The sequence below is a fragment of the Ovis aries genome, chromosome 19 (assembly GCF_016772045.2).
Source record: "Ovis aries strain OAR_USU_Benz2616 breed Rambouillet chromosome 19, ARS-UI_Ramb_v3.0, whole genome shotgun sequence".
Classification (NCBI taxonomy): Eukaryota; Metazoa; Chordata; class Mammalia; order Artiodactyla; family Bovidae; genus Ovis; species Ovis aries.
In genome coordinates, this window is record NC_056072.1 from 10,742,685 (window position 1) to 10,806,241 (window position 63,557).

The 63,557-nt window shown below is 45.2% G+C and overlaps 1 protein-coding gene across 1 annotated transcript; it reads left to right on the top strand.

The window, feature by feature from the left end:
• Positions 1-23,914: 23,914 nt before the first annotated feature.
• Positions 23,915-40,174, top strand: DCLK3 (doublecortin like kinase 3). Its single transcript, XM_042236709.2, has 4 exons — positions 23,915-26,040; positions 36,935-37,067; positions 38,455-38,622; positions 39,552-40,174. Exons 1-4 carry the CDS (start codon positions 24,007-24,009, stop codon positions 39,713-39,715), a joined length of 2,499 nt encoding a protein of 832 aa, XP_042092643.2. The 5' UTR covers positions 23,915-24,006; the 3' UTR covers positions 39,716-40,174.
• Positions 40,175-63,557: the final 23,383 nt, after the last annotated feature.

The following is a 63,557-nucleotide window of genomic DNA, read 5'->3' on the forward strand; positions in this document are numbered from 1 at the left end:
GAAGGCTGGAAGATCTGGAAGGCTGTTCCTGAATGGCAGGGTGCCATCGAGTGTGTGGTGATGGGGATTACAATTCTTGAGTCCAGGAGAATTGCCTTCAAACCCTGACTCTGACTCTTCAGAGCTGTGTGATGATGGGCAAAGTACTGAACCACTCTGAACCTCAGTTTCCTCATCAGTAAAATGGATGTGAGTGAATTGTTCTGAGAATTCAATGAAATAAAATACTTCACATATATTATTATGATGAGAAAGTGTGTTTTTTATGAATTCTTTTTCATCTTTCAGTTTTATTGCAATATAATTGCATACATCAGTGCATAAAAGTATAGTTATTAAAGTTACCTGTCAGGATGGAGAGATTCTGTTTGGGTACCTTGGGTCAGTTCAGTTCAGTTCAGTTGCTCAATCGTGTCTGACTCTTTGCGACCCCATGAATTGCAGCACACCAGGCCACCCTGTCCATCACCAACTCCCAGAATTCACCCAGACTCACGTCCATCGAGTCAATGATGCCATCCAGCCATCTCATCCTCTGTCGTCTCCTTCTCCTCCTGCCCCCAATCCCTCCCAGCATCACAGTCTTTTCCAATGAATCAACTCTTCACATGAGGTGGCCAAAGTACTGGAGTTTCAGCTTTAGCATCATTCCTTCCAAAGAAATCCCAGGGCTGATCTCCTTCAGAATGGACTGGTTGGATCTCCTTGCAGTCCAAGGGACTCTCAAGAGTCTTCTCCAACACCACAGTTCAAAAGCATCAGTTCTTCAGCGCTCAGCCTTCCTCACAGTCCAACTCTCACATCCATACATGACTACTGGAAAAACCATAGCCTTGACTAGACGGACCTTAGTCGGCAAAGTAATGTCTCTGCTTTTGAATATGCTATCTAGGTTGGTCATAACTCTTCTTCCAAGGAGTAAGCGTCTTTTAATTTCATGGCTGCAGTCACCATCTGCAGTGATTTTGGAGCCCCCCAAAATAAAGTCTGACACTGTTTCCGCTGTTTCCCCATCTATTTGCCATGAAGTGATGACACCAGATGCCATGATTTTAGTTTTCTGAATGGTGAGCTTTAAGCCAACCTTTTCACTCTCCTCTTTCACTTTCATCAAGAGGCTTGTTAGTTCCTCTTCACTTTCTGCCATAAGGGTGGTGTCATCTGCATATCTGAGGTTATTGATATTTCTCCCGGCAATCTTGATTCCAGCTTGTGCTTCTTCCAGTCCAGCGTTTCTCATGATGTACTCTGCATATAAGTTAAATAAGCAGGGTGACAATATACAGCCTTGACGTACTCCTTTTCCTATTTGGAACCAGTCTGTTGTTCCATGTCCAGTTCTAACTGTTGCTTCTTGACCTGCATACAGATTTCTCAAGAGGCAGGTCAGGTGGTCTGGTATTCCCATCTCTCTCAGAATTTTCCACAGTTTATTGTGATCCACACAGTCAAAGGCTTTGGCATAGTCAATAAAGCAGAAATAGATGTTTTTCTGGAACTCTCTTGCTTTTCCATGATCCAGCGGATGTTGGCAATTTGATCTCTGGTTCCTCTGCCTTTTCTAAAACCAGCTTGGACATCAGGAAGTTCATGGTTCACGGCTTGGAGAATGTTGAGCATTACTTTACTAGCATGTGAGATGGGTGCAATTGTGCGGTAGTTTGAGCATTCTTTGGCATTGCCTTGGGTAAGTGCCTCTCAAATGTTGAAAGTATATGAATCACGTGGGATCTTGCTAAAATGTGGGTTTTGACCCAGGTGTCTGGGGTCTGGTTCCACTTTTCTCACTAGCTACTCAGTTCTTCTTATTTAAAAATTTTATTTATTTATTTATTTATTTGGCTTCCCTGGGTTATGGCACACAGGATCTTTGATCTTCACTGTGGCATGTGGGATCTAGTTCCCTGACCAGGAATTGAACCCGGGCCCCTGCACTGGGAGCTCAGAGTCTTAGCCACTGGACCACCAGGGAAATCCCATCCCTTAGTTCTTAAGTGTGGACCACACTTTGAGTACCAAACTCTAGGCTAAGGCCTGCCAGGTAAAGTCTGAGTCCTTAGTGGGGGCTTAAGAGCACTGAGGTTGGGGAGATGATGAGGATGGTTCGGGCTTCTCAGAACCCTGCGTGTCTGGTCTGGAACTGGGGCAGAGACAGCTGGGACTTCCTGGAGCTTTTGCTCTTTGGTAAAGTGTTTTCTCTGGGGGGTGATGGATCTCAACTCAGCTTCCGTGCAGTATCTTAGGACAAGTCCTCTGGAGGAAGCTTTTCCTGGCCGAATTGCCAAATGCTGCCTACCTCTCCTGCGTGGTGGTCTTGACAGTGTGGAGATGAATAAGCCGCTGACCTTGCAACAGTGTGTTTGGGTGTAGGGTGGGGACAGGCATGTAAACATGTAATTATCACATGGCAAGAAAGCATTCTGTAGACTTCATGGGTAATGGTGACGGGGGAAAGAAGGTTGGAAAAGGGAGGAAAATGTGCTGGTGGTAATTATATCTGAACTAGCTTTTGAAGGATGAATCACAATGGCAGGATGAGGAGTGTGGGGAATGGCATTCTAGGATTCAGTAACAGCATGAGCAAAGGTAAGGTGCCAAGAAGCAGTTTGGTGTGTTCAGGTCATTGAACTAAAAGTTGTTTGCAGCCTGGAGCATGATGGGAAGGGCTTGTTCAGGGAGGTAGATGGCCATTCGTGAAGTCAGGGTAAGCTAAGCTCGGCTGCAGTAACAAATCAAATTCATCCCCTAGTAGCTTCACCCAGCAACGGTTACTTCTCACTTGCACTGTGTGTTCTTCGTAGGCCACTAGAAGGCCGAGTTGACAGAGCGTCCCCTCTTGCTGCCTCGCCATTTGGAAACATTGTCCCCTGTGTGGTCACCAGTGCTGGATGAGATCCCGGGAGGCTTGCTCCCAGGCTCTCCCGTGCTTCAGCCTGGAGCTGATGCTTCGCTGCTTGTGTTGCGGCCCATTGGCCAGAACCAGTGGTGAGAGGGGTGGGAAATGATGAGGGGTGTGTGGATGGGAAGGTCAGAGAATGTCACTGTCTCTCCCACTCATGCTGTGTTTTGTAACTTAAAGCCTCATTCTGAGGGCCTGAGTTTCTCAAATGCGAGTAATACGTGAATTTATTTAAAGGAGAAAAAATGTTAGAGTGTCTAGTGGTGGCTAAAATTATTTTTATTACAGTGCAATTCAAATATGTGGTAGCCTTAAATATGTCTAAACTTTTCATATTTAGAGCTTCCTTATGACCATAAAACCAAAACAAATGTATGAATAAAATATCAACACAGCTACAAATCGAATAAATTCAGATTAACTCCATGAATTTAATGTGATGGATGAAGTCATTCTTGCTAAAACTAAATCACTGTTTCTGGGTGATTTTTCAGGTTCTTATGAGTTGGGGATGCTCTGTGCCGTGCCACACAGGGCATGTGATGGCTCACTTCTCAGTTTCCTTTGTCTGATTTAAGTCTGATTGGTTGTTTTCTCACTAGCCTGTGACAATTAAAATAATATTAAAATAATAATTCTATTTCTTGTGACCAGCTACGTCATAAATGCAAGAATACACAGAGTGGAATTATGTGATAGCACTTGGTCATAATATCCTCATTCAGATGACCCAGAATATGTTTCTGTTGATTTTCTAGTAATAATCTTTAAAAAGAGAATCATTCAAGTGAAAGCACAAAGTTAAATAAAAAATACTTTTGGAAAATTGTGAACCCCCTCGAGTATATCTGTGGATTCCCCAGAATTCGAGAAACAGGTGGAAACCCACCGGAGTTGTTCAGTTGAGGCAGGAGAGGGACGACCCACTTTATGATTCAGAGACATCACTTTGTCCAGGGGTGTGGGAGGGGATGGGAAGGAAGAAAGGTGAGAGACAGATGGCTCAGGTCCCATGTAATGGGGCGGGGGAGAAGGTACATGTAGGTAGCAAGGAGGTAAGGGAGTGGAGCAGAGGCATCAGATTTGAGACATTTAGGAAGTGGAGTCCCTAGGACTTGGAGATTGACCAAATGTGGACGGTGAAAGAAAAGGATTGGGAGAGGAGCTGACTCTTGGTTGTGGGGGTTGGAGAATGGAGGAAGTTGAGGGTGCCGCTGTCCCAGGAGAGGACCATATGCATCCATGGGAGGAGCAGAAGAGCTTTAGGGCAGACTGTGTCCAGCCACATCCATCACCCCACTTATTCTAACTAACCAAAGCCCTCCTGAACCAATTTCTGAGAAGCTCTCGCATCTTGCGGTGTCCATTTTTCCCTCTTCAGGGCATTTCACTAGTGTTCATTCGGAGGTTCTGAGTTAACCCGTCTCTTGTGCCTGCCACTTCTGACCCACTGGAAAAGGTCAGAATCTGCCAGGATCTGGCAACACTTTGCCTAATTAAACACATGTTTTTTGGTCTTCTGTATGTTGGAGGAAAGTGATAATTCTTTGAGAAAACTGGGGATGGTTTTGAGATTGAAGCTGTCATCCCATATCACATGAGCTTGCTGATCTGCCTTCAGTTTCGAAGAGCACCAACGATTCACTTTCCGCTCTGTGGTTTTGGACAGGGAAGCTCAAAAAATTCTCTGAGGAGAGAGCAGGCGTGGTGCTGGTTAAATGGTCTCTAGGTAATTTTGCATCGAGAAGTATGGAAACTGTACTTTGCAGCAGAGGAGGGCAGAGAACATGAGGCCACCCAAACATACACGTGAAAAAAGTCACAAAAACAAACCTCTGGTGGCTAGAGTGAAATCTTGTATTAATGAAAGTTTGGGGCACTAATTAATTAATTTATTTTAGAAGTTGGCTTTATGTATTTTTAAATTTATTATGGTGGCTGCGCTGGGTCTTCGCTGAGCAGGGGCCTGCTCTCGTTGCAGTGAGCCAGGCTACTCTAGCTGTGGAGCAAGGGCCTCTCACTGCGGCGGCTTCTCTTGTGCGCGGCACGGGCTCTGGGACGCGTGGACTCGGTAGCTGCGGCTCGAGGGCTCGAGAGCTCGGGCTCAGTTGTCATGGCACGTGGGCTCACTTGTCCCACGGCATGTGGGATCTTCCCAGACCAGGGATCAAACCCCTGTCTCCTGCATTGGCAGGCCGATTCTTAATCACTAGACCACCAGGGAAGTCTCACATTAAGTAATTTGGAAGGGAACTTGGTATTTCCCTTTTGTATGAATTATTAACCTAACGCACCACCAAGAGCAAAAAGCTGCTGTAAGTGGCGTCCACCCTGTCTGTCCTCACGCCTGACAGGTTTCCACTTGTCTCTTGGTCTCTACATAGGCGTCACCTTCATGGCAGCACCTCCTAGGGCCTCCAGGGAGACATGCAGGCTTCCCTTGCTGGTTTTCTTTGGAACCTGTGTTCAGTGGTTTGTAAGCTAGTCCTACTGGTCACCCTCAGAGACCACATACTACGTGCAAACAGGCTTAGAATGCCCAGGAACTGGTGGGGCATTTTTCCTAACAGCCATCTCCACACCCACAAGCTAGTCCAGGGCATCTTCAGGGAGCATCTTTGCACCTCAGGGCTGATTGGGGGAGCAGATCTCCCAACAATAATAGCCTTGGTTTTAGAAGTGTCTTTCCAGGAGTGGACTGGATGAAGCTGGTCGTTCAGTTTCATTTAGATGCTCTGTAGGTGTCAGATTGGCTGAAGAATTCTCTGGAGCTTGGGTCTTTACATCTGTGGCAGAGACAGTTGGTGTTCTCCAGGTACCCACATCTTCCCTTCTTTAGCAGATGCTGTGAGGCCCCACAGAGGATGAGATGGTTGCATGGCCCTGCCTCAGCCCCTGTCCTGACACTTTTCCTGCAATGCACTGCAGCCCCGTTGGAGGGCTTTCCCTGGCTGCAAGGGGCATGGTTGGCCCGGAAGTGCTGGGAGGTTAGTGCTCCTGGGAGCAGCCCTGAACCACTGATGGGGGCAATGGGTAGATACATACTACAGTTCCCTGTCCCCCTGGTGGGCCAACCCATGGACATCCTCTGCCTGTTCTCCCCAGAGGTGCCCAGCAGGGCTGAGGCCAGGTTGCCCAGAGCAGCGACCTGCTCATTTACCGCCTCGTTTCTCCCGCCTCCTCCAGTATGTCCCAGGCTCCCCTCCCCCGGTCAACCCAAAGCCTTCCCCCAGGCTCTGCTTTAGGTAGAGTCCAACCCAAGTTGAAGTCTGCTTTGAGGGCAGTCCACCCCAAGACCCTTTGGGTTGGTTGGGTGGGTGGAAGTGCTGTGTGTCACTTCTCATGAGAGTGAGTAAGGGCTGGGGCACTACCATTGTGTCTCTCCCACCACTGCAGCAACCTGAGGACCTGAGGTGGAGGAGCGTGCTCAGTCCAGTGGGACTGCACAGGAGCAAGAAGCTTCTATCATGGTAGCCACTGAGCTTCTTGGCATTGACTGGTTGAGGCACCTCGCTACCTGACTCCCAGCATTGGCCCTGTCCCTGTAGGTAGGGTGGCATCACTAAAGTCAGTCCATCCTTTCCGATACATAAGTACTCTTGGGATCTTTCACCTGTGATCATCTTTAATGATTCTGATTTCCAAACATGTTCTCTCTTCAGTGGCTTGAAGAGATGGTACTTAATATTTAAGTACTTAAATATTAATATGGTACTTAATATTAAAGTATCATTTATTTGTTTTTCTATGACCTGTAATTAATTCACCTTGAATTTATTTTGGTACATGCTTGTCAAATAAAAATCCAAGTGCATTGCATTTCCAGATTATTTTCCAATTGTTCCAGTATTGAATAAAAATCCTTCCCTTCTCAATTACTTTGTAATGATCCTTTATTATACATTAAATTCTTATGTGAGGTAGTATCTATTTTGGGACTAGTTTTCTTTTTTGTGAAATTCAGCTTTTTTTGTGTAAGTACCAAGGCATTGTAATTATAGCTCTATAATATATTTTACTATCCTTATTACTCATTTCCCTCTTGTCTGTCTTTAAAAATTGCATTAGTGCATAAATGGCATCAAACCTACAAATCCTAACTGAAAAGAACTGATATGTTTAAGATATTAGGACTTCACATTCTAAAACCATTATTTAAATGGATATCCTATTTCCTGTCTCAGTTTTGTGATTTTTCTTATGGGCTTCCCTGATAGCTAAGTTGGTAAAGAATCTGCCTGCAATGCAGGAGACAACTCTGGTTTGATTCTTGGGTTGGGAAGATCCCCTGGAGAAGGGATAGGCTACCCACTCCAGTATTTCTGGGCTTCTTTGGTGACTCAGACGGTAAAGCATCTGCCTACAATGCAGGAGACCTGGGTTTGATCCCTGGGTTGGGAAGATCCCCTGGAGAAAGAAATGGTAACCCACTCCAGTATGCTTTCCTGGAAAATCCCATGGACCAAAGAGCCTGGTAGGCTACAGTCCATGGGGTCCCAAAGAGTCGGACATGACCAAGCGACTAACTCTTATTGTTGATCATATGTATTTCTTGTTAACCTCATTCCTAGGAATTATATGTATGTTAACATTATGTATGTTCTTACTTTAAAATTGTTATTTTCCAACTGATTGTCGTTGTTATATAGGAAAACTTAATATCAGTTCAGTTCAGTCGCTCAGTCATGTCCGACTCTGTGACTCCATGAACTGCAACACGCCAGGCCTCCCTGTCCATCACCAACTCCTGTAGATCACCCAGACTCATGTCCATCAGTGATACCATCCAGCCATCTCATCCTCTATTGTCCCCTTCTCCTCCTGCCTCCAATTCCTCCCAGCATCAGAGTCTTTTCTGATGAGTCAACTCCTTGCATGAGGTAGCCAAAGTATTGGAGTTTCAGCTTTAATATTAGTCCTTCCAAAGAACACCCAGGACTGATCTCCTTCAGAATGGACTGGTTGGATCTCCTTGCAGTCCAAGGGACTCTCAAGCGTCTTCTCCAACACCACAGTTCAAAAGCATCAATTCTTCGGTGCTCAGCTTTCTTCACAGTCCAACTCTCACATCCACACATGACCACTGGAAAAACCATAGCCTTGACTAGATGGAACTTTGTTGGCAAAGTAATAGCTCTGTTTTTGAATATGCTATCTAGGTTTGTCATAGCTTTCCTTCCAAGGAGTAAGCGTCTTTTAATTTCATGGCTGCAGTCACCATCTGCAGTGATTTTGGAGCCCCCAAAAATAAAGTCTGACACTGTTTCCACTGTTTTACCATCTATTTCCCATGAAGTGATGGGACCAGATGCCATGATCTTCGTTTTCTGAATGTTGAGCTTTAAGCCAACTTTTTCACTCTCCACTTTCACTTTCATCAAGAGGCTTTTTAGTTCCTCTTCACTTTCTGCCATAAGGGTGGTGTCATCTGCATATCTGAGGTTATTGATATTCCTCCCGGCAGTCTTGATTCCAGCTGATGCTTCTTCCAGCCCAGCGCTTCTCATGATGTACTCTGCATAGAAGTTAAACAAGCAGGGTGGCAATATACAGCCTTGATGTACTCCTTTTCCTATTTGGAAGTCTGTTGTTCCATGTCCAGGTCTAACTGTTGCTTCCTGACCTGCATATAGGTTTCTCAAGAGGCAGGTCAGGTGGTCTGGTATCCCATCTCTTTCAGAATTTTGAAGAGTTTATTGTGATCCACACAAAGGCTTTGGCATAGTCAATAAAGCAGAAATAGATGTTTTTCTGGAACTCTCTAATATAAATATATGTAAGTTAAAAATGTTGGCCTTATAGTTGACCACTAGCTAATTGTATTCTGACGTGAAAAACAGAAAACTTTCATTAGATTCCCTGTGCCCTAATTGCCTTAAGTGGCTCTGAATAAACAAATGGATATATGCTAGAGTTGAAATGAACTCGAGGAACTTCCCTTGAGCAGGCCAGTGGTTAGGACTCCACATTTCTATTGCAAGGGGCACGGGTTGGATCCCTGGCTGGGGGACTAAGATCCCGCATACTGCGAGGTGTGGTCAAAAAAAAAAAAAAAAAGGAAAAAATTCAGGGAGCGAAGGAGGGATAGAGAGAAAAGGTATACAAAGGAACTGGGCATTTGGTAGGAATCATCGGAGCCCACCCACAGTCTAAGCGCAGAGTTACAGATGCTGTGAGACAAATAGCTTGGGGTCACTGTGTTTTCTCTTTGAGACATCGTCTCTCAAGAATTTGAAAGTCGCTTGTAGGTGTCTCTAACTGGTCCTAGACATCAGCAGCTCCAACATCACAGTCCTCCCTTTGATGACTGACCCTTGTTGGTAATAATATGTTTTTATTTTGAGTCTGGATAATAAAAGATACCATCAGAGGCCACTGGCAGTGACAATCAAGACAGAACTGACAGGTCAGACTGGTTAAAGTAAATCAAAATAGAAGGAGTCCTTTTATTTTATTTACTGTGTTTGAATTAAGAAAACCAAAATCATGGAAATGTTAATTTAAAAAGAAAAAGGAGCTAGATGGAAGCTCCTTTTCCTTTGTAGAACTTGGAGTCAAGCGATGCCCAGGGGTGGCAGACCTCCCCAGCAAACTAATTATGAGGAAGTGCCCAAGTGCAAGGTTATGTGTGCTGTGCAGCGGCTTTTAGAACCTCGAGTGCTTTCTCTTTAATGCCACTAATATTAAATTTAGAATTCCCAGGTGTTGCTCATTTTTTACAAGAACAGTATAACTGAGGAGGTTTGCTGGGGGTTTTGCTTGTTTGTTTGTTTTTATTATGGTTTGCTGGTTTCGAAGACTGTCTTTGCCAAAGCAGTCCTGTAGCGTGAAAGAAAAACAGGAATCCACACCTGCATTAAGGAGAAACGGGGGATAAGTAAAAAGTCTGAGACTCAGTGGAAAGACCCCTGCGGGTTCCGTGTCCTCAGGAAGGTTTGTCAGTTACTGGCTTTTTTTCCAGTTGCTTTGTCTCTAGTACGGAGCAAAGACATCAGCGGCTGCCTGGTGCTGTAAGTTTCCTGTGCTTTCTTCATCAGAGGACAGAGTAGGTGTCCTTGCTAAGGGGTTTTTCTAGAAAGGCAAGTGGAGCGTTTGTGTCAAGGTGGGGAGGGGTGGGTTCGGAGGCAGACTGGGCCTCTTTTGTCTCAGCTTGTTCCCTATGGTCATACACACCACGTGTGGGTGTCAAGTGTTCTTAAGTGAGGATGTTCACCGAGGAAAAAAACACGCATGGTGGATTTTTATCCTTATTGCCTTTTGTTTTTAATGAAACGCGAGAGAAGGAATGCCTTCTACATAGGAATTTGGAAAAATGCCACCGAACACAAAGCGCTTAGTGCTCATTCTTATTTTAAAATTCAAAGACTTCTCAGGATTTCCCTGGTGGTCCAGTGGTGAGGACTCCACACTTCCACTGCAGAGGGTGAGGGTTCAATCCAGGTCGGGGAGCTAAGATCCCACATGCCTTGCAGTGTGGCTCTACCCTCAAAATAAAATAACAAAATATAAAGATCTCTCATAGTTTGGGGCAGTGGTGGGGACCTGTGTTTCCTGGAAGCAGACCCTGAGGTAGGGATTTCTGTGCAGGTGACTTTGGCAGGAGGGCTGACAGGAGAAGGAGGTGGGGGAATAAGGTGAGCAAGGAATGCAGCTAAGCAAGGATGTGGTCTCAGCTGGGAGTGATGGGGCTTGCACTGCCTCAAGGAGCTGGTCTCCCTGTGGGGTAAGGGCCCTGTCTTTGTACCCTTCCCGTCCCCATCAATCAGAAGAGCTGGCAGGTGGCAGCTGCCGCCTGGTAAGGGCGTCTGAGTGGGCACTTGCAGCATCCATGACTGAGGAGCTATCAGTAGATTCGGGGGCAGAAACAGATAAAAAAATCCTGAGTACAGGATTGCCTTCATCACCTGGCCCATTCTGAGAACTGTGAACTTGACTGCGAGGCTGTTTTCCCAAAAACGGCTATGGATTTGTTAGGTTCATTCCTGCAATACCTGTTTACAGACAGTCTGCCACAAGCTTGCCATCAGGGCTGGGGGTTTGGAATCTTGCCAGGCAAGGCCCATTTACTTAATAGGCTTCATCCCTGCAAATCATGTATTTTTGGCAAGTGTCAAGAGACGGCATTACAAGGGAGCCTGAAGAAGCTTAACCCCAAATGGAGAAGCCAGAGCCGCCAAGGTTTACCTCTATTAAGGGTTGGAAGGAAGCAGCCTTTGTGAAAAGTATTTGTAAATGATGCTCTCATAAGGCCTAGATGTGGCCGTGGGGCTGTTTGAGGGAACCATGTAAATTTCTGCTCACTGAGACTGGCATTTTTACATCTATATTTGTTTATCTGGCTGCACTGGATCTAAGTTGTGACCTGCAGAATCTTCAGTCTGGTTGTGGCATGCGGGATCTTTCTTTGCAACAAGCCAACTCTTGGTTGCAGTCTGTGGGCTCTCGTTCCCCATTCAGGGAGTGAATATGGGCCGCCTGCATTGGGAGCCCAGAATCTTGAACACTGGACCAGCAGGGAAGTCCCGAGATCGTCTTCTTAGAAGGAGAGCTGTTGCCTTGGTGCCGCTGTTGTCAATCTGATTTAACTACGAGGTATTGAGTGCTTACTCTGTGTAGGTGACCTTCTGCCTGTCATCTTGTTACCGTCTTTACCTCCCGTCTCCTGGGAGGTGGGGCTGGTGCTGGCCGTGCAGGCTCCCTCGGCAGTGAGAAGCACCAGGTACTCTGCCATCAGAGGTGCAGTTGAGGACCCTTGTGGCTCTGATACTCAGGATGGGCATTGGGCTGGAGCTTTATAGTATTAAATTCCTATTGGATGCAGTCAGAGTCCCTGCAATGTGACTTCCCTACCTTCCAATGAGAGGAAAACCAAGTCCAGTGTTAATTCCCTAAAGGAAGAAGAGGTTGTACCTTAATCTGCTTTCCCTCAGCATCACTCTTCTTTGTTTGGAATCTTAATTCACTTTGGGGAGGTTTTTGGGTTTTTTTTTTAAGGTCATCCTGTCTACAGGGATCAGGGCTCACTTGTTTATTGCCAGTTGCAGGAACACTGGGTGACATTATTTTGCCCAGTTGGGATGTTGGCTGACTTAATAATTGGAGCAGAGTTAAACGGAGGCTGCTCTGCCTAGGCATTGTTGCCTGTTGATGAGTATGAGTCCGGCTTTGTTTCCTCTGGCTGACCCCATGAGTTTTGCTTTATTCCATGGTTACAAATGACTCCCCCAAACCTGTCTGAACTGTTGCTCAGAAAGATTCAGGGTCTGTGGAAGAACAGTGTTTCAGTTCTTACTAGCTGTCTGTGGGGCTTGGGCTAATTGCTTAACCTCTCTGGTCTACAGTCATATCTAAAAACTGAGGGTGTTGGACTATTGGTTCTTTTAATTCTGATACCCACAGATTTTTCACCTACATGGCCTTTCCCTTCAACACATGGTCCTTCTTAAGAACCTTCCTTGTATCTTTCTTAGATTGATCCATGACGTTGCTTTTGTTTACAAAAGATGACTATTTCCATATAAGCAATTTCTGAGAATTTTTACCAGTAAATCCAACCAATCATGTAATGACCATACCTTAAATATTTATATAAAGTTCTTCCTCAGTCTGGTGTATCTAAACCTCAGGTAGGGACTTCCCTGGCAGTCCAGTGCTTCAGACTCCAAGAATCCAATGCAGGGGACGTGGATTTGATCTTTACTCAAGGAACTAAGATCCCGAATGCAGTGCAGCACAGCCAAGAAAAATTAAATAAACCTCAGGTAAATAGCACAGTGGAGCTACTTAGGGTATTTATTTCTTCTTGAGTGAACTTTGGTAACATGTCTCTTTCAGGGAATCCACCCATTTCATTAAGTTGTCTTATTTATCGGCTCGAAATTATTCATCATATTCCTTTATTATTATTTTACATAAGCAGCCCCAGTGTTTTTCAAATGTGTCATTTCTCCTATATATGAATGAAAACTATATATATTTTTGGAACATTTACTCCTGAATCATTTTACTTGCTTGCTATTTAATTATACGTTGCACATGGAGGTTGTCTTACAGAGAAGTCAAAATCGTTTAAAAACCACTTTCTAAAAATCCACAAACTCTTTGCTTCCTCTGTGCTTACAGTAATAGCAGGTCTTTGGTTTTTGTGTTTTGGGCTGTGCCATGCAGCTTGTGGGGCCTTAGTTCCCCTACCAGGGATTGCACCATCGCCCTTGGCAGTGAAAGCACAGAATTCTAACCAGTAGACCACCAGAGAATTCCCAATAATGGATAGTGGAGGTCTGTGCCTGCCCCTCAGATATGCGTCTGATAATGAGGGATGAGAGTCTACAAGGAGGTGCTGGTGGATGGTACAGATATACCAAGTGTCGTTACATCACTCTGAGATCCGTCTAACCAGAGCACAGAGATGCAGAAATGAGTAAGGTATGCTCATCTCTCTAGAAAAAAGACAATGGAGGCCTTGCTTTTAGAGTGATTGCCACAGGGACTTCCCCGGTGGTCCAGTAGTTACGACTCTGTGCTTCCAAGGCAGGGGTGCAGGTCCTATCCCCGGTCAGAACTAAGGTCCTATATGCTGTGGAGTGTGGCAAAAATAAAGAACGGTTACTGCTCCTCACCTATAGGGACAGAGTATGGTAAAGCTCTGTCTAGCCCAGTGTTTGAATATTGTTCTGATGCAGGTGGGTAGAGACCAGTGGGCCGGTGAAGGCTTTGTGGTGTGATCACCAGACAGAAGAAGGAAAATACAAAGTCTGGCAGGATCAAGTCAGCTGGAGACGGGTCCCAAGGTGGGATGTAGTTTAGCTCTCCCTTTCCAAATAAACGCACCCCCTTGAGTCTCCTTGAACAGTCCTGAGAGAAGCAAAACCCCAGCCCAGTCAAGGTTATTGTGAATCTCTGAGCTGCAACAAATCGGGATTAAAAATCCAGGTCATAGGAAACCACAGCCCTCCCTGGGAGCTGTGCCCTCTTGTAATTTTACTGAGTGAGAGGTGAAACCCCAGACGTGGGTGAGCTGGGGAGTGTTGGAAGAAACATTAAACCCAGGGGTCAGCCTGAAAGAGAAGCTATCCCCAGCGGAAGCGTCAGTCAAAGCCAACTGGCATTGGATGTCACAGAGAAGGACCGACGGAGGGACACGGTGGGACACAGAGCAGCAGACTAAAAGAGTACCGTGAAGGCTTCGTGTGATGGAATGAGCAGAAGGCGGGAGACTGGTTCATCTGGACAAACCGCGGGTGGAGAGAAGGTTATTTGTCATGGTTTCTGAGATATCTGAAGCTCACCAGCCTGGGAGCAAACGAGGTCGCATTAATATTAATGCCCAGCATGGGGTCCCAGCGGCCCCTCCTGTTCTCACAGGACGTCAGCCAGCATCCTCAGGGTCCCCCTTGGGGAGGATGTCACCTCATCCTCAGGTGCACCAGGATGAGCATCCTCAGGATACTCAGGTGCACCAGGGCTCTGGTTCTTCCTCCATTTGTGATTCACTCCTCACTTCCCTCTGCTTTGCTGTCCCCTGGCTGCCAGGGTGTTACCAGGGCCCTACCTTGCCCCCTTCTGCTGTGCCCCCTTCCTGTAGCTTCTCTCTATAGCTTAGGCCTATAGGTGTGCTTCTCAAAGTGTGGTCCAGGGGCCAGCAGCATTGTCTCACCTGGGGACCTTGTTAGAGCTGCAGAATCTCGCCCCACCCTCCACCTGGCCTGACTGTATTAGGATCTGCGTTTTAACATGGTCCCTGGGGGTGTCACAATTAGCATTTGAGAAGCCCTGCCAAATGGGAGCCGCTGGTTTTACCACTTTAGCAGGATGCTCAAATGAAGCAGGTCAGTGACAACAGGGAAAAGTTCACACTTCAGCCCTGGTACCTTTTGGTCTTGGGATGACCTGGGACGTCTGGGGAGAGAGGAAAATACCTTCTGGCTTGCATAAGCAGGAGGATTCTTCAGATAAAATGAAGCTAGCAGAGAAGAAAGCGGGAACTGTGAGGTGCTGATGAAATGGGACCAGATCAGGGTGAGCCAGAAAACAGGGGATGAGGATGAGAGATATTGAGGGGGTCAGAGATGAGATTTAAAGTGAAGAAAGGCACGTACGCTGGTTCACTTTAGAATCCCCTTGTAAACATCAGAGGCACCACATAATATGCATCACAATTTCAAGGTAGCTGGGACAGTAAAGTCATTATTAAATCAACGAGTACCTTGGGAAAAATATATCAGACATCTGTTCTAACAAGGACTGGCAAACATCCCTCACCCAGAATCCCTAGAGAGCTTTGGTGCCAACATGCTGGGAGGCACTTGGAACTGGCACAAGAAGGTTAGCAGATAAGAGAGAACCCCAAACCTGGGACTTTTCTGAGATGAGAGCAGGAGAAAGTCTTTCTAATTACTTTGTTCCTGATGTCCTGTAGGTAATAAAGATTAATTAGTGACGACATTAGAGTGTCATCGGTAATGACAGACAGTAAATAGCAGCATTTTATTACCTTACCCTTGTTAATTTTCCCGGCTTTGATCAATACAGACATTGCCCAGGCTTCCTAGTTACGAAACAGTAACTAGGCTTAGTAAAAGGCTGCGTTCCAATTTTTTATTCGTTTAGGAAAACCCTCCTTGGGATGTTTGCATAATCAAATGTAAGTTCGCAAATGTTTCTCCTGCCTCAGATTTGCATATGAGCAAAATGAGTTTGTTCCCAAACAGCCCCTGGAAAACTCCCAGGACAAATGATTACTCAGTGAAAAGGAAAATGATTTCAGCCAATTCTGCTCCCTCTCCCATAGACGAATGGAAGTGAATCGTCTCTTAGCACTGCCTACTGAGGCCACCAGTAATCAGTCTGTTGACACCATCAAGGAATAAGAGGTTGATAAAGGGAAAGAATTTCAAGTGGAGCTTCCCTGTTAGGAAGGAAGATTCCATGTCATTCGATGCATTGCATGGACTTTTTTGTTGCATTGCTTATTAACCAGATGTTTTAAAACACCAATTTCCATTTCTTTTAATACTCAGAATTTGTAAATGGTTAAAGAGTGATCATGTATTATTTATGTCCTATAGCAACTTAGGTATGATTCTCCTATTTCTTTTTCTAGTATGTTACCCCACTCCAGTACTCTTGCCTGGAAAATCCCATGGATGGAGGAGCCTGGTAGGCTGCAGTCCATAGGGCCGCTAAGAGTCGCACACGACCGAGCGACTTCCCTTTCACTTTTCACTTTCATGCACTGGAGAAGGAAATGGCAACCCACTCCAGTGTTCTTGCCTGGAGAGTCCCAGGGATGGGGGAGCCTGGTGGGCTGCCGTCTATGGGGTTGCACAGAGTCAGACATGACTGAAGTGACTTAGCAGCATAGGAGCCAAAGCGAGAATTCCAAAGTGGATGCTGACCTTAGGCATAGTTTTTCTTTGTGGTGTAATTTAGACCTATGGGTTATGGTTAAAAATGATTAGGAAGGGACTTCCTTGGTGATCCAGTGGTTAAGACTCAGTGCTTCCAAGGCAGGGGGCTTGGGTTCGATCCTTGGCTGGGGAACTAAGATCCCCTGTGCCTCAGAAGCAGAGCCAAAAGTAAATAAATAAAGACAAATGTACCAAATTTTTAAAAAATGACTAGGAAATGGTACACTCCTTTTCTTCTCATGAAAAGATATAAGTAAAAGATTCATGTTAGTAGTATATTTTCATTGTGTGTTTTTTTTTTTTCCTTGACCCTAAACTTGATGATTAGCAACCTGGACAAAATAATGATAAATGATTGGATAAGAAACTGGGTTCGTGTGAATTCCAGTCATTTTGGTAGCCTTTTCAGTGTAAAAAAGTGTAGCGCTGACCCTTGTAGAACGAGGCTGCATTATTTCATCTGAGTTGTGGCAGTAGCGAGGAGGCACAGTTGCTTGGAGCCAAACCCATCAGAGGTAATAACAGCAAAATGCTTTTGCAGTTACTGAGTTTATTGGCTCAGACCAGTCAGAGACTCCTAGGATCAGTGAGCAGGAAGTTTATCTACCCACAGGAGCCGGATACTTAGATCTGCCCGGGTGTTTCTCTTAATATCCTGTTCCTACTGGTTTTCTGTTTCAGTCGCTACTTAAATGACAAATTCACCCTGCCAAGTCACATTTAGCATCATGTCCTCTTCGCCCTTGACATGTATGTGGATTGGGAGGAAACCAAAGGTTATGAGACCTGTTCTGTTGGAGAGGAAAGCCCACTCTATGCCAAACAGCATGCAGAGGTGAGGTGCCAGAGTTAGCCCACGTGGAAGAGGGCTCAGAGAGGTCACATAGTGTTCCCAAGGTCACACAGCTACTCTGAGCCTGGTAGGACCAGGATTTAAATGAGAGCTTCTGGCCCCGTGTTCACATTCTTTGTGCAACTCGGAAAGGAAGCTTCACAAAACTCCGAAGAAATACACTCCTCTTCCCTCCCTGTATCATCTGTCCTTGGCAAACGCTACCTTGTCACATTTCCTGGTAGTGAGTGGATGTCTGTGACCGTGTTTTCTTTCATCTCACTTGTTTCATCTAGTTAAGGTCTGTTGTGGGATGTCTACCAGTGCGGAAACTAGAAACGCTCAATTATTTGCAAGGAGAGCCGGAAGCCTGAGACCTGATATGCATGCTAAAGTTAGTACTGGAAACGGGTTTCCCCAATCTCACATGCTTATTATATATTCTGGGACAGAGGAAGGGAGTTTGCATAATCCATGGTCTCTGCTTTTGATGAGGCTGAGTTTAGTTGAGAGGGGGAGTATTTACACCTTTGAAGATGAAGTAACAGTGAGCTGAGGTGTGCAGAAGGAAGGGCCTCAAGCATTCATGTGAAACGTTGTTTTAATGAATGAACAGAGCTTCAGAAGCGGGAGCGGTGACTGTGAACTTGTGAGGTCAGGGAGGGTGTGGTGGTGGATGCGGGTCTTAGGTCTCACGTGATGGTGAGGTTTGGATGGGTGGGAGGAGTGAGGATGCCACCTCAGAAAGACAGCAGTGAACCATCCTGAAGAGAGATCTTTGTTCCCTGCCCATGACCTGAACCTGGGTAGCCTGGATGAACAGCCGGAACCTTAGCCGCTAGTCCATCGGGGGCAAAAGGCTAGAAACAAAGTTCCCCTCACTCTTGCCATGTTTGAAACAGGAATTTCTCAAAGTGCAAAAACTGTAAAAACAGGTACAAAGCTTATTATCAGAGATACAGTATAGCATGTGGGAGAGCACACAGAGAAACATTGTGTTTATTTAAGACTGAAGCAAGGCAGAAATACAACCGGGAGAGAAGGGGTATGGGCGCCCTCCCCAATGAGGAAGAATGCAGTAAAGAGGCAGTTAAATCACATATATCAGGCAGTCCTTCTGGATCTTTGTTTACCTTTGGCCAGTTATTTCATTTCTTTTCCCACCCTTGCAGCGCCCCCCGCCCCCCACCCCCCGCCTGATGTATGAGCAGCTTTTTTGCCAAGATGGATTCCAGCGCAGAGGCCAGTGGGAGGTTGGATGACACCTATTGCGAGATGGCACACCCTTGTTTTTGACCCCTGAGGAGCCTTCCTGTGCATGTGCAGTTGGGGAGCTTTCTCTGACCTCATGAGCAGACCTCTTTTCTCTTTACTCCAGCAGAGCTCAGCTCCTGCCATTAACTTTGTGCTTGGAGGGTCTGCGGAAAACAAAGCTTCAATTTTACTCCATTTGACAAACTCCAGCTGCTCTGCCCAGGGGCCCATCTATCCCCTACCCAGGTAGAGTGGGGTTGGGATGGGTGAGGTGCTGCTGGAAGAGGGAGCACCTTCCATGTCAAGCTGAAGAGTTTGGGTTTGACCCTCAGAGATGATAATAAGGAGCTCCCGAAGGCTCTTAAGGAGACAAGTGGCTTTGAGAAAGTTCTGCTCCTGCATGGGCTTGATGGGTGCTGGGGAAAGCCCTATAAACATTTGTCTGAGGCAAAAGCAGCGGTATTGTCAAGCTGAGGTCAGTTTATGTTGCTGTAGGAAATTAACAGGAAAATGATGCCACAAGGGAATCCTTTCCTGTGCCCTTCCTGGAAACTGCCAACTGGTGGCTGAGGACTGGGAATGAGGACGCTTAATTTTTACTATGCCTACTTTGATTAACTATTGTTAGTGTAGAAACAGAGTAGGGGTTATTATCCAAGATAGTGCTAGGTTGAGCCATATGAAATTTCCCTTTTAAGGTAATTGTTGAACTTCCCCTTTAAGGTAAGTTGTGGTTCAGTCGCTAAGTCATGTCCGACTCTTTGTGGCCTCATGGACTGGCAGCGTGCCAGGCTTCCCTGTCCTTCACTATCTCCCAGAGTTTGCTTGAACTCATGTCCATTGAGTCAGTGATGCCATCCAATCATCCTCTGAGATGTAATTGGTAGAACTGCTAGCAATTTTGTACGGTTCTACTTAATTGATTTTGTCAGTTGTTGGAGATGCGTGGACATGGTCAGATTATCTGGGTAGGTCCTGGATAGTGCTGCTTATCGTCAGCCCCAAAGTCCTCAGGGCACTATTTTCCTTGGGCAATGGAGCTGATCCTGGAGATTGAACTCAGGGTCCCAGGGATGTGCTAGGCTGTTCCTCTCCAGGCTGTTTGCTCTTCTTGCCCATGGACCAGGCATTCAGAATCTCCTGATTTTTTCTCTTCCCTTTAAAGAAGAAAAATCTGCCCTGGACTAAGAAATTTAAAGAAGGAAGGAGGGCTTGTGGAAGAGAAGATAAAAATAATCGCATCTTGAGGTTGCGTTTCCTAGGATGCCCCAGTAGCATGATACAGATAAAACCAGAAGTGCTACCTTTGTAGCTCCGAGTTATGTTGCGGGGGAGGGGTACCAAGTTCTCACCCTGGCTCTAAGTCACAGAGGTTTTAAGGGAGTTTGAGAACACCTGGGCAGTGGGCTACGAATGTGTGATGGTGGTGTGGCAGAGACTGTGCTGTGCTGTCTCCACATCTTTTGTGCCTGCGCCCTGGGTTGGGGGCCATGCCCGTGGAGCCTTTCCTGGATTCAGGGATGGAGTGAGCCCAGAGTGCTCTCCCAACCACCAAGGATGTATTCTGAGTTAGGGTCTGCTGGAACCAGCTGGGGCACAGCCATCCCAGGGCATGGCCAACTCGCCCCCATCCCAACTCTGGGTACCACAGGCCAAGTCACCTACCACTACACCCGGACTCTGAAATCTCACTATCTCGGACCTTGAGTTCTCATCATGACTTGCCTCTGTCATCCTCAGAGTCACCACTGAATATGTGACCCACAGTGATTGTCTTGCTCCAAGAGTACTATTGTATGTCTCCTGGGATGGGACCTTCCTGGACTTCCGCTGGGCCCCTCCTGAACCCCCTTCCATGCTAAACTCTCATGTATTCACGGAATGCTCCCTGTCCTGGTTCTGCCCTGAACCTTTCCTGGAATTGTTTGCTCACTCAGTCCCATCCAGCTCTTTTGGATCTCATGGACTCTAGCCTGCCAGGCTCCTCCATCCATGGGATTCTCCAGGCAAGAATACTGGAGTGGGTAGCCATTTCCTTCTCCAGGGGATCTTTCTGACCCAGGGATCAAATCTGTATCTCCTGCTTGGCAGGCAGATTCTTTACCACCTGAGCCACAGCATGTTTTCCCTTTCCTTAGCCTGATAAATAGATTGAGAGTCCCACTCTGTAAGAAGCACCCTAAGGAAAACAAATGAAAAGACAGTCCCTCTGTGTCGGAGAAGGCAATGGCACCCCATTCCAGTACTCTTGCCTGGAGAACCCCATGGACGGAGGAGCCTGGTAGGCTGCAGTCCATGGGGTCGCTAGGAGTCGGACACAACTGAGTGACTTCACTTTCACTTTTCACTTTCATGCAATGGAGAAGGAAATGGCAACCCACTCCAGCGTTCTTGCCTGGAGAATCCCAGGGATGGGGAAGCCTGGTGGACTACGGTCTATGGGGTCACAAAGAGTCGGACACGACTGAGACAACTTAGCAGCAGCAGCAGCAACAGTCCTTCTGTGTACGGGCATTTGAGGGTCACCTTTCTTGCCATCCTTCCTGTTTCCTGAGGAAACGGGAACGAGTGCAACTCCTGGAGACCTCTCCTCTTGCTCTCTCAGCATCAACCTTCTCAGCCGAAAATGGAGGCAAATCAGGGGGATTATGAGAAGAAAGGAATGACAGATCTCTGTAAATAAATAGTTTAACTGCAAACGTGACTGGTGAGCTTATAAAGTCATGGCATGTGGGAAGAATCAGTAGGGCCACACTTGTCATCTAATCAGACACCTGTGTCTGGATGGAAATCATCTCAGAACAGATTGTATGTTATAATTAAAAACCAAAAAAAAAAAAAAAAAAACCCCACAACATTCTGTCAATATGCTGGGCCAAATTGCCCATCCTGGCAAAACTGGAGTGTCTGCTACAACTCAGATGTGCTTAAAAATAATCATTTAAAAATTCTTAAAGGAAGCCTAAATGGCAGGTTCCTGCACGTAGGATGTGACATAGGGGTCCTGTGGGGTCAACTTTAATAATTTGCTGCCCATCCTTGGGTTTTAACTGAGTTCCATATTCTATCACTTTCCTGTTTCCTTTTCTACCCTGGGCAGAAATGAAAATTAAACCACTTTTGTCTCAAGTACAGTTATACCTTGGAGCTGTTGCAAGTTCAATTCCTGAGCACTGCAATAAAGTGGCTATCCCAATGTTTTTGATTTTGCAGTACATATAAAAGTTATGTTTATACTCCACTGTTGCCTATTAAGTTGCCCATGGCATTATGTCTTAAAAAAAACAATGTACAGGGAGTTCCCTGTTGGCCAGTGGTTATGACTCCGTGTTCCCAATGCAGGGGCCCAGGTTTGATCCCGGGTCAGGGAGCCAGATCCCACATGTCACAACTAAGACCTGGAGCAGGAGCCTATTATACAGAGTGAAGTAAGCCAGAAAGAGAAACACCAATACAGTATATTAACACATATATATGGAATTTAGAAAGACAGTAACAACAATCCTATATGCAAGACAGCAAAAGAAACACAGATGCAAAGAACAGACTTTTGGACTACATGGGAGAAGGGGAGGGTGGGATGATTTGGGAGAATAGCATTGAAACATATGTATTACCATACGTAAGATAGATGACCAGTGCAAGCTCGATGCATGAAGCAGGGCACTCAAAGCCCGTGCTCTGGGATAACGCAGAGGGAGGGGGTGGGGAGGGAGCGGGGAGGAGGGGTCAGGATGGGGAGACACCTGTGCACCCGTGGCTGATTCATGTTGATGTATGGCAAAAACCACCGCAATATTGTAAAGTTATTATCCTACAATTAAATTGATTAATTAAAAAAAATGTGTTCAGTTCAAGGAAAGAAAGAAAAAAAAAGACCTGGAGCAGCCAAAAAAACAGGTACATACCCTAATTTAAAAATACCTTACTGGTTATTAAAAAAAAAGCTAACTATCATCTGAGCCTTCAGTGAGCCATAGGAGTAACATCTAAGGTCCCTGGTCACAGATCACCATCACAAATATAACAATTATCACCAAACTTGAAATATTGCGCAAGTTACCAAAATATGGCACAGAGACATGAAGTGAGCGAATGCCATTTGGTAAAATGGTGTCCATAGACTTGCTTGACCTAGGGTTGCCACAAACCTTCAATCAATAAAAAATGTAATATCTTCAAAGCGTAAGAAAGTGGAGCACAATAAAATGAGGTAAAGCTGGGTATGTCTGACCAGGAAATACAGTCTTGTTTTATTCATTTATTCAGTTTATCAGGAAACATCATGAGAATGAGCACATTCTCATTATTAAAGCTCTGAAGAATAAAATGACTTTGATTTCCTTCTTTCCTTTTTTTGATAATGAGAGAAAAACACATTTGGAGAAGACTACCATGTCATTTCGGCTACCAGAATGAAATGATCATACAAGAGAGATATTAAGGTCACAAGGATAGTATTAATAACTGACAATCACTGTGCCCTTACTATGTGTCAAGCTCAAGTGAGTCATAATCATTTTCTCATTTACTCTCTCCCAAAATCCTGGGAGGAAGGTGTTATCATTCTCACTTAATACATGAAAAAATAAAAATAAAAAACAGATTGTGAGTATTTGTCCAAGTTCACAAATAGGGTCAGTGGCTGCTCCAGGATTCAAATCCAGATCTGTGCTTATAACCTCTTCGCACCTTGCCTCACCCTGAAAGTCAAGCTGAGAAAACTGTTCTTGGTGAAGAGGTAGGTAAGATTTGGATTCTTTAGGGGTAAGGGGAAATCTAGAAGGGAATAGATACATATATATGTGTGTGTGGCTGGGTCACTCTGCTGTACACCTGAAACTAACACAACATTGTGGATTAAATGTACTTCAATTATTTTTTAAATGGAAAGGAAAATCTTTTGTGACTTAGCAGGAAAAAAAAAAAAAAAAGATTTGGAATTTTTAAGGTTCCAGAAAGTTCCGACCTCTTGTTGGTATTTCCTGAGCAGCAAATTTTGGACCTTTTATCTCAGTTGTAGGTTTTTGAAAGTTTAGGATAGTGGGAGCTGCCTTCAGGGTCAGGCCTTGCCTAGAAGGGGCTCCCAAGGTGTGGTCCATCCTGGTACCCAGGGGACTTGGGGGGGACACCTCAGGCCCAGTGCAGACTCCATACTGCATTCCTGGCCGCTCTTGGAGGAGACTGGGCAGGAGGCCTCACATGTAATGGCTCCATTGTTTCAAGCAGACCCTCAACAAGCACACGTCTAACCTGTGACAGTATCAGTCATCTTTAGTAAAGACTTTTTTTGTTTGTTCGTTTGTTCAGTCGCTAAGTTGTGGCCGGCCCTTTTGCAACCACATTGGACTGTAATTCTCCCAGCTCCTCTGTCCATGGGATTTCCTTGGCAGGAATACTGGAGTGGGTTGCCATTTCCTCCTCCAGGGGATCTTCCTGACCCAGGGATCAAACTCGCATCTCCTGCATGTGTCTCCTGCTATTGCAGGCAGATTGTTTACACCTGAGCCACCAGGAAACAATCTTAGTAAAGGTTTGGCGGTGGTTTAGTCGCTAAGTCGTGTCTGACTCTTGCAGCCCCATGGACTGTAGCCCGTCAGACTCCTCTGTCCATGGAATTCTCCAGGCAAGAATACTGGAGTGGGTTGCCATTTCCTTTTCCAAGGGATCTTCCTGACCCAGGAATCAAACCCAGGTCTCCTGCATTGCTGGCAGATTCTTTACCGACTGAGCTGGTCAAAGGACTCTTTGAACCATGCAGACTAATACTGTGTTGTCCTTTTCCCCCCACAGGACATCGAGGTCTCTGTGAACATTCTCTAAAATGTTTAAGCTCGAGAATCACGGAGCAGAAGCTGCAGGGCACCTGGCTGCCTGCTGGCCGAGGGAGCCTGGAGAAACCATTCCTGGGATCACGCAGCTCTGTGGTGCCTCCATTCAGCCCCCAGAGTGGCCTTCACCCTGTCCACGCTGAGAACAGCCCGCTGAAGCCCAGGGTCGTGACCGTGGTCAAGGTGGGCGGCCACCCCCTCCGCAAGATCACCCTGCTCCTCAACAGGCGATCAGTGCAAACCTTTGAGCAGCTCTTGGCTGATGTCTCAGAGGCCCTGGGCTTTCCCAGGTGGAAGAGTGACCGTGTGAGGAAGCTGTTCAACCTCAAAGGCCGGGAAATCAGGAGTGTGTCTGATTTCTTCAGGGAAGGAGATGCCTTCATAGCGGTGGGCAAAGAGCCGCTGACACTGAAGAACATCCAGGTGGCTGTAGAGGAACTGTACCCCAGCAAAGCCCGGGCTCTGACTTTGACCCAGCAGCACAGCCAGATCCCCTCTCCAAGGCTGAGAAGCAGACTTTATAGCAAAGCTGTGAAAGGGGGTCGCCCCTGTGGGGAGACGGAGACCACCAGGAGCAGTGGGGAGGCTGCTAGGTCCCCGGCAGCCATCAGACCCCAGGGGCAGACCCCAGGGGAGGACAGGGTGAGGACCCCGAAGAAGTGGGGGAAGGGGAAGCGGGAGCCCGAATCTGGCAGCAAGGCGCCCAAGGATGCCGCCCTGGAGAGGCGTGCCAGTGGAGAGAAGCACCTGGCGGTGGAGATCGAAAAGACGTCGGGGGAATTGATCAGGTGTGAAAAGTGTAAGCGGGAGCGAGAGCTCCAGCAGGGCCTGCAGAGGGAGCGACTGTCCCTGGGTACCAGCGAGCTGGACCTGGGCAGGTGTCCCCGCTACGACGTGGAGAGGCTGGTGAGGACCAGGAGTTGCCGGAGATCCCCGGAGGAGAAGCTCCAGGGTGGGGAGGAAGGCTGGAAGGAGGGTCCCCGGAGCAGTCCTGGGCACCCCTCACAGGAACCGAGGAGACCCAGCAAAAGCGTCGACAGGAAAGAGGACAGAGATCCTGGAGGCCAGGAAGGTCATCCCCCTGCTGCAGCCAAGGCCAAGAGGGACGTTTTCGTTGGGGAAGCACAGCCCCGCCGAGAGAAGGACAGCAGGAACGCAGGCAGGAGCAAGCCGGGAGGCTGGCTCCGGAGGGAGCATCACGCTGACCTGGATCCGGAGAAGCTCCCCGGGACCCGAGGGGACGAGCAGGAGGAGGAGAAGGAGAAGAAGCCCGTGGTGTCCGGAGCGAGGAGGATGATGGCTCCCCGCGATGAGCCGCCAGCCAGAATCGAAAAGGAGCCCAAGACGAGGCCGGAGGAGAGCAAGGCGGAGCGGCCGGGCCGGAGGCGGCGGCCCGCGGGCATCCTGGCGGCCGACGTGCGGAAGCAGTACGAGCCGGGCCGGGTGATCGGCGACGGGAACTTCGCGGTGGTGAAGGAGTGCAGGCACCGCGGCACCCGGCAGGCCTACGCCATGAAGATCATCGACAAGTCCAAGCTCAAGGGGAAGGAGGACATGGTGGACAGCGAGATCCTCATCATCCAGAGCCTGTCTCACCCCAACATCGTGAAGCTGCACGAAGTGTACGAAACGGACGCCGAGATCTACCTGATCATGGAGTACGTGCAGGGAGGGGACCTGTTCGACGCCATCATCGAGAGTGTGAAGTTCCCCGAGCGCGAGGCTGCCCTCATGCTCATGGACTTGTGCCAGGCCCTGGTGCACTTGCACGGCAAGAGGATCGTCCACCGGGACCTCAAGCCGGAGAATCTGCTGGTGAGCCCTGCCCTGGTGGGAGGCGGCAGTTGGGAAAGATAAACCGGGGCACAGGGGCCGTCCACGTGGTCCAGGGGTTAAGACTCCGCGTTTCCAATGCAGGGGGTGCCAGGTGCTATCCCTGGTCTGGGCATTAAGATCCCACATTCCCCAAGGTGCAGACAAAAATGATTTTTTAATTAAAAAAAGAAAGAGATACAAAACATAGGAATGGTCACCTATTCTGTTACCCTTGCACTGTAGAAGATCGAGGTGCTTGCCCAACTTAAGTCATTCAGTCCTGTCTGACTCTTTGTGACTTTATGGACTGTAGCCCACCAGGCTCCTCTGTCCATGGGGATTCTCCAGGCAAGAATACTGGAGTGGGCTGCCATGCCCTCCTCCAGGGTATCTTCCCAACCCAGGAATCAAACCCAGGGCTCCCGCATTGCAGGCAGGTTCTTTACCATCTGAGCCACCAGGGAAGCCTGTAGAATGTAACATATATGTAATATATATATGTATATAATTTTTTATGTTGACATGTTGTATTTTCATTTTTGTTCAGACTAAGAAATTTTCTTTCCTTTTTTTGGCCATAGAGTGTGGCATGCATAATCTTAGTTTCCCAATCAGGGATTGAATTTGTACCCCTTGCAGTAAAAACAGGATGTCTTAACCACTGGACAGCCAGGGAAATCCCTGGAACATTAGCTTTATGGTCTTTTTTTTTTTTTTTAACATACTTGTTCCAGTATGTAAAACTTGCTTAAAGTTCAAAAATTGTGGAAATAAATGGGTTTTGATTAAATTATTGAGAAAGTAGCCTTCCAATTTAAACAGAATGGAATATGTTTCCTCATCCCTGGGAGAAGAGTATTTTCATTTGGACAGTGATCACATGGACTTCATTTCTTGGGCATTTGCACATCTTGTGGCCTAGGTGTTAAGGGTGTCTGCTGGTAACAGACACCCTGTAGGCTTTGAGCCCATGCTCCCATTGAAAGCCCCCTGGGCCTTTTGAAGAAAAGGTCTTGCCACAGGAATTAAAAAGGCTTGGTCCAGTGGTTAGGACTCAGGGTTCTCACTGCCGAGGGTCAGGGTTCCCTCCCTGGTCAGGAAACTAAGATTCCACAAGCCTCTAGCATCAGCCCTTTTGTCTCTCTGGGGCTTTGTTTCTTAATTTATGAAAAATAAATAGTAATGGTACCTATCTTGTACGGTTGAGGGTGGATTGCTCACGGGAAAGGAACATTAGCCCGAGACCACCAGGAGGTGGCCTGCCACTCACAGCTGAGCTGTTCAGGTTTTGGATGCAAACCATCTCCCCAAACACCCATGTGAAATAAGGTCACTCTAGAACCATGATGCGTGCTTAGTCGTGTCCAGCTCTTTCGACCCCACTAACTGTAGCCCACCAGGCTCCTCTGCCTATGGGATTTCCCAGGCAAGAGTACTGGAGTGGATAGCCATCTGATGGATCCAAACAGAATCAAGACCTCTTCATCATGATGTCCAAATCCAGATAAGAACAGGATAGTCCAGACCACAAGTGTGGCTACGTATTCCCTTCCTGGGGACTGACTCACTGCCCCATCTTCTTCTCACCTTTTAGATAAGAATTACCAAGATGCCCAGTCACAGAATTGTCCTCATATCCTGACAGTTTCCAATTCATAGCAAAATCCTACTTTCTTGAACCCTCTTCCAAATTAGCTGGCACAGCCCAGATCTTACTAGTTCATTGAACACCCTCTTGCTTAGATCCCCAAGGTGCTTGGATCCCCAAGGTGCACCTTCTCGCTTGTTGCAATGAGGCAATCAACTGAACATGTTTCTGAGCTTCAGCTGTGTTCCTAGTGGGCTTCATTAGAACAGCACGCTTCACATGGTCACTCTCTGGCCCTTTATTCCACTTCCTTATTTGTAACCTCGATCACCACCTGATCTGTTTCATATTTATTTGTCTGTTCTCTCTTTGCTCCTCTTGGAAAGTCCTAGGACAGCAGGAACGTTGTTTTATTCAGACTGTACCGTGAAACCTAGACTAGTTCTGTCACATAGTGGATAGTCAATAAATATCAGTTGGATGAGTGGATGAGTATAGACCCCAGCATGCTGCCTGGTGAATAGCAAGCCTTCCATCAGCAGCAGCTGATGTCATTATTATGATGTTAAGAACATGTCTGATGATAAGGCGGACATCCTGAGGAAGACTCCAAAGCCAGATTGCTGCATATGAAGCTGGAGAAGATGGACGCAGTGGTCTCTGTAAACCATACTTTTTTTTTGGAGGAGGGGGCAGGGAGTTAGCCTGTTTCCTTTCATTTCATGGTTGTAGAGCCAGCCTAGAAACATCATCCTGGTACATTCATCTGCCTAAATTGCTCCCACAAGCAGAATGAAACTCTGAGTGAGTCAAGCTAATTATCTGGTGAAGTGAGGTCTAGTTGACCCTTCAATCAAACAACTTTGTTTTGGCCCAAATTCATAGAATTGCAGAACACTGACTGACTGCCTGAGTGATCGGAATTACCATTGTGAGTAAATCTCCCTTTGAAAAATTTCATTTTTGCTTTTTTTTTTGACCACACTAAGAGGCTTGCAGGATCTTAGTTCCCCGACCAGGGATCAAACCTGGGCCCCGAGCAGTGAAAGCACCAAGTCCTAACCAGTGAACGACCAAGGAAATCTTGAAGAATTCCGTGTTTGCATGAGTTGAGTGTCCTCAACCATTTTTCAGTTTGAGGTCTGAGCCCAGTTCTTCCCTGTGTGTGAAGTGTGGCACTCTGTTTAAGTGGCCACTTTGGAATCATGATAGAGCAGTGTTCTGTATAGCTCCTCTGTTGTTTTCACTGAGTTGTGTAAGCAGGAAGGATTCAGATTAGAGGCCTGGGTGTGGGACACTTTGGGCCTGTGCTTAAAAAATCACTACAACGGTGATACATGTTCTTGAGGATGTGGGGTAAGATTGTTTACCCTGTAGGATCGATTTCTTTAGGGGACAGTCATCTGAGCTTGCATTTTCTCTGCAAGGTCCCGGAACCAGGTTGTCAAGCTGGTTCATCTCTTGGGCAGGAGAGACTCTCATTTGTATTAAGGGACTGACTTGTCAACAATCTTTGAAATGAAGAAAGTCAGCACTTGCAGATGGCATGAAGAGGTTTGCTTCAGGAAATAGAAAAACTGCAGGGAGTACATTGAGTGTGGACAAGCTAACTGCCTGAAAGAAGTCATTCAGCAACTCTTCATGGATTTATATCTCAGTTCATACATGTTTTAGTGCCCTTAAAGGCAGTAAAGTGTGTGTGTGTGTGTCTGTGTGTATCTTGAGAGAGAGAGAGAGATGAAAACTGCAGCATAGCTATGTTTTCAATCTAGTACATGAGCTGTTCAGTTCAGTTCAGATCAATTCAGTCGCTCAGTAGTGTCCAACTCTTTGCGAACCCATGAATCGCAGCACGCCGGGCCTCCCTGTCCATCACCAACTCCTGGAGTTCACTCAGACTCACACCCATCGAGTCGGTGATGCCATCCAGCCATCTCATCCTCGGTCATCCCCTTCTCCTCCTGCCCCCAATCCCTCCCAGCATCAAAGTCTTTTCCAATGAGTCAACTCTTCACATGAGGTGGCCAAAGTACTGGAGTTTCAGCTTTAGCATCATTCCTTCCAAAGAAATCCCAGGACTGATCTCCTTCAGAATGGACTGGTTGGATCTCCTTGCAGTCCAAGGGACTCTCAAGAGTCTTCTCCAATACCACAGTTCAAAAGCATCGATTTTTTGGTGCTCTGCCTTCCTCACAGTCCAACTCTCACATCCATACATGACTATTGGAAAAACCATAGCCTTGACTAGACGGACCTTTGTTGGCAAAGTAATGTCTCAGCTTTTGAATATGCTATCTAGGTTGGTCATAACTTTTCTTCCAAGGAGTAAGCGTCTTTTAACTGCTATTAATTTAATATTTAGACCCTATTTCTGATTTTTAAGAAAGCCCACTTTCTTTGTTTTTAAATAAAAAGGTTTTTTTCATGGTGATGTGGCCCCTTCAGAAGTTGTACAAAGCCACAGATCTGAGCCAAATTTAGTGGCATAGGGGAATATCTCTTGTATCCTGTGGATAATCTGTCAGCTGGCATTTTTCTGAATGAATGGGCCTATCACATTTCTAAACTGTGTTTATCCTTTCCTGGGTGAGTAAAGTTCAACATGAGCTTCCCAGGTGGCTCAGTGGTAAAGAAACTGCTTGCCAATGTGGGAGATGCAGGAGACATGGGTTCGATCTCTGAGTCAGGAAGGAGGAGGGCATGGCCACCAACTCCAGTATTTTTGCCTGGAGAATCCCATGGACAGAGGAGCCTGGTGGCTATAGTCATGGGGTTACAAACAGTCAGACATGACTAAGCATACACGCACTCGAAGTTCATACTATGTCAGAATTTCAACGCTACTTAGCATCGGTGCATTGTGGTTTTTCAGAAAGAGATCTGGGGAGTGGTGGATTTGACAATAAGCTCATTATCTGGGTTTAGAAAGGTGTCATCTCTAAATTTCCTGATATAATTATGTCGCAAATTTGGCTGGTCTTTTGAGAGTTAATATTAGTAAATATCACCATGGTGACTGCTGTCCATCAATTAATGCTCTTGGGTGGTCTTTAATTTTGTATTCTGCTTTGTGTTATCAAAGTGATTGTTTCTTCCTTTAATAGATGGCTACTGTCTATATCAATACCTGTCTCTGCCAAATGGGAGAGTGATGATGTCAGAACTAACTTTTGATTACATGGCTGATTGTGGCTGCCTTTAGAGACTTCCAGAATGTGCCAAGAACTCTTAATGGATCCAACAAGCTTATCATGTTGTTTTCACCAGCAGAAATATTTATATCTGGTAATTGGGCCCTAGAGTAAAATTTTAGGCCTGTGTTACTGAACATACTTTATTTCTAGTGATCATATTTCCTGATAAGATGCTAATTTCCTTCTTCCTTTAGGGCTATTTAGACTCCTGAGAGCTGCAAAAGAAGTTTTAATTATGAGAAGTTCCAGCTCGCAGAAATATCAGTGTTAATTGCTGCTTCTGTCAGCCTGTGTTCCCTTGGTGGGGTTGGAATGCGCTGTGTGGTGTTGACTGAGCCCTGGGAGAAGCAAACAGGAGCCGGAGAAGTGATGATGTGTAGGCACCAAAGGCGTGTCATAGGCTGGTCATGTGACAGGTCCCAGGGAAAATTTCATCCCCATTGATTGTTTCATTCTTTTTTTTTTGCTGTTGACATGTAAGTTGATTCTAGACATTGGCGTTTCCATGTGAATTGGTTTTTAAGGTCATTCCAGTCCTCATGGCCAGTTAGAAATGGAAACTTGGAGGGAGAAGGCCAGAGGAAGCATGAAGGATCAAGTAAGAAGTTGAAGATAAATAAGCTTTTTATCCCTTTTCTTAGGGCAGCCACTTGCTGTGTGGTCTGTACTGTGCTGCCACCTGCTGTTCAGCGATAATCATTGCAAGATCATATTTAAATTGTGCCTTCACAGCCAAAAATTAACTTTAAAAAAACAGACTGCTGTGCCTTGAAGGAGAGGAAGTTGTTAATGGCTCAGAAAAAGAATGATTCCTCTTGAATCTTTGAGACAGTCTAGATGTGACTGGGCTGCTAATGTAACTAATATAGATTGCCTGCATTCAAAGAAGGGGACTTTGGTGTGGCTGGGAAAAGGGATGTTGGACCTAGATGGATCAACAGTCGTTGAAGTAACATATAAAATAATCTCTAACACTCTGTCTTAGAGGGCAACTGAAAACAAGCCCCGGAAGGAATGTGACCTAGAGAAGTGAGTTTAGATAGACCTGTAGGCAGAGAAATGGAGATTTGGGCTGAGGGCAAGGTCAGATGTGGGCACCGGGGCTGTGGGCGGGCCCTCAGCCAAGCATGGCCCAGGAAGGTACCGCCTGGGAGCCTGTTAGAGAAGCCAGAGGTGACCTGGGGGGAGGGCGGGCAGGTCTTAGAAAACGGGGTGGGGATGAAATTCTGAATCAGTATGGGGTGAACCTCCTCACATGTTAAGCTGATTATAATCAGTATGGTCTGCCACGTGAAGCTGTGGGATCTTTTCATCTTGAGATTTCAGTCAAAGTGAATGATAGTCTGGTGGGAGGATGTTTTGGATGAGTTGCCCATTTGGGTGGAGAATTTGATGGTTTCAGAAGTTCTGCACAATGTAAATTGTCTGCGGCCACCATGGAAAATAGTATAAAGGTTCCTTAAAAATTAAGAATAGAGTTACCTATGATCCAGCAATCCCATTCATGCACGAAGGATCTGGGAAAGGCGAAAGCTCTAATATGAAAAGATGCATGCACCCCAATGTTCATAGCGACACTGTTTACAATAGACAAGAAGCTGCCTAAATGTCCACAGACAGAGGAATGGATAAATAAGGTGTGGTACGACGTATATACAATGGAATATTACTCAGCCATAAAAAGGAACGAAATTGGGTCGTTTATCGAGATGTGGATGAACCTAGAGTCTGTCATGCAGAATGAAGTGAGTCAAAAAGGGGAAAATAAATATGGTATATTAACCCATATGTATGGATCTAGAAAAATGGTACCAATGAACCTGTTTGCAGGGCAGGAAGAGAGACTCAGACATAGAGAGTGAACTTGTGGACACAGAAGAAGGGAGAAGGAAAGAGTGGGATGAATGAGAGAGCAGCATGGACATAGATACTCTATCACGCGTAATATAGATAGCTAGAAGAAAGTTGCTGTGTAGCACAGGAAGCTTGGCTGGGTGCTGGGATGACCTAGAGGGGTGGAATGGGGGAGATGACCGGGAGGTTCAGGGAGGGGATATATGTATACATACAGCTGACGCACGTTGTTGTGCAGCAGAGACTAACACAACATTATAAAGCACTTATACTCTAATTAAAAAATTAAAAATACTTTTTATAAAAGATGCATCTAGAGATTATCATACTAAATGAAGGAAGTCAGAGGAAGACAAATACAATACCACTTATACGTGGAGTTGGAAATATGATGCAAATGGATTTATTTACAAAACAGAAACACACTCAGACATAGAAAACAAACATGGTCACCAAAGGGGAAAGGGTAGAGGAGGGATAAACTAGGAGTTTGAGATTAGCAGGTACACACTGCTGTGTATAAAATAGCTAACCAAGAAGGTCCTACTGTATAGCACAAGGGACTATGTTCAGTATCTTGTCAGTAACTCTACTGGAAAAGAATATGAAAAAAAATATAGATACATAACTGAATCAGTTTGCTGTATACCAGAATCTAACACAACATTGTCAGTCAACTATGTGTGTGTGCTCAGTCATGTCCGACTCTGCGACCCTTTGGACTCTGTCCACGGGATTTTTGCTTTTAGGCAAAAATACTGGAGTGGGCTGCCATTTCCTCCTCTAGGGGATCTGCCTGACCCAAGGTTCGAATCTCTGTCTCCTGTATTGGCAGGCAGATTCTTCTGCTGAGCCAGTCAGGGCAGTTAATCAACTATACTTCAATTAAAAAATTGAAAGGGCTTCCTTGGTAGCTCAGAGGTTAAAGCGTCTGCCTGCAATGTGGAAGACCTGGGTTCGATCCCTGGGTTGGGAAGATCCCCTGGAGAAGGAAATAGCAACCCACTCCAGTATTCTTGTCTGGAGAATCCCATGGACTGAGGAGCCTGGTGGGCTATAGTCCACGGGGTCACAAAGAGTCAGACACGACTGAGTGACTTCACTTTTCAATTAAAAAAAAAAAAGTTCCACAAATTCTAGGAGGAAGAGTTATTCCAGGAGGATGTCACTCATTTGAATTTAAGGATTAAGATAAGAACTGTTCCAAGGGCAAGATTGTGAAGTGCCTGTTGGAAAACAAAAAACCCAAAACAAAATTCACACTGTCAGTGTGTGAGCGTAAATGTAGTTAGGCTGGTCTTGTAGGTGAAGGAAACAAGAAGTCTAAAGTCACACTGTCAGCTCTGAGAAATGTTACATAATTCATGACAGCAGAGGCTGGAGACAGAAGAATTAAAAACACGATGCATCTCACTTTCTGGAAGGAGCAAACAGCCCTGCAGATCTTAACCACCCCTCAGCTTCTGCTGTGGGTCTCATCATCTGGAGGCTTGAAGAGAAAAGCAATGGAGATAAGAAGCAATATATTATTTTAGAAAAGCCATAAAATATTTTCTTTAAGAAAACAGATTGGAAAAAAAAAAAAAAGAAAACAGATTGGTATTTGAAAAATATGTCTATCAGCCCATGGACATTTAACATAATGCATTTTCAGAATAAATCTCATGAAAAATTTCAAAATGAACGACTGAGTCTCCTTCCTGTTTCATCTGCTCCCCCTGTTATGCAGCCAGGTTTTAGAATCAGGGGGTTTCTTTGAGGAAGGGAAGGCTGTCTTTGTTATATTGCAAAGATGTACATGGTTTGTTTGGGTGTATTCAATCAGCCACACGCTTTTACTGCTGATCATTTGGTTGGGAATATTTCCATATGTTTGCAAGGCACAGATTTTTTTCATTAGTCACCCAGCAAATGGGATTCATGAAGATGGCCCATCTGGAAACTTAAGTCAGCACATGGTTTTTTGTCCCTCCCTTCCAAACTAGATTTTCTAGTGTAGATTATTCTCAGAGTTACCTCCCCAGTCCCCTTTAGGGCTGTTGTCTGTCTCCACACACAGACCGAAGCAGAAGAGTGTTTGGCTCTACATCTGTGATTCCATTCAGTTCAGTTCAGTTCAGTTCAGTTCAGTCGCTCAGTCGTGTCTGACTCCTTGTGACCCCATGAATCGCAGCACGCCAGGCCTCCCTGTCCATCACCAACTCCCACAGTTCACTCAGACTCACGTCCATTGAGTCGGTGATGCCATCCAGCCATCTCTTCCTCTGTCGTCCCCTTCTCCTCCTGCCCCCAATCCCTCCCCGCATCAGGGTCTTTTCCAATGAGTCAACTCTTTGCATCAGGTGGCCAAAGTACTGGAGTTTCAGCTTTAGCATCATTCCTTCCAAAGAACACCCAGGGCTGATCTCCTTCAGAATGGACTGGTTGGATCTCCTTGCAGTCCAAAGGACTCTCAAGGGTCTTCTCCAACACCACAGTTCAAAAGCATCAATTCTTCGGCACTCAGCTTTCTTCACGGTCCAACTCTCACATCCATACATGATCACTGGAAAAACCGTTTATAGCCTTGACTAGATGGACCATTGTTGGCAAAGTAATGTCTCTGCTTTTGAATATGCTATCTAGGTTTGTCATAACTTTCTTTCCAAGGAGTAAGCGTCTTTTAATTTCATGGCTGCAGTCACCATCTGCAGTGATTTTAGAGCCCAAAAAAATAAAGTCTGACAGTTTCCACTGTTTCCCCATCTATTTCCCATGAAAGGATGGGACCAGATGCCATGATCTTCGTTTTCTTCACTCTCCTCTTTCGCTGTCATCAAGAGGCTTTTTAGTTCCTCTTCACTTTCTGCCATAAGGGTGGTGTCATCTGCCTATCTGAGGTTATTGATATTTCTCCTGGCAATCTTGATTCCATTAGGTCAGGTTAATTATGGAGACATCGATTAGCCTGTGCAACGGTGGCTCGGGCTCAGTGATTAAGACACAGTCTGCTTACAGAGATGTAAGCTCTCTGGCAGGAACCAAAGCATATTTGGAGCACTTACCCTTGTCTGGGGAGATAGGGGGTGGGAGTGGGGGGGTAGGGCGGGGCTGCCCGCCCTGCATTTTGGGGTGTCGCTGTGCCGTGGGACTGATGGGGCTCAGGGAGAACCAGAGCCCTGCCTAATGCCCTCCAGCCCCCCCAGGTGCTGCCTCCTGCAACAGAAATAACCCTTTGCTGGAAGATTTGGGGTCATACACTAGTTATAAGCACAGACTGTAAAGCCCAAGTGTTCGGGGTTCAAACTGCAGCTCACCATTTACTGTGTCACTGTGCCTCCATATGCTCATCTGTAAAATGGGGATGTGAGTGGCCTCACAAGACTACAGTGAGGATTACGTGAATTAGTATTCTGTAATATGTTATACACAATGCCTGGCCCCGAAGAAGCGTGACAGAGGTGTTTGTTAGGTAAACCATACAATTTTAGCCTCCACTGCTTATTTGTCTACTCTTTCATTCCAGTTCCTACTTCTCTTCCTTTTCTTTTTTTTCCCTCTGGTCAGATTTTGGGTTACCCACAGCATTTTTTAGCTCTTGTTAAAGCTAGTCTGTGTTCAAAAAATGGGGTTCCCAGGTGGCTCAGTTGGTAAAGAATCTACCTGCAGTTTTTGGGTTCAATCCCTTGGTTGGGAAGATCCCCTGGAGGAGGGCATGGCAACCCTCTCCAGTATTCTTGCGTGGAGAATCCCATGGACAGAGGAGCCTGGCCGGCTACAGTCCATGGGGTCACAGAGTTGGACATGACTGAAGCAGCTTAGCAGGCACGCACACACTTGCTCAGAAACATCACTGATCACTGATCCTTGTTCTAACTCAGTGCTGCTCAATGGAGCTTTCTGTCATGATGGTAATGTAGATTTTCCTGGTCCAATATGGTAGCCCTCAGCCACAGATGGCATTTGAACACTTGAAACGTGGCTAGTGCATCTGAGAAACTGAATTTTTAATTTAACTCGAGTTAAATGAATTTAATTTAAAATAAATAGCCATCTGTGACAATATGGTACTACCACATTGGACAGCAGAGAAAATCTAACTCATTGGCTTTTTAGTAAGCAAGTGTCACTGAGGTCAAGTTGAATTTGTCAGTGCCAGGTTAATTTATAAGCGCCCGTGTTTTATTGTTTGCTTGTCCTGAATTTTTATGTTCATTGTTCTATTTCGTCTTTGTTCTCATCGCAATTTTGGTGATTTGGGGATTTTGGCTTCTTGCAGGTTCAGCGAAATGAGGACAAATCTACCACCTTGAAACTGGCTGATTTTGGTCTTGCAAAGCATGTGGTGAGGCCTATATTTACTGTGTGTGGGACTCCAACTTATGTAGCTCCTGAAATCCTCTCTGAGAAAGGTAACAGTTACACATGGTTCTGTGGGACTCTAGCTCGCTTACTAACCAGTGTTTACTTTTTCGTATTTAAATTTCACATTTTTCAACATGAAGCAGTGAAAAAATCTCAGAGATTGGTTCTGCATTTGCACTTGTATATTAACTATTTGAAGTAGGTCTCCTTGACCAAAGCATAAGAACTTGTTCCTCATCAGGGCTGCTCTTATTACAGAGAGGAGATTGTGAGTGTGTGTGTGTTGGTGGGACAGTGAGATGAAAGACGGTGGAGAATTGAATGGGAAACTCAAGCAAGCAAGGTCATTTAGCCACTCACCCAAAGCTGCCTCTAAGGGAGAGATATGGAGCAGTTCTTATGGTAATTGGCTTTAAAACTCCTTTTTAACCTCGCAATTAAAGGAAAACGAGGTCCCAATTCAAACCTCATGAATAATATATATATATTGCATATTGTATAAGGGTCCAATGGGCTAGTTTAGTGATAGACTCTGTAAAGGATATACGAGGAAATCATCTTCATCATCATTATATGGCTCCAAGTATGTGAATAATTATTTAGCCATCCTTGTACTCCAGGAGAAATCAGTTAAACTACCTATGATGGCTCAAGATGGGAAAGCTCTAGACGGGTTATAAGCTTGGGGGTAGGGAGAAGGGAGAGTTTTATCCCAGCAGCAAATGCATCAGGGAAGCCAAGATGCAGAGATTAGCCTATGCATGGAAGTTGGGTGGCAGAGACTTTGCAAAACCAGCCTCAGTAGAGCAGAGGGAAGTGCAGTTGGACGGGGAGGGTTAGCCTGGATTCCCCACGAATGAGTCTGGACTCAGTGTGGCCAGCAGAGTTGCCGTGGTAATGTGACAGTGTGACAGGAGAGTAGTGAGTGACTACAGACATTTTAAGGGAGGCATTACTCTCTTGGGTCAGAGAGGAAAGAAAGCAAATAAGCTGGGGACTTCCCTGGTGGACTCTGCATGCAGGGGACTTAGGTTCGATCCCTGGTCAGGGAACTAGATCCTGCATGCTGCAACAAAGGGTTCCCATGCCACAGTGAAGACTAAAAATCCCATATGCTGGAGCTAAGACCTGGCACAGCCAGGTAAATATATAAGTAAATAAATATTTGAAAAAAAAAAAAAAAGAAAGAAAGACTACGTGAACTCTGGGAAGCCAGGACAGTAGGGCTCACGCCAGCTAACACAGGGTGTTGGAAAAGAAAGCTCTTTGGCAGATGGGAACAGGGTGAGTTAAATTTTGAACTCACTGAGTCTATAGAGACATCAGGAGTGGATACACACAGAGTTGTCTGTTTGGCTGAATGTGTGGTTTTGAGACCCCCTCCGTACCAAGATGGCAGCCAAGAGATGATGTGTTTCTGCCTCCGCTGCACAGGTTACGGGCTGGAGGTGGACATGTGGGCCGCAGGCGTGATCCTCTACATCCTCCTGTGCGGCTTCCCCCCGTTCCGCAGCCCAGAGAGGGACCAGGAGGAGCTCTTTAACATCATCCAGCTTGGCCGCTTTGAATTCCTGGCTCCTTACTGGGACAATATCTCTGATGGTGAGACTTTGGGCTTCCCAGGCAGGAGGGGGTTTGGGGGTGGGGAACTGGGCCCCTTCTGGGATCTGACTGCAGAGCCTGTTTTTAGGTCAGATGTGTGAAACGATACCCAGAGAACTTGCTACAGTACCTGGGCCGTCTGCATCCTCTGCTTTCCTTTATTTCCTGCTAGCTTTGTGTAGATCTCCATAGCGTCCCAAACACATGACTTGCTTTGATATGTAAGTCTTACCACCAGTTGGAGTCACCAGATACTTTTCCACCACTGGAAAAATATCAGAAACGTGGAATCCTCATTTGGAAAGATCAAAGCCATCTCACATACAGAATCGGACAGACTAGAGATGCTTATTTCACTTGTGAATAGTCAGGTCTCTAGGGGCATCCTTGGGGCACAGAGGCTCTGGAAGGTCAGAGGGTGAAAGTCAGAGATACTTGTAGTGGAGCAGAAGCTTGTGTGGTCCTCCTCCCTTTTGGCCCTCCCTTTTGGCCTTTTGGTGAAATCTTTCCCTTGATTTACACATTTAAAATATGTATAGGTATGGTTCATGCCCTCTGTGTGTCCTCTTGGGCTGGATGGCGCTATGGGTGGTAGTGGTGGGCCTGACCTCACGATTCCACGTCTAACACGGTAGCCCTGCAGCTGCATGGGGCTATTTGAATTTAAGTGTCAGTGAATTAAAAGGAAATGCAAGAAGAATTCAGCTTGTCAGTTGCACCAGATGAATTTCAAATGCTCATCAGCCCCAAGGGGGTAGTGCAGATGTGGAAAGCTTCCATCATGGCAGACAGTTCTGAGGGCCAGTGGTGTTCTGGTCCAGCACTTGTTGCTAACACAGATGTTTGTGTTCTTATTTCCTGTATGGAAAAGGAAAACTCTGAACCATCTGCATCCATCTCATTTTTCCATCCTTCTATCATTCCAACAGCTGCCAAAGATCTGGTGAGCCGGTTGCTGGTGGTAAACCCCAAAAAGCGCTACACAGCTCACCAGGTCCTTCAGCATCCCTGGCTTGAAGCTGCCGGAAAGACCAGCAGGGCAAACCTACAAAAGGAGGTGCCCCCCAGCAGCGAGGACCACTTCCGGAGCTAGCACACATGGGCTGCAGAGCAGACGTCGTAGTCGCAACCTCATCATCTACTCAGTCCTTCTTTGTCCTGCTTGGGGACAGAGAAGACGACAGACACGGAGGAGAAAAATGATGAAAAAGGCTCCTTCACATAACTGGAGAATCAAGGGAAGGCGAGAAGACACTCAGTGTATTGTAAAGCGTGTTTAACAAGATAAACTTTAGTCTTAATGTTAAATCTTGTAACATATGTTTAGGTTTTTAGATTTGAAGTCTTTAATACGTCGTGGGAGGTGGGGTGGGGAGACTTATTCTCAGTGAGGGATGTTTTGGTATTAATGATTTGTGTTTTGCTTCTTCCTTGTAATCAAGTTCCTAGTACATATTACAGGAGTGGTGCTTACCAGGGTTTAAACTCCCCCTGTGAAATTAATCATCTGAATCATAGTCCTTCCTCATTAATAAAATAATGGATAACTGAAGCGAACTGTATTCTGACTGCTTCTTAATGCTGGTGATGAAAACCAGCGAATTATAGTTCAGACATGTCTCCTGAAACCCCTGTGTCTACACGTAAATGTGCTGACGGACCCTTGATGAACTGACCGGGACTGTTTGTTTAGGATATACTGGTCTGGGTCTCTTGTATTTTAGTTCTGCTGAAAACCAGATTTGGTGCAGCCTGAAATGGAAAGAAGAAATCATCGATTCACTCCTATCCCTTTAGGACCCATTTAGACCATGCTTCAGTCACTGAGCCCCAGGCCTGAGTCCTTTCTACGTGAAGTTAGGCTTCTGCTCAGGTTGTGACTGTGCTAATGTTTTCAGATCAGGAGGGAGCCATTTAGTGCACTAGTAGGTCGGAAATGCAGTTACTGGGTTACACTGGAAGGGGCTCCGAGGGTTCAGACACATTCCTACCTGCGGGGCACACCCTCAGAGGGCGCAGGACAGTCACTGGTTATTTCACTCCAGATTTCTGTACCAGTAGATGATTATGGGGGTACCAATGAGCTGAAAGTGAAACATCATCCTGATGTTTCCCAACTTGACCTTTCAGGGTTATATGCAACCTGGTCGAAAGGGCGAAAATTCAGTCCAAAAGTGTGGGTTTCTCACCCTGCCTGTTCCTTCCTGACGGTGTAGGTGTCATTTTGGTGGAAGAAGTGCATCCATCAGCAAACAGGAACAGCGCAAGGAGGCTCTAGCATGAGGAATTGCTGGGACAGGTGGTGGAGAATGCAGAAAGCGGGCAGGAGGTAATCGAGAGATGTTAACACCTAGGTGAGACGCCAAGGGAAGAGGTTGGGGTGATTGAATGTAGAGGCTTGGAGGAGAAACCCTTGCAGTGAATTCTGATTGTGCCACCTAGATCCCCACTCAAGACTGAAGGTAATAAGCTGCAGGGTGGTGCTGGCGGACAGCCCTCAGCTATGAATGGGAATTGCCTTTACCTGGGAGGAGTCCCCTCACATGGGATCACATCCCTCTCGCGGGATCACACCCCTCTCCCAGGAGTGGGCTGCATCCAATGATGCCTCCATTTAGGGCTCGAGCAGACAACAGTGAAGGGCCAGGCCCTTTCACAGCTGCCCGTGGGGGTGGCTGAGCCTTGGTGGAGCCTGCATCACAGCCCAATTCTCCCTCATCTTGTTCTGATGCTTTCCCTTCTCTTCCAGAGGTTGATGGTCCTCAGATCACTCCCCAGTGAAGCTTCAGCACTCTAATCTCCATCTCGGAGTTGGCTTCCCAGGGAACAGAGCCTGGGACATGCCCTAGGAACTTAGAATGACTGCAAATTGGTACCAGCTGGTGCTTTGACTTCAGGAGCTCTGAGGAGGGGCCCCCTGGAGCTGGGACCCAGACACCTAGGGAAAGCGCGCTGCCAAGCAGGCAGCACAGTGGGACTCACTCTAGAAATGTGGAAAGAGACTGGAAGCTGGAACCAATTTCCACTGGAAGATCTTTTGGTAAAGTCACCCAGAGGCACTAAATCCAGAGGAGAATATTCAGACCTCATACGGCATCATTTGATCCTATTGACCACTCTCTGTTTGAGTCATTTTTCCACTTGGCTTCCATAAGTGATGCGTTTTCCTGGTTTTCTTTCTATATCTCTATTTACTCCTTTGAGTCTCCTGAGCAGGTTTAGTCTTCTACGTGCTATAAGTAGTAGCTCCATTATTAAGTCACTCAGTCAGTGAGTTCAGTTGCTCAGTTGTGTACAACTCTTTGCGACCCCATGGACTGCAGCACGCCAGGCCTCCCTGTCCATCACCAACCCCAGAGTTAACTCAAACTCATGTCCATTGAGTCGGTGATGCCATCCAGCCATCTCATCCTCTGTCGTCCCCTTTTCCTCCTGTCTTCACTCTTTCCCAGCATCAGGGTCTTTTCCAATGAGTCAGTTCTTTGCATCAGGTGCCAAAGTATTGGAGTTTCAGCTTCAGCTTCAGTTTCAGCTTCCAATGAATATTCAGGACTGATTTCCTTTAGGATGGACTGGTTGGATCTCTTTGCATTCCAAGGGGCTCTCAAGAGTCTTCTCCAACACCACAGTTCAAAAGCATCAAATCTTCAGCATTCAGCTTTCCTCACAGTCCAACTCTCACATCCATACATGACCACTGGAAAACCATAGCTTTGACTAGACGGACCTTTGTTGGCACAGTAATGTCTCTGCTTTTTAATATGGTCATAACTTTTCTTCCAAGGAGCAAGCATCTTTTAATTTCATGGCTGCATTCACCATCCATAGTGATTTTGGAGCTTAAAAAAATAAGTCTTTTCCACTGTTTCCCCATCTATTTGCCCTGAAGTGATGGGACCAGATGTCATGATCTTAGTGTTCTGAATGTTGAGGTTTAAGCCAACTTTTTCACTCTCCTCTTTCACTTTCCTCAAGAGGCTCTTTAGTTCTTCTTTGCTTTCTGCCATAAGGGTGGTGTCATCTGCATATTTGAGGTTATTGATATTTCTCCTGGCAATCTTGATTCCATCTTGTGCTTCATCCAGCCCAGCGTTTCTCATGATGTACTCTGCAGGTAAGTTAAATAAGCAGGGTGACAATATACAGCCTTGACGTATTCCTTCCCTGATTTGGAACCAGTCTGTTGTTCCATGTCCAGTTCTAACTGTTGCTTCTTGACCTGCATACAGATTTCTCAAGAGGTAGGTCAGGTGGTCTGGTATTCCCATTACTTTAAGAATTTTCTACAGTCTGTTGTGATCCACACAGTCAAAAGCTTTGGCATAGTCAATAAAGCAGAAATAGATGTTTTTCTGGAACTCTTTTGCTTTTTCAATGATCCAATGGATGTTGGCAATTTGATTTCTGGTTCCTCTGGCTTTTCTAAAACCAGCTTGAACAGCTGGAAGTTCATGGTTCACATACTACTGAAGCCTGGTTTGGAGAATTTTGAGCATGACTTTGCTAGCGTGTGAAATGAGTGCAATTGTGTGGTAGTTTGAGCATTCTTTGGCATTGCCTTTCTTTGGAATTGGAATGAAAACTGACCTTTTCCAGTCTTGTGGCCACTGCTAAGTTTTCCAAATTTGCTGGCATATTGAGTGCAGCACTTTCATAGCATCATCTTTTATGATTTGAAATAGCTCAACTGGAATTCCATCACCTCCACTAGCTTTGTTTCTAGTGATGCTTCATAAGGCCCACTTGACTTCGCAATCCAGGATGTCTGGCTCTAGGTGAGTGATCACACCATCATGATTATCTGGGTCACGAAGATATTTTTCATATAGTTCTTCTGTATATTCTTGCCATCTCTTCTTAATATCTTCTGCTTCTGTTAGGTTCATTCCATTTCTCTCCTTTATTGAGCCCATTTTTGCATGAAATGTTCCCTTAGTGTCTCTAATTTTCTTGAAGAGATCTCTAGTCTTTCCCATTCTGTTGTTTTCCTCTATTTCTTTGCATTGATCACTGAGGAAGGCTTTCTTATCTCTCCTTGCTATTCTTTGGAACTCTGCATTAAAATGTGTATATCTTTCCTTTTCTCCTTTGCCTTTCACTTCTCTTCTTTTCTCAGCTATTTCTAAGGCCTCTTCAGACAACCATTTTGCCCCTTTGCATTGCTTTTTCTTGGGGATGGTCTTGATCTCTGCCTGCTGTACAATGTCACAAACCTCTGTCCAAAGTTCTTCAGGCACTCTGTCTATGAGATCTAATCCCTTGAATCTATTTGTCACTTCCACTGTATAATCATAAGGGATTTGATTTAGATCACACTTGAATGGTCTAGTGGTTTCCCCTACTTTCTTCCATTTAAGTCTGAATTTGGCAATAAGGAGTTCATGATCTGAGCCACAGTCAGCTCCTGGTCTTGTTTTTGCTGTCTGTATAGAGTTTCTCCATCTTTGGCTGCAAAGAATATAATCAATCTGATTTCAGTGTTGACCATCTGGTGATGTCCATGTGTAGTAGAGTCTTCTCTTGTGTTGTTGGAAGAGGGTGTTTGCTATGACCAGTGCGTTCTCTTGGCAAAACTCTATTAGCCTTTGCCCTGCTTCATTTTGTACTTCAAGGCCAAATTTGCCTGTTATTCCAGGTATTTCTTGACTTCCTACTTTTGCATTCCAGTCCCTTATAATGAAAAGGACATCTTTTTTGGGTGTTAGTTCTAGAAGGACTTGTAGTTCTTCATAGAACCATTCAACTTCAGCTTTTTCAGCATTACTGCTCAGGGCATAGACTTGGATTACTCTGATACTGAATGGTTTGCCTTGGAAATGAACAGAGATCATTCTGTCGTTTTTGAGATTGCATCCAAGTACTATATTTTGGACTCTTTTGTTGATTATGATGGCTACTCCATTTCTTCTAAGGGATTCTTGCCCACAGTAGTAGATATAATGGTCATCTGAGTTAAATTCACCCATTCCAGTCCATTTTAGTTCACTGATTCCTAAAATGTTGATGTTCACTCTTGCCATCTCCTATCTGACCACTTCCAATTTACCTTGATTTATGGATGTAACATTCTAGGTTCCTACACAATATTGCTCTTTACAGCATTGGACTCAACTTCCATCACAGTCACATCCACAACTGGGTGTTGTTTTTGCTTTGGCTCTGTCTCTTCATTGTTTCTGGAGTTATTTCTCCACAGTAGCATATTGGGCACCTACCGATCTGGGGAGTTCATCTTTCAGTGTCCTATCTTTTTGCCTTTTCATATTGTTCATGGGGTTCTCAAGGCAAGGATGCTGAAGTGGTTTGCCATTCCCTTCTCTAGTAGACCACATTTTGTCAGAACTCTGTCTTGGGTGGCCCCACACAGTATGGCTCATAGTTTCATTGAATTAGACAAGGCTGTGGTTCATGTGATCAGTTTGGTTGGTTTTCTGTGATTGTGGTTTTCACTCTATCTGCCCTCTGGTGGAGAAGGATAAGAGGCTTATGGAAGTTTCCTGATGGGAGAGACTGAGGGGGAAACTGGGTCTTGTTCTGATGGGCAAGGCCATGCTCAGTAAATCTTTAATCCCATTTTCTGTTGATGGTGGGGCTGTGTTCCTTCCGTGTTATTTACCTGGGGCCATACTATGAGGTAAAGCATGTGCCTGGAATGCAGGAGCTGGAGAGGGCAATGGCACCCCACTCCAGTAGTCTTGCCTGGAAATTCCCATGGACGGAGGAGCCTGGTGGGCTGCAGTCCATGGGGTCGCTAGGAGTCAGACACGACTGAGTGACTTCACTTTCAGTTTTCACTTTCATGCATTGGAGAAGGAAATGGCAACCTACTCCAGTGTTCTTGCCTGGAGAATCCCAGGGACGGGGGAGCCTGGTGGGCTGCCGTCTATTGGGTCGCACAGAGTTGGACACGACTGAAGTGACTTAGCAGCAGCAGCAGCAGCAGCAGCAGCAGCAGCAGCAGCAGCAGCAATGCAGGAGACCTGGGTTTGATCCCTGGGTCAGGAAGATCCCCTGGAGAAGGAAATGGCAACCCACTCCAGTACTCTTGCCTGGAAAATCCCATGGACAGAGAAGCCTGGTAGACTACAGTCCATGGGATCGCAAAGAGTCGGACGCGACTGAGCGACTTCACTTTCACTTTTCAAACTATGGTGGAGGTAGTGAGGATAATGGCAACCTCATTCAAAGGTCCCATGCATGCACTGCTATACTCTGTGCCCCCAACCCTGCATCAGGCCACTGCCGACCCACGCCTCCACCTGAGACTCCTGGACACTCACGGGCAAGTCTGGGTCAGTCTCTTGTGGGGTCACTGCTCCTTTCTCCTGGGTCCTGGAGCGCACAAGGTTCTGTTTGTGCCCTCCAACAGTCTGTTTCCCAGTCCATTAAGTCACTAGGGAAGTGTAAATCAAACCCACGATGAAATAGTACACAGCTATTAGAGTAGCTAAAATTAATTGGCAAAATAAGTGAAAAGACTGACACTTGCCTGTAGTTTTTGAGAATATGTAGACTTAAGGTTGGTCCCTTAGCAATGTGGAGAATGTTTTCTGTGAACACCACAAGCAAGCATAGACTGAAGCCCAACGTATAGGCCCTTGGTTAAGTCTATTTCAAACACAGAGTCCCCTTTTGGGAGGAACACAATGGCTGGAAGTAGAAATCTGCAGGTCAAGATCATCAGTATCAGGTTCTACAAAATGTGTTTACCCTGATGCAGTGTAATTTTCATGATTGGGTTTACCCGTTTCTACCATTTTTTCCAGTAGTAAAATGTATGATTTAGGAGAAGTGCTTTGACTTTGCAAGTTTGTGTGTCATGAGTCTACAAGGGCTTATAATGGTGTACACAATGCCTCCTAGAATATCTGAAGATCCGAATCAAATCTGTGAAAACACCGGAATTTTCTATTCTGTCACCTTTGGAGTGAGTTATCTGCTGCCATCTTGTGGCCCTTAGAATAATAACATCTAGAGCCTTGCCTTTGGTCCAGTGACTCACCCACCCAGGTTCAAGGTTCCTCCTTCTTTGTCCCACTCAGTGGTCCCCTGGATTCTGGGTGAATACTTTCCATGCAGGATGCCAAACTGCACCTATGTTGGGAACCTTTGAGTATGAGAAAGTTCTTTCTAATGCTCATCCAAATTCTGCCTTGGCCCAATTTCTATCCAACGTGTCATTGTTCTACTATTTAATTTTTAAATATTTGAAGGTAATCTGCTATTCTTATTTCCACACATTTCCCCCGAGACTATTTCAGCTCCTTCATCATCTTCTCATGTGATAGGTTTTTTAGAGCCCTCATCATCCTGTACTTCTCTCTCAGGTCAGGTTCCCTGGTAGCAGAGCCTGACACAGAGATTCTACTCCAAGGGTTTACTGAGGGGAGTATCCACAGGGTGCACTTCCAGGGGCTGGAAGCAGGATGGGGGAAGGATAGAGCTGAGCAGGGATGGACTTTATAATTTGTGGAGGATTATTCTTGATAGTGCCTATTGAAAAGCAGAGACATTACTTTGCCAACAAAGGTCCGTCTAGTCAAGGCTATGGTTTTTCCAGTGGTCATGTATGGATGTGAGCTTTGGACTGTGAAGAAAGCTGAGTGCTGAAGAATTGATGCTTTTGAACTATGGTGTTGGAGAAGACTCTTGAGAGTCCCTTGGACTACAAGGAGATCCAACTAGTCCATTCTGAAGGAGATCAGCCCCGGGATTTCTTTGGAAGGACTGATGCTAAAGCTGAAACTCCAGTACTTTGGCCACCTCATGCGAAGAGTTGACTCACTGGAAAAGACTCTGATGCTGGGAGGGATTGGGGGCAGGAGGAGAAGGGGATGACAGAGGATGAGATGGCTGGATGGCATCACTGACTCGATGGACGTGAGTGTGAGTGAGCTCCAGGAGTTGGTGATGGACAGGGAGGCCTGGCGTGCTGCAATTCATGGGGTCACAAAGAGTCAGACACGACTGAGCGACTGAACTGAACTGAACTGAACTGAACTGATTCTTGATAGTTGCCCTGATCGATCCTCTGGGATAATGTTTTGCATGAAAAAAAGAAAGGGAAGCTATCACCAGCTCACTCCCAGTTATCAGTGTCTCATGAGTCTTTAATCATGGCTGCCCTTCCAAGTATATATCAATTGTACTTTCTGCACAATATTCATCATTTCTTTGAAATGATGATCTAGTAGTATCTTAAGAACTCTTTGTCCCTTTTATGTCACCTGCCTTAGTTTGGGTTTCCTTAAAAAGCAAGGACTGAGGAGCAAACAGCCTTTTAGGGAGGTGATCAGGGAGCAGAAGGGAAGGAGTAGAGACAAGGAGAAAACACTTAAGTCAAGAAGAATACAATGGAATACTGCTCAGCCATAAAAAAAGAAGGAAAATTGTATCATTTGCCACAACATGGATGGACTTGGAGGGCATTATGCCAAGAGAAATAAGTCAGAAAGACAAACACTGTATAATATTACCTGTACGTGGAGTGTAAAAGACGAATATACTAGTGAACATAACAAAAAAACAGAAGACTCACAGACATGGAGAACAAATTAGTGGTTACCAGTGGGAAGTGGAGAGGGGCACGTAGGGATAGAAGATTAACAGGTACAAACTATTAGGTACAAAATAGGGACTTCTCTGGTGGTCCAGCAGTTAAGACTCCAAGCTTCCACTGAGGGGACAAGGGTTTAATCCCCGACTGGGGAACTAAGATCCCACAAGCCATGAGGTGTGGCAAAAAAAATATATATATATATAAAATAAGCTGCAAGGATATATTGTACAATATAGGGCATGCAGCAGTATTTCTTTTAATTTGTTTATTTTATTTTTGGTTGCACTGTGTCTTCAGGGCTGTGCTCTGGCTCTCTCTAGCTGCTACTCTTCCGGTGGTGTGCCAGCTTCTCATTGCACTGGCTCTAGGCGTGCCGGAATTGTGACTCGTGTGCTCTGAAGCACTGGCTCAGTAGTTGAGACCCAGGGGTTAGCTGCCTCAGGGCATATGGGATCTTCCTGGAGCAAGGATCGAACTCTTGACCCCTGCATTGGCAGGCGGATTCTTAACCACTGGGACCACCAGGGAAGCCCTAGCCAGTATTCTATAATAACTATAAATTGAGTATAACCTTTAGAAATTGTGAATCACTCTGTTATACACTTGTTGCTTATAAAATACTCTACATCAACTATACTTCAAAATTTAAAAAACTAAGAAGGTACATCAGCAGTGAAGGTATCATCAAGAATTTTATTTTGGTTACACTAAGTTGGAAATAATTATTTAGACATCCAATGAAGAAATTAAGTGTGCACTTGACAAAAAAGAAAAAAAAATCAGGTTATTCACAACCAATAAAATGGAGCTGATCACTGCTTAGTTTCTCCAGCAACAAGTCCCTTCTCTGACATAATGTCTGTCACCTCCCAGGCTTTCTTTTCTTTGGCAATCGATGTTAGTTAACTGGAGAGAGCATTATGTCAGCCTCTAATTAGAGTTATTCTCAAGATAAATAGCTAGCCTTTACTGTTGGTGGCAGCTGCTTTCCAGATGCCAAAAATCACCCCTGAGATCTTTCCTTACATTAAAAAATGGTCCCAGCTGCTGCTTTTCACAAGCTCCATACTTAGGTCTTCTTGGATATTTTCAGTATGTTAGTCCACAGGGTTGAAGCCATTACCACGCTCATTTATTTTTCATGGAGTGTTGTAATAGGAGTCCTGGATTCAGCAAGGGAAGCTGGGAGCTGTATTAATAATGTATGTTAAGTGCAGCTGGTTGGCACTCCTGTCATCTTAACATCACTGAGAGTATCGGAGAAGGTGAGCTTTTTAAAGAGGTACTCACCGAGCCTGGGGGTGCCCATCCTGCAGAGGTCAGTTGAGGGTAGCCCATCTCCCTGACAGCTTCACCTCCTCATCTAGAACGCGGCTCTCCAGCAAGTCACAGAGATGGGGTTTGCACAGGAAGAAGCCAGGGTATGCAGATCCAAAAAGGCCTGATTTTCTAGGACCATGAGTTGATTTCACCCAACTCATCTTGGGATGGCTGCTCACATTCTGGAAGAAGATGCTGCTGCTGCACTAATTTTGCACTCTCAAGCTTCTCCTCAACCAACGTGAGATGGAAATGGTCCATTGCGGTTGAACTGGAAACCCAAGGAGAGGTAGGTGTAACACGTCTGAAGATGCAGGTTCCACCTTCCACCTGGGTGGAATAATTTTAAGGAACCTGAGAGTTTCTGATTGGTCAGTAAGAACCTAAGCACACACACACACACACAAAAGACATTGGCTATTCCCCGGGGGCAGAGGACAGCTGAGAAGACATTCCCAGAGGTTGCGGGTGGAAAAGAGGTTGATGGATGGCCAGAGGCCAGAAGGAGGGGCGTCCCTGGGTCTCTTCTGTCCAAACTCTGAAAGCAAGAGACAAATCCTTGGGACTCACAGGTGCACTGCCTCTTCTATCTTTATCTCTTTCTGGATCAAAACTTTCTCCTTCATGGATCATCCCAATCAGTATTTCCACAGACTCCAGGGTCTTCCTGATGTTCCCAGGTGGCCCTAGTGGTAAAGAAACCTGCCTGCCAATGCAGGAGACGTGAGACATAGGAGCTCAATCCCTGGGTTGGGAAATCCCCTGGAGGAGGGCATGGCAACCCACTCCAGCATTGTTGCTGGAGAATCCCGTGGACAGACGAACCTGGTGGGCTACAGTCCATGGGGTCACAAAGAGTCGGACACGACTGAAGCGACTTAGCACACATTCATGCCAAGTCTCCCTAAATCTTTGCTTTCAGTGTGTTCAATGGACCAGCCTTATCAACATCATCTAAGAGCCTGCTAGAAATGCAGAATCTCAGGCCCCACCCCACCTGCTGAATGGTCCCTGGGTAATGTCTATGTACGATAAAGCTTGAGAAGCCCTGTCCTAAACCCCAACCAGGTTTCTCTCATAAAAATGCAAGTCAGATCTTATCTAATCTCCCCTACAAAATCCTGTTTCCCCAGATTCTTTCCCTCCTTCTTGCTCTTCTGCAACTGCTGACATTTCCTGACCTCCTTTGGTAAACAGAAGGTAAAGTCTTTGCTCCCACTTTGGTGACAATGCCTGACTCCCTTTCTCTGTGCATTCTGCCCTGGGTGAGGCAGTCTGATCAGAGTGTAGAGTCTGCTTGTAGAGCACTCTGAGCTCTTATCGTTGCACAAGTAACCTTTTCAGAACGTGCCTGTCATTTTTTCAGCTTGTCCTCAGCTCCACACTCCACACTTGGTATTGGGAAGCGCACTGACTGAAACCGCCCATCCTGGCCAGGCACCATCTGTGTGAGTTATTTTACAACAGGAGGTCCTAGTGAGGAACATGGAACTAATAAGCCACCACCAATCAGAAGAGCTCAGGAAAGATCAAAAGAGCACCATGTGTCTGACCACCTCCCAGAATCCTTCTCACTGCCATCCAACTTGGCTGAGAAAGGTATGCGCCACCAGGAAGAACTCTGAGTCAGAATGATTGGCCAAAGACAAACCAGAAACTAATAAGACAACCCAGAAACGAATCCCATCACCATAAAACCTGAGACCGCGAGCCATGTGGCAGAGCCGTCCTACTGGGCTCCCTTACCCTGCTGTCCTCTGCCCGGGAAACCCCTTCCCAATAAAATCTCGAGCTTGGTCAGCTCATGTGTCTCCTCAGACAATTTACCTCCGAGTGTTAGATAAGAGCCCACTCTTGGGCCCTGGAAGGGTTCTCCCTTCCGGCAACAGCGGACCTACAGCTATGTTTCTCAGGCTCCCTTGCTGACTGGGTGCTGCCAGGGGGAAGCGTTGGCAGAAAACTGAGAGCGGGAGGAGGGGTATGAGGCAGTAAGATGGCACCACCTTTGCGGTTCTGAACCTACTCCTGGACCCTGTCAGCACTGCCTCCTGCCCTGGTTCCTCCAACCCTGGGGGGTGGTGGTATCTTCCTGCTCTTGCTAATCTCCAGGTTGCCTTCCTTCTTTGGTTTTTTGGTTTTTCAAATACCTCTATAGCTAGTTCCCCATCAGATCAGATCAGATCAGTCGCTCAGTTGTGTCTGACTCTTCGCGACCCCACGAATCGCAGCACGCCAGGCCTCCCTGTCCATCACCAACTCCCGGAGTTCACTCAGACTCATGTCCATCGAGTTGGTGATACCATCCAGCCATCTCATCCTCTGTTGTCCCCTTCTCCTCCTGCCCCCAATCCTTCTCAGCATCAAAGTCTTCTCCAATGAGTCAACTCTTCGCATGAGGTGGCCAAAGTACTGGAGTTTCAGCTTTAGCATCAGTCCTTCCAAAGAAATCCCAGGGCTGATCTCCTTCAGAATGGACTGGTTGGATCTCCTTGCAGTCCAAGGGACTCTCAAGAGTCTTCTCCAACACCACAGTTCAAAAGCATCAATTCTTTGGTGCTCAGCCTTCTTCACAGTCCAACTCTCACATCCATACATGACCACTGGAAAAACCATAGCCTTAACCAGATGGACCTTTGTTGGCAAAGTAATGTCTCTGCTTTTGAATATGCTATCTAGGTTTGTCATAACTTTCCTTCCAAGGAGTAAGCGTTTTTTAATTACGTGGCTGCAGTCACCATCTGCAGTGATTTTGGAGCCCCCAAAAATAAAGTCTGACACTGTGTCCACTGTTTCCCCATCTATTTCCCATGAAGTGATGACACCAGATGCCATGATCTTCATTTTCTGAATGTTGAGCTTTAAGCCAACTTTTTCACTCTCCTCTTTCGCTGTCATCAAGAGGCTTTTTAGTTCCTCTTCACTTTCTGCCATAAGGGTGGTGTCATCTGCATATCTGAGGTTATTGATATTTCTCCCAGCAGTCTTGATTCCAGCTTGTGCTTCTTCCAGCCCAGCGTTTCTCATGATGTACTCTGCATAGAAGTTAAATAAGCAGGGTGACAATATACAGCCTTGACGTACTCCTTTTCCTATTTGGAACCAGTCTGTTGTTCCATGTCCAGGTCTAACTGTTGCTTCCTGACCTGCATATAGGTTTCTCAAGAGGCAGGTCAGGGGGTCTGGTATTCCCATCTCTTTCAGAATTTTCCACAGTCTATTGTGATCCACACAATGAAAGGCTTTGGCATAGTCAATAAAGCAGAATAGCTAGTGTCAAATACAAAATTGGCACTTACCAAGAGCATTGCCAATGACTGAACAACAAAGGCATTTGCCATCTGCCTCTACAGAGATGGAACCCCACGCTGCTATAGCTGTTGACCTTCCGCAACCTCTGAGGGAGTTCAGGGTGGAGGGAGGCACTCTGTGCTCCCCCTTCACCGAAACCTTATATATTGACTCTCCCCTACTGCCACTTTGGAGCAGTCTCTCAGAGCTATTTGAGATGCTGCCTCCTGGGCTGCAGTCTTCATTTTACCCCCAATAAAACTTAACTCTCAACTCTCAAGTTGTACATTTTTTTTTTTTTTTTTTTTAGTCAACAGTAGTATAGACTGTGTTTTCTTGACTAGACCTTGACTGCTACATGGAGGTGTCAGAAAATGGGGCTGAGGGAGGAAGGATGTTTGAGAACTTTTGTTTTCCCATTCCAAAAAACAGATATCAAGAGTAGTGAATAGTTAGGTAGGATGGACTACCTAGTTCTCCCCGGACTGCAAGGAGGTCAAACTAGTCCATCCTAAAGGAAATCAGTCCTAAATATTCATTGGAAGGACTGATGCTGAAGCTCCAATACTTTGGCCACCTGATCCGAAGAGCCGACTCATTAGAAAAGAGCCTGATGCTGGGAAAGATGGAAGGCAGGAGGAGAAGGGGATGACAGCAGATGAGATGGTTGGATGGCATCACCAACTCGATGGACATGAGTTTGAGTAAGCTCTGGGAGCTGGTGATGGACAAGGAGGCCTGGCGTGCTGCAGTCCATGGGGTTGCAAAGAGTCAGACATAACTGAGTGACTGAGCAACAACAGGTAGGGTGGGGCCAGTGTCTCCCCTCTGCCGCTAAACCTCAAGCTCTATCAGTTCAGTTCAGTTGCTCTAGTCTTTCCCATTCTATTGTTTTCCTCTATTTTTGTTCATTGGTTCCTGAGGAAGGCTTTCTTATCTCTCCTTGCTATTCTTTGGAACTCTGCATTCAAATGGGTATATCTTTCCTTTTCTCCTTTGCCTTTCACTTCTTTTCTCAGCTATTTGTAAGGCCTCCTCAGACAACCATTTTGCCTTTTTTGCATTTCTTTTCCTTGGGGATGGTCTTGATCCCTGCCTCCTGTACAATGTCACGAACCTCCATCCATAGTTCTTCAGACACTGTGTCTATCAGATTTATCCCTTGAATCTATTTGTCACTTCCACTGTATAATTGTAAGGGATTTAATTTAGGCCATACCTGAATGGTCTAGTGGTTTTCCCTACTTTCTTCCATTTAAGTCTGAATTTAGCAATAAGGAGTTCATGATCTGAGCCAGTCAGCTCCTGGTCTTGTATGCTGCCTATATAGAGCTTCTCCATCTTTGGCTGCAAAGAATATAATCAATCTGATTTTGGTGTTGACCATCTGGTGATGTCCATGTGTAGAGTCTTCTCTTGTGTTGTTGGAAGAGGGTGTTTGCTATGACCAATGTGTTCTCTTGGTAAAATTCTATTAGCTTTTGCCCTGCTTCATTTTTGTACTCCAAGGCCAAATTCACCTGTTATTCCAGGTATTTCTTGACTTCCTACTTTTGCATTCCAGTCCCCTATAATGAAAATGACATCTTTTGGGGGTGTTAGTTCTAGAAGGTCATGTAAGTCTTCATAGAACCGTTCAACTTCAGCTTCTTCAGCATTACTTCAGCATTACTGGTTCAACTTCAGCTTCTGAGCATTACAGGCTCTGTATCTGTATGGAATGTACAGGGATATGTCTGGAGGAGGGGAGTCCACCATGCAGGCTGGCACCCTGGCCTCAGGCTTAAATTCTCCTTGACTTGGCCGAGGTGCATCTGAGAATGTACTGCAGACCAGGCGTCGATGGCAGCCTGTTGGTATCATGTGTGCATGTGTGTGTGCACGGTCACTCTGTTGTGTCTGACTCTTTTCGAGCCTGTGACCTCTAGGCTCCTCTGTCCATGGGTTTTTCCAGGCAAGAATGCCAGAGAGGATTCCTATTTCCTTCTCTGGGGGATCTTCCCAACCCAGGGACTGAACTCTCATCTCCTACATTGGCAGGTGGATTCTTCACCTCTGAGCCACCTGGAAAGTCATTTGGTGTCATGAACCCTTAACAACCATCACTCCGATTGTGTGTTCCTTTGTAATTCAATGTCCTCCGTCCTAGGTATGGTGGGAAAGTTATAGCAATAGAGAGAAAGATCCGTTCCATAAGTTACAAATAAGTCGATGCTGGGGACTTCCTGGTGGTCCAGTGATTAAGACTCCACCTTCTAATGCAGGGGGCATGGGTTCAATCCCTTGTCCAGGAACTAAGATCCTGCATTGATTAGTCGCTATGTTGTGTCCAACTCTTTTTGACTCCATGAACTGTTGCCCATCAGGCTCCTCTGTCTATGGAAATATCCAGGCAAGAATACTGCCATGGGTTGCCATTTCATCTTCTCTAGAGGATCTTCCCAAGCCAGGGATCAAACCCACAGCTCCTACCAGGTCTCCTGCATTACAGGGGGATTCTTTACCACTGAGCCACAGGGGGAAGCCCTAAGATCCCACATGGATGTGGCTGAAAAAGGAAAACAAACAAGTCAGTGTTATTGTGCAGTTGCTGGGGTAGGGATCAGAGGCGTTGTACCCAACAGATAATCTGAGTTAAACCAGCTGCTGAGTTGTCACAGTTGGTGGTTGGGGCCTGTTGTCAAAAGTCAATATTTTCATAGCCGTTGCATACTGCTAGGCTACATCTCAGCCTAGCATCTGTCCCTCGGCCCTGGGAGGACAGGCAATTCTTTCATACAAAATGGAAAAAGATACAAGAGAGGCTGGTCTTTTTCTCTCAAAGACTGTTCAAGTAGCAGCCACTGTACTCTGAATAATGCCTTTTCAAGGGGAGAAATGGGTTTTGCTGGTGGCTCGGATGGTAAAGAATCTGCCTGTCTCTGGAGAAAGGAATAGTTACCCACCCCAGTATTCTTGCCTGGAGAACTCTATGAACAGAGGAGAATAGTGGGCACAGTCCATGGGGTCACAAAGAGTCAGACACAGCTGAGCAATTAACACTTCACTTTAAAGGGAGAAAGAATCAGATTCTAGAATCACACATTTCAGGGACATTGAGAGAGGGCAGTTTATTGAGTATGACTCTTGTGAGATGATTCTGTAATGAAACAGAAGCCTCAAAGCTCGAGAGAAAGAAAATGTGTTTATTCAGAATATCACATGAGTGTTTGTATGTTGAAACCCATCACCTTTCAAGTGTCCTATGCTCAAGACAGGAGATTAGAATTCTACTGGGCCTGGAAATGCAGACGACACTGAGGCCAAGAGTACAGGGAGGTGGGGACGTCACACAGGTGCATGCCCATCAACCAAAGTGTCTCAGTCCTTGTGGAGGCTGAATCTGGGTGCTGGTCCCTGGGTGTGGCCTTGGGGAGCTGTGGAACTGGTGTGCCAGGAGTGATCTGAGGTGAGAGCTCTCCCTGGGAAGGAACACTGCTCTGCTTTTCAACCTTTCACAAGCTGAAGACGAAGCTTGGCCTGGAGGTGGGATGGGTGGAACTTTTGACCAAAACTAGAGGCCTCAGGTGTCTGCCCAGTGTGAGCGGAGGGTTACACAGCACCTCCCGGGCACCGTGGGAGCCATGGAGAGCAACTGGTTGGTAATGACCCCTGGTAGAAGGTGGACACACACGCCGTTTCTTCTCTGAAGGTCTGAAAGGTGCAGCTGTGAGCATCCCAGACCGTAACACGTGTTCCACCTCTTGTTTTGTCCCTAGGTTGAAAAGTCAAGTCTGCTTCTTTTAATTATGCCTGATTCGATTTCATTTTCTTTTCATCTATTTCATCTATTCCTATAGGAGCTTGCTGCTGCTGCTGCTAAGTCGCTTCAGTCGTGTCTGACTCTGTGTGACCCCATAGACGGCACCCCACCAGGCTCCCCTGTCCCTGGGATTCTCCAGGCAAGAACGCTGGAGTGGGTTGCCATTTCCTTCTCCAATGCATGTATGTGAAAAGTGAAAGAGAAGTCGCTCAGTTGTGTCTGACTCTTCGCAACCCCATGGACTGCAGCCTACCAGGCTCCTCCATCCATGGGATTCTCCAGGCAAGAGTACTGGAGTTGGCTGCCATTGCCTTCTCTGATAGGAGCCTAGTGTCTGGTTAAGCTAAAGAACCTTAGCTTACGTGTTGACAACAAATCTCCATGGTTAAGAAGATACCAGTAAAAAGTCTATTTTTTTAACTCTAATTTTTGTTTTCTTTTTGACTGCACGGTTTGCAGGATCTTAGTTCCCTGACTAGGGGTTGAATCCAGGCTCTCAATGGCCAAAGTGTAGAGTTCCAAACACTAGACCACCAGGGAATCCCCTCTAACTTTCTTAAATTGCAAGTATCATCCTTTCAAGATTTTCAATGACAGAAGAAGTCTTAGTGCTTAGAATTTCCTCTTTTTCTCTTAATGAGACAGTGCCTAGTAACTAGAGGATCTTTTTGTGGCTAAGTGCAAAATCGACTTCCTGTAACAATTGCCTCTTCTTGTCCAGGGCAGACTTCCATCCTGGGGGTGGAAGACTGGGGAGGTGAGGCAGAGGAGGCTCTGTTTCAGGAAAGGAGAGACAAAATGCCAGAGATCTTGGAGCTGGTGGAGGACAATGAGTCAGACAAAGCTGAGATCTGCATGGGGAGAGTAAGATGTGACCACAGGGGAGCAGGTAGGGTGGTTTGAGGAGAAAAGATATATTTAATGAGATGATTTGGAGCGAAATACTGTGCACTAAACAATGTAAACCATGACTTTTGTTCCCCCTAGAAAATCTAGACTAGAAATTCTAGATTCTGGAGTAAAATATCCGCATCTCACTATTATTTAGTGAGCCTGTTTTCCTTTGCAAATTCAATTAATGTAGTGTCCTGTTCTGAGACAGATACTTGAAGAGTACAGTGCCTGCTTTTGGGGTGTAGCTACACCTTTGGTTTTATGTCTTATATATACATCTTAAATATTCAAAGCATAAAGAAACACACAGAGTGAAAAGCAAAATTTGTATTCCCCATTTTAATTAGTTACATTGTTCAGAGTTAACCTATCCAAAGCTAATAATTTGATGTGTAGCCTTCAGTACTTTTCCTAAGCATTTATGGACACATAGATTAATTATTTGACTCTAAGAGAATTTGAGACTGAAAACAATTACTCTTTAAAATTTTGAAAGTATTGCTCACTGCCTACTTTTTTTTGCATATTAGAATTAATTTTGGAATGAATAGTTATTCCATGCTTGGGTGATGAATTCAAGAGATAAAAAGGTATACAATTACAACTAATACTTCCAACTGCCTTGTTTCCTTCACTGGTGGCAATCACAGTCACTGGTTTCTTATGTGTCTTTACAGATATATTCTATAATATCTATTGTTTACAAATATACATACATACATACACTGAACTATATGACATTGTTTTTGAAGTTAAAACTCAGTAATTTCATGCAATTTAACCTAACACACACATGTAAATGAATATAATTGTTAATCACACTAATGATAGTCTGCTATGTACACCAGAGTGCATTTTGGTTTCTGACTTAACAAAATGTCTTGCAATCTCCCCATAATCTGTATACATAGGCTGCCTCATTCTTTTTTCAATTTTATGCCTCTTTGTTTTCATGGCAAACTGTTATTATTTTAAAATTTACATAGGGTGAAATTGAATTTTAATTTTGATATATGCTTTTGTGAGTTTTAACATGGATACCCACCACAATAATCAGGAAACAAAAATATCTCAAACACATCTGTATAATTACCAATGACAAAGAATGCAACTGGCAAGTACCCCAGAATCTCCCCTCAAATCTCCTTCCTTATTGCTATGCCTTTCTTACACCCCAAGACAATATTTCCCTTGACTTCTAACACCATAGGTTAGTTTTGCCTACATGAAATAATGTGGTATATATTCTTTTCTTTGCTTTCTTTGGCTCAACATTATGTAAGGTTCATCCATGCTATACTATATATTCATCCATATAGTTATGTCATTACTAAGAGCAATTACACAATATTTCATTATTTTATAGCATTTTTGACATGAATAATAAGAAAATTACCTTTCACGTAAATAAACCTTTTTTGTAATGGTTTCTGGATTTTGTGTTATACTTAGGAAGGCCTTTAGCACTCCAGGGTTATAAAATAAATCCTCCCATGTTTTCTTCTACTACTTTAGTAATTTTTCAGATGTGAGGAATAAATCTGACTTTTTTTCCAAGATACTAACTTGTTATCCAAGTACTCATTTAATCTTCATGGGAAATTTATGATGGATACAATGATGCACCTTCATTTTACAGATAAAGAAGCTGACGCATGAAGATGTTCAGTCATTTTCTCCCCATCACAGAACTGTAAATAATAAGTGGCAAAGCTGTAACTTGACTATGAGCTTACTTATTACATTGTCCAGCCCTTTCTTCCACACAGTATCTTGAGTATGAGGTAAGGATTCAAAGGTTTGCAAGACTGAATTTGTTTACTTAGGAGTCTGATTATCACATAGTTGTTCAGTAGGAGCAGGGAATTTGACACTTCACCTTCATTCTCTGAGCCCTTCTCTGTTACCAAGAGGCCTCATTCTTGGAATAAGGTTTTTTCAGTCAGCCCAGTGTTGGGTTTTCCCTTCCAAGGACTCTTCTCATTAAACTGTTATCAGCTGCGTAAATAATCCTAGGACATTGGTAAACAATTACAAAAGTGTTAAAAAATTAAATTGAACTACTTTAAAAAATTGAGCAGGGTGTGTCTCAGAAGAGAAGGGAATGTGAAACAGGTTATAGCTGGAGGCCAGGATAAAGGGCAAGAGGCCTGAGATAGGTTTCCAGTTCTGTCTCTGAGATCATATGACCCTGGGAAAGTTACTTTTTGGCTCTTCCTTATGCAATAGCAATAATATGCAGCCATTCAGTTTTCTTTAGTGTCCTTGCTTCTGCCTACAATGGGCATTAAATTAAAAACAAAGATAACAAAAAAGGAAAAATTCTTTAAGGATAGGCCTCAGGCTGAAGAGTAAGCTAAATTCCTGCAAGAGTCATAGTCTAAGTTTAGATACTGAGGTGCAGACCTTTCTTTCACGGGAGGTCTTCCAACTGTTTTATAACTTTAATAAAAAAAATTTTTTTTTGGCCATACCATATGGCTTGGGGATCTTAGTTCCCCAACCAGGGATTGAACCTATGCCCTCTGCATTGGAAGTATGGAGTCTTAACCACTAGAGTGCCAGGGCAGTGCCTATATAACTTTAATTAATGTAGCCAAAAGATATTCTTTTGAAAGTAAACATTAAAAACATAATATATTTCAAAGGCTCCAGTGAAGTTCATTAAAACAGTATAAGAATATAAGTATTTCAGTCCACTCCAGATCTCTCACTTGCTACAGCCAAAATGTGTATGTATATATATTATATACGGGCTTCCCTGGTGGCTCAGACAGTAAAGAATCTGCTGGCAATGCAGGAGATCTGGGTTCAGTCCCTGGGTTGGGAAGATCCCCTGCAGAAGGGAATGGCTACCCATTTCAGTATCCTTGCCTGGAGAACCCCATGGACAGAGGAGCCTGGTGGGCTACAGTCCATGGGGTCACAAAGGGTCTGACACGACTGAATGACTAACACTTTCACTTTCATATGCTTTATACATATATATCCCCTACATATGTATCCCATATATACACACATACCCCCTACCCCTTACAAATGTTGACAAATCTGGTATGTGAAGAACAACACAGCTGTAGCACTTTCACATTTGTGGATAAGTGCTCTCAATGTGCAAAATAAAAATTTTTTGTTTTATTTTTAAAGAATATATGTCGTTGAGGACACTTGGATATCAATCAGTTGATCATTTTGGAGCAAAGTATTGGAGAACATAGAAAAATCAGCGTCGGTGGGAGTGTATTTCTCCGTGGTAAGTGGGTGGCAGTGTGGGCGTGGGCTTTAGAGCCATGAAAACTATGGGTTCAGATGCTGCCTCTACCACATCCAAACTGTGTTACTTTCAGTGAAATTCAGAGCCTCAGGTTTTTAATTTTTATTAAAACATTTCAGGCACTGAAGTTGAGTGTTTGTGGTATATAACTTTCTGGGTTTTGACAAATGCATGCAACGTTGTATATCTACCACTATAGTTATGATACAAACTGTTTCATCATCCCAAAGATTCCCTTGTCCTGCCCCTTTGTAGCTAATACCACTTCCACCTCATCCCAGTCCTGCCCTACTAAACTCCTAGAACTGCAGATCCCTTCTCCCTCCCTACAGCTTTGCCTTTTCAGAATGTTATAAATGGAATCTATTGGGCTGCATCTCGAAGGCCTGCAAGCCTTGTACCTGCCCACTCTCAAGACCAAAGAAAGAGTCTGGAGTCAGCAAAACAGAGACAGCATAGGTTTAACGCAAGGGGGATTTTATGTGGCTGAAGTAAGCTCTTGGATGGACACCCCACAATGAGCAGAAGGACATGGCACTCGTCTTCGCTATTGGGGTGGTGGGGAGTAGAGGGAGGTTACCAGTCATGGGGGAATTGACTTCCAGCTGGTTCATCGTTATCAGGGAAACCAGTAGAGGAGCATGCCCATCATCTCCCCTTTGATAAACTATCTTAGCGGTGAGGTTTTGATCTAGAGATGAGAACAATCGCTAGCTGGGCCCTGGGACAAGTATGCAGGTATTTACTGATCAAGTCAATGATTAAGAGGGGAGGTCAGTTATGTGAGTAGGGTGTAGGTGTGACAGGGACTGGTCGAGCAGGGATGCTCTGTACAGACAGCAAGAAAACAACCATCTTGGTTGTCATGTATATCACGTATGTGTACGACTGTTTTTGGGTCTCGTTTATTTCCCTTAGCGAAACTTAAGGAAAACCATTCAGGTTGTTACGAGTGTCAGCGCTCTGTCCTTTAGATGTCAGAGTAGTATTCCATGGTAAGAAGGTACTACAGTTTGTTTATCCATTCATTGACTGAAGGACATCTATGTTGTGATAATTTGTCAGGTATTCCCTTACAATATCTATAGAATCTGTGGTGATAAGCACTGTTTAACTCCTTATGTTGATAACTAGTATTTTCCTTTCTCTTCATGAGTCTTACTAGGGGCTTACCAATGTTATTAATCATTTTTAAGAACCAAATTTTAGTTTTGTTTTCTTCTTTATTGTTTTATATTTCATTAATGTTTTGCTCAGTATCTTTTATTTCATTCCTTCTACTCACTTTGATTTAAAATTTTTCTTTTACAAACTTCTTAAGGTGGAAGTGTAGATTATTGATTTCCAATCTTTTTTCCTAATAAAAGCACCTAATACTGTTATTTTTCTTTTAAGCACTGCATTAGCTGAACCTCACAAATTTTGGTTCATTTTCATTCTTCTAAAATATTTTCTAATTTCCCTGGTGGTTTCTTCTTTGGCCCATCAACTATTTTGATGTGCACAGCATAATTTCCAAACTTCTGGGGATTTTTCTATATATCTCTGATACTGATTTCTAATTTAATTACTTTGTGATCAGAGAACACACTATATGATATTAATCCTTTGAAACTGAAAGCTGTATTATGGATTAGCACATCTTCTATCTTGGTGACTGGTCCACGTGTATCCAAAAAAGAGCATGTATTTTGCAGGTTTCCCCATCTTTTCAAAAAAAAAAAGATAAGGCAAAGTTAGCTGACCCAACTTTTCTACATTGTTACCAATTTTTTTGTCTACTTGTTCTGTCAAGGACTGGGAAAGGTCACCAAGGACCTGGCACTTAGAATGATAAAGATTTTTGAAGGAATATGTGAAAATACACCAATTTCAGTAATTTATATATTTTAATACATATATTTGTTGTTCAGTTGCTAAGTCGTGTCCGACTCTTAGCAACCTCATGGAGGGAAGCTTGCCAGGCTCCTCTCCCTCCACTATCTCCTGGCGTTCGCTCAAATTCACAATATATATTACATATGTATGTATGTATGTATGAATGTGAGGGCTTCCCGGGTAGCTCAGCCGGTAAAGAATCTATCTGCAATGTAGGAGACCCTAGTTCGATTCCTGGGTCGGGAAGTTCCCCTGGGGAAGGCATAGGCTACCCACTGCAGTATTGGGCTTTCCTGGTGGCTCAACTAGTGAAGAATCCGTCTGCAATGCGGGAGACCTGGCGGCTCTGTCCATGGGGTCGCAGAGGGCCGGACACGACTGACCCAACGAACGAAGCACAGCATGTGTGCGTGCATACGCTAAGTCACTCCAGCCGTGATTCTTTGCGACCCTACGGACTAGTCTGCCAGGCTCCTCTGTCCACGGGATTCTTTTTTTTTTTTTTCCTTTTCTTTCTTTTTTTTTTTTTTCCCCATGGGATTCTTAAGATAAGAATACTGGAGTGGGTTGCCATGTTCCGCATCAGGGAATCTCCCCGACCCAGGAACGGAAGCATTTCTCTTAGTCTCCTGCACTGGCAGCGGGGTTCTTTACCAGTAGCGCCACCTGGGAGGCCTATATATATACACAGGCAATGTCCAAACTATATCAGCCTGAAACATCTGAACCCTGGGAGCTTCCTATCAGGCACTTCTTGACCCCTGGAAGAGCCCAGCAAAGGGAAAAGGGCCACTCTGGGAAGCAGTAGGAATACGAGAAACTGAAGACAGAAAATCCAAATCACAAATACTGAACAAAAGCACACTGTGAATCACAGTCTCCGGCAGGTCCCCCGGATCTCTTCTCACACTCACACAACA

Bases quoted from the DNA above. Each gene is read 5' to 3' on its own strand.
- DCLK3 (XM_042236709.2), top strand. From the start codon at position 24,007: ATGGAATTCTCCAGGCAAGAATACTGGAGTGGGTTGCCATTTCCTTTT. The intron at 26,041-36,934 runs GTGAGCCCTGCC...GGCTTCTTGCAG, and splicing joins TCAAGCCGGAGAATCTGCTG to GTTCAGCGAAATGAGGACAA. The intron at 38,623-39,551 runs GTGAGACTTTGG...TCATTCCAACAG, and splicing joins CTGGGACAATATCTCTGATG to CTGCCAAAGATCTGGTGAGC.